Source organism: Neofelis nebulosa, chromosome 4 (genome assembly GCF_028018385.1).
Source record: "Neofelis nebulosa isolate mNeoNeb1 chromosome 4, mNeoNeb1.pri, whole genome shotgun sequence".
Classification (NCBI taxonomy): Eukaryota; Metazoa; Chordata; class Mammalia; order Carnivora; family Felidae; genus Neofelis; species Neofelis nebulosa.
Window position 1 is genome coordinate 156215325 of NC_080785.1, and position 54182 is coordinate 156269506.

Consider the following 54182-nt stretch of genomic DNA (forward strand, 5'->3'; position numbering starts at 1 on the left):
TGGCTGCAGAAGCTCCTGGCATCATGTCCTCACAGGAAGCAGTAAGGGAGGAAAGGGAGCAATAAGGCCTCTCCCTTGTCCAGAAACCCCCACCCCGACCTCCCCTGAAAGCCGGCTGGCCAGATCTGGGAAGTGTGCCCAGATCAAAAACAACCCCGGCAAAAGGCATTGCCAAGAGTGGCTCAGCCAAATCCTAAATTAACCCCCGAGGCTGGGCACGCTGTTGCTGGCACCAAATCAGGGCTCTGTTGGTGAGGCGGGAGAAATCGCTGCCGGAATGGCAATAAGCAGGGTCAGCGACAAGACATAAGCTGGGGCCTTGTAGGCAGGAGCACGGCTTCATGGCCCTCTTGCCCTCGGGACCCGCAGGCAGCTGGTGCCCGTGGACACTGGAGTGGATGAGGCTCTGCTCCCACCTCCCCATCCCAGGACCTCTCATTTGTGCAGTGAACATTCGGGCTACGCTTCCAAGGCCAGGTGCCCCTAATAAAACCCGTGCACTGAGGCTCCACCATGAGAAGCAAACTCTCCGGGGCCTGTGAGAACACAGGAGATGGAGCTACGTTCTCGGAGACAAAGCCAGGGGCGGGTTTCCAAGCTGGCCAGGTCCGGGGCAGATTCCCACCTCACAGAGCTCCCTGGAGGCCCCCTTGGCCTCGCTTGCTGCGAGGCCCCAGAAGTCACACTTGGCCTGCCTCTAGCGGGCCTGAATCCCACCATCCCGGGAGACAGCGTTTTCCCACAGCCCGAGCCCAGGTGTGGAGGGAGGCTCCTGCCGGCCGCATCCAGGGCCTTGGTGGGGAAATGGGACATCTGGAAGCAGACGGGCTTTCCCCAGGCTCCGTCCCTACGTGCAGTGGCTGGCCATTCATGGCCCAAGCCATCCTGGATGAAAGGTGAAGGGAGGAGATGAGCTGACAGGACCCAGAACCCTTTAGGATACCATGCAGAGAGGCCCGGGCAGGTCCAAGGACGAGTGTGAGTGTATTTGTGTGAGCAAGTGCGTGTGCATGTCACTCAGCATACGAGCAAGGCTACGTGTGAATACCAGTGTGACCATGTCAACGTGCATGTCACAGTGCACGAGTGCAGGTGTGCATGTGAGCTTATATGCATGTGCGTGCATTTGTGCAAGCATGTGTGTGCAAATGCATGTTCCGCCTTTCTCTGAAGGACACAAACGTTCACCAAGTGAAGATTCAAGCCAGTTTCTGCTAAATTAAAAACAGCTTTTTCGTGTTTAAAGTTTACAATACGAAAAATAATTTTCCTTTCTTCCGGGGGGGGGGGAGGTGGTGAAGAGGGAGGGGCAGGGGGCCCCTGAGAACATTCCATGAACCAGCCCAGACGGTTATGCACAATCGACCCAGTTAGATACGGCGTGCCCCCCCCCCCCCCGCCTCCCAACCCCACCCCCTGCGCCGGCACCCCTGCCAGCTCATTGGGGACAAGATGTTCTGAGGTGTGAGCTGATCTGGGGGGACTTGGAGCTGGCAAAAGATTCTCACTGCCCCCCTGAAGGGGCCATGCCTCTAGCAGGGAAGGGTTCTCTTTGGGGGAGCTCAGGTTGGGGAGGGGGGTGAAAAGGGACTGGAATGTTCTGGTAAGTCCCCAAGGGCTGCCGCTTTTATTTCAATGCCCCTGGCAGCATGGTCTCCTTCCTGGTTCCCAACCAAGATTTTATTTCAACACTGCCCCCCACCCACACATCCGGCTTCGCTCTGGGGCCCCGAAGGCTGCTGCACAGGAGCACCAGGCCTGTGGGTGCATTTTGAGGGTGATCCTGGAAGCCTCCCATCTCAGAAAGCTGTCCGTGGACAGCAGGCATTCTCCGCCAACATACAGCCTGGTCCGTGGCGAGGCCAGGCATGAGAGCCGGGGTTGGGGGCAATTCACGGGGCTCTCAGGCCCATATGGAATGGTGATGATTTCATGCTTCCTTTAGGACTGCCCTGCGTCTCCCCCATCATGGCCTCCAGGGAGAGGGGCTCCCTGGCTCCCCAATCTCACACCCCAGGACCGAGCAGATGGAGACAACCTGCCAGGAGCTGGGGGCTGTCTGGTGGCCGGGGACGAAGCCAGCAGGCACATGGAACAACCTGGAGAGAGTCTCACCGAAGGCCACCCAGCCCAGGGCGGATCTGTCTTCTCCTCCAGTCCCTAGGTGGAAGTTCTGGCCACACTTCCCACTGCCCCACGCCCCTGAGCCAAAGGCCAGCCTCTCTTCCAGCCCCTCTGCAATGCTGGAAAAGGGTGAGGAGGGGAGAGGAGCCCCTAACCACACAGAGGACGTGAGGAATCTGTGACCCATCAGGCCCCACAAGCTCAGCGCTGGGCCCTCTCCATCTCTTCACCATAACATTTTTATTAAATGAAGGAAAATATTAGGAGACGACATCTGCTAAGATATGAGGTTAATTCTTTACACGGTGAGTGGGTCACAGAGACACAACATCAATCGTCCGTTAGCAGCAGAAGAGACACTTTAAGTTGCCCCGAGGGTACACATCCCATTTATAAGATAGCAATGCCGGTGTCTTAAAAGAAGCAAAACAGAACCAAAGGAGGAAAAAAAAAACAAAACAAAACACTAAAACAGCAAAACCAAACCAAACCAGCTTTAGAGGCTTGACACCAAATCAAATGTGGCCAGAGATGCCGCAAAGCCCTTGAAGGGAAGAGCCTGCACCACCCGCCTGATCTCTCTTGCTGAGGGCACGGGCCCTGTGGCCTGACAACCGGAACATGGGATGGGTGGGGTGGGGGTGGGGGGCTGGAAAAAGGGAAATAAAAATCATCAGACTTGTGGAATGCAGACACACTGAGAGATTCTAAAGGTGTCCCCCTGGCGTGTCGGCCCACTCCTCACTGAGGACCCCTGAGACGCCCAGCACCAAATAGAAGGCTGGGAAACCATAAGGACCCTCCCTGAGAGCCGGCTGTGTTTTCTCCTTCTGAAAGTGGACGACAGAACACGTTGAGGGAGTTGGGACAGGAATGAAGATAAGTGCGAGACCCTCGTCCAAGGCCATCCTCCCCACCCCGGCGGCTCAGGCTTATTGGGGGCAGGAACATGCCCACCCTTGAAGTCAACCCTGAGCAGGGCGCACCCCTGCCACCTTACCAGCTCCTGGAGGTCTGTGTGTTACAGAGTTTGGGGTGTGTTTATTTTTTAAAAACGCACAGTGCAAGAAACTTGGGAGGGGGCAGGGTGCAAACCATGGGTTTGGGGCTCGACGCTAATGAGCTTGCATCTGAGCGTCTGAGACTGCCGAGCTGGGGGAGGAGAGAGAAGTGGGACGTGAGCCACACAACAACACCCCAAAGGAGACCCCGATTCCCTCCATGAGCGAGGATGTGGGGCGGGTGAGGAAACCCCCGCTGCCGTGACATGCCGGCCTCAGGGCCGGCAGGCTCCCTCGGTGGGCACGAAGCCAGGATCTGCTTCGGGAAGGAAGGAGGGACCCCAGGGAGGGGCCTTACCGACGCAGCAGGCCCCAAGATGTCAGGCCACGGGCCGGGGGGGGGGGGGGGGGTGGTTCTGCGGTCCTCAGCCCCGGTGTGCGCTCACCAAAACCCCTGGCAGAGACAGCATGAGGCTGGGCCGGGTCCCACGGGTCCCGGGAGCTACCTCCTGGTCCCGGACCGGGGCAGCAGGACGGGGGCACAGGCGATGCCCGCGAACGACTCTGGGAAGTGCAGGTCGCGTTCCCACTCGTCCGTCTCTGTGTTGTACACCTGCACGATGCCCGTCACGTTGTTGAGACGCCAGTTATAGCCCCCCACAATGTAGATCTTCCTGTCCAGCAGGCAGCAGCCGGCCTCTGACTGGCCAGCCCGCATGGGGCTCACGCTGGTCCACTGGTCTGTCTCAGGCACGTAGTACTCCACAGCCAGCACGTCAAAGCAGCGGTCCACGTGGTCCATGCGGCCCCCGAGGGCGTAGATGCGGCCGCCGGCACCCACCATGGCGTGAAGCACGCGGGGCTCGCTCATGGGCGCCTTGAACTCCCACTGGTCAGCGGCGGGGTCGTAGCAGTGCAGCGCCTTCTTGTCCTCCACAGAGATGCCGTAGCCCCCCGAAATGTAGAGGCGGCCCCCCGCCGAGGCGCCGGCGTGGCCCCAGGTGCGGCGCTTCAGAGAGCAGGCGTAGCCCCACTCGTTGCGCCGCGGGCAGTACCTCTCGACGGAGGCCAGGCTGCCGGCCCGGTTGCGGCCACCCGTGGCATACACCATGCCGCACAGCACGTTCAGCTGGAACTGGATGCGGCTCTCCTGCATGGCCTGCAGCCGCAGCCAGCGGTTCAGGTGGGGGTCGTAGCGGTAGCAGGCGTCCACCGCGCCCTCGCCGCTGCGGTACTGCAGGTGCTGGCCGCCCGCCACGTACACGAAGTTGTCCAGCACGGCCACGCACGTGTGGCTGCAGCCCACCTCCATCTCCGTGAGCTCACGGAAGTGGCGGGCACTGGGCTCGGGCAGCTGGTACACCTTGCTGCTGACGGAGCGGTCACTGTCCGTGTAGGGCGTGCCGCCGAAGGCGACCAGGGAGGGCACATCCGAGCGCACGGCCGTGCGCGGGGACTGCATCTCGTGCTGCCGGAAGGGGAGCACCTGGTAGTTGAAGGCCTCCAGCAGGTACTGCCGGCACAGCACATCCTCCACCATGATGTCCAGCGGCTGCACGCTGTCCACCAGGTCCGACGACCGCATGAGCGGGAAGCGGATGTGGCAGAGCACGTGGCTGGCGCGCGGCCGCCGGGCCGGGTCGTGCTGCAGCCAGCGAACCGCGGCGCGGAACAGGTCAATCTCGGCACAGCTCTGCAGCCGATTGCTCTGCAGGAAGAAGACGAGGCGCTCCAGCGGCAGGTGCAGGAAGTCCTCCTCCTCAGCAATCTGCAGGAAGTGCTGGAAGGTGAAGGCATCCACCGACTCCTTGAGCGAGGCCAGGCTGAAGGTGGTGGCCATGTGGCCGATGTTCAGGCAGGTCTCCACGCTCATGGCGGCCTTGAGGAACTCCTCGCACAGCTCCACCACGGGAAGCATCTGCAGGAACACGGCCGCACCCAGCACGTCCTGCACGCAGTCCAGGTCTAGCGTCACCTCGGCGCTATAGGCAAAGTCGATGATGTGCCGCAGGCCGCGGGCCGACACGCCTTTCAGCTCGATGACATCCTGGCTCGCCTCCCTCATGCCACCCGTGAACATGGCCCTGAAGTTCGGAAACACAGCATGCAGGCTCGGGGCTGCCAAGGGGCATCGTGGCCACCCAGGAACAGCCTGGCCCCTGGACACCATGCGCAGGGCACGGCCGGCCAGGGGAAAGAGGCCAGATGCTCGTTAAAGACACGCAAAAAAAAAAGAAAAGAAAGATTTTTAACCCACCCGAGCCACATGTCTTCCCACAAACAGCAACTCCCCACTCTGCCCCTCTATTTTGGGGCCGGGCTCAGCCCACCCAGGGGTGTGGAGTGCTGGGGCCCGCTCATGGCGGGGCAGGTACGGGTGGGCAAAAGAAGGCAAAACCTTGGTTTTGACGCCGGAGACAGGTGCAGCCCTACCTTGGCACCCGGCCCTGGAAGACCACACACACAGCAGGCTCAGGAGACAAGGTGGGGACCCCAAGAACACCGTGCACCATGGTTCTCAGAGCCCAGCCCCTCACCAGCAGGCACATGTGGGCCCGTGGCCCCACCTTCCCCAGCCTGAATCTCAGCCCTGTCACACAGGGATGGGGAGAGGGTTAGGGTTCCCCGGTCAGAGTACCCGCTAGGAGGCCCCACCCAAGGTCACTGCCATTTCCAGAGAGACGCCAGACAGTCAGGAAAGCCCCCCTCCGAGGATGACCCACAGGAGCCCTAGCCCACCGTGAGACTCCCAGTGACACCAGCTGTCAGCCTTTCTGCCTGCTCTGGAAAGCAGTGCTAGTGTGAGCACCAGTGAGAGAAACAGGACCTGGGTCAGAGCACCCCGTGGCTTTTGGGGTCCCCCATCAGGAGGAGGGGAAAGAACCCCAGCACCTGCTGGGAGTTCATCGGAGGTTCCTCTCACGGGGCAGATGTGCACTGTGACGGCTGACCAAGGAGAAGGAACTCCCCTCATCCATTCACCCAACGGATACCTGTCCTGAAGTCACACAACCAGCGTGGTCTGGGGTCAGGTCCCAGAGTAAAGACAGTTGAGCCACCAGCTAACAACTGCCCGCCCCTGTGAGCAGCAGCGCCATGGAGCCTTCTAGGAGCAGAGCTCGGGCAGCCCCCCGGACCCTGCCTCTTCTTGTCCCCATGAGTCCCATCAGCCCATTGAAGACAGAGGCAGCCACGGCGACGGGAGGGAGCTTTGCCTTTTAAGGCCTTGCCGGCTGCAGTGCCAGCGCAGAGGAGCCTTTAAAGGGCATTTCTGGCTGGGCCGGCCCACCCGTCCCCAAATCCAGAATAAAAATAGAAACGGCGCCCCAGATGGCTTGGCTGCTCCGTCTCCCCAGAATGGCCTTGTTGGGCCTGGGGGGGGGGGGGCGGGCAGCTGGGGGGCGCACCGGGCAAGCCATCCCAGCCTCGCCACCCTGGCCTCGAGGACCGTACAGGCCTCGGAACACGCCGAGGCTGGAGCTCCGAGAGACAGTCTGCAGAGGCACTTCAGCCACCACTGGCAAAGTGGGGCCAGAGAACCACCCCAGGACAGCGCCCCAGCTCTCTCTGGCAGGGTCACAGCCTGGCAGGAGGAACCGGCCAGCTGGTCACTGAGGAAATGAGGAGACTGTCCTCGGCCCGTGACAGCCCCCAGCTGGTGAGAATGGCCCTCGCCCTCCTCCAAGGGGCCCTCACCCCCCTGCCCAGCCCAGCGTAGGGAAGGAGACTTTAGGAGAAGACCCTCGCAGCAGACTGACCAGTACACCCAGCAAGGCCTCACCCGGCATGAGGGGACTGCAACACAGTCACAGGTACAGGTGGGGACCCCCATCTAGGCATCCCTCCTATCCCTCAGCCTGAGTAGAGGAACCACGAGGACAGAGACTTATGTCTGTCTTATCCCTGCTGGAACGCCAAGGGCAAGCATAGTGCCTGGGACACGCCAGTGTCAAACACAGACAGAGTGAAAACTTGGCCAAGCCCTGCCGCTCCCCCAGGGCAGAAACGGTTAATCCAGTGCCCACGGGCCACCTCCATCCCCCACACCTGTTCTGCTTGCCTGCACCGTGGCCCCCAAAAGTTTGAGAAAGTTACAAACCCAAACAAAGCTACAGGTTTACCGAAGGTGTGGCCAACGCCGGCCATTTTCCCTCAGCGACGTGCTGGCTGGCTGGCACTGAGATCACACTCCCTCTCAGTAGGGTGGGCGCTCTCCAGCCTGTCCCCCGAGACCTGGGCTCACCTGAAGTAGTCGCTGCAGGCGGCCAGGACCACCTTGTGCGCATGGAAGGTCTCTCTGTTGATGGTGAGCACGACGTCCAGGAGCTGGCCCTGGGCACGGAGGGCAGCGAGGCCCTGCAGCAGGCTGGTGCTATGACCGGGCGCTGAGAAGGTGCACTTGAGAGCTCCATTTTTGTCAGCCATGCTGCAGGAGAGCAGAGGTGGGGGCTCAGCTCAGCGGCCACAGGTCTGTCTGATCTCTTCCCCGGGGACACTGGGCTGGCTCGCCTGGGCTCTAAAGATGCCTGAGGCGCCAGCTCGCCAGGACCAGCCCTGGAGAGGCAGAAACAAAACCTGGGTCCCGGCCGCATCTGCCACCTGGCCACCAACTGGCCTTGGCAAAGGACACCGCTTCTCCAGCCTCCGTTTGCCACCTGTGAAAGGGGCAGGGTTTCTGCTCGAACTGAGGAGGCTCCAATGTCCCTTTTGTTTTTTCATTGAGATAAGATTCACATAGCATAAAATGCACCATTTCAAAGTGAACAATTCACTGACATTTCCTACCGTCACCGAACATTTTCATCCCCCGAAATGAGACCCCGTCCCCATCAGCAGTCACTCCCCTTCCCCCTCCCCCAGCCCCTGGCAACGGCCAATCTGCTTTCTGCCTCTGGATGTGGCCCCGCTGGACACTTCATGTAAATGGAATCATATACCGTGTGCTCTTTTGTGTCTGGCTTCCTTCACTCAGCATGTTTTCGAGGGTCATCCACGTCGTAGCGTGAATCGATGCTTTGCTCCTTTTCATGGCTGAGTAATATTCCATCGTGTGGCCAGACCGCAATTTCTTGATCCCTTCACCCATCTGTGGACATCTGAGTTCCTTCCACCCCTCCTCTTAAACTTTATTTCATTATTTTTCATTCTCAATGTGTCTCCTGAGTGCGTGTTCTGCAGTGCAGGACTCTTCATGTCACAGCACTGTCCCCCATACCCTAGCAAGCTGCCCTCCCCCCCACCGAGGGCAAACCTCTCTTCTCTCCCCTGCAGGGGCTGGGGGTGGGATTAAGGTGCCGGCACAGGGCCCCAGCACAGGCATGGAGGAGGAGCTCTATGACTGACAGCTTCCAGGGCAGCTCCGGTCCCCAGGGTTGGGGTGTCGCAGGCCAGGAAAGGCCAACCTTCTTGGAGGCCCAGCTACTCTGACACCTGCCCAGTGAGCTCCTTGTGCCCAGCACCCCAGGGGAGGGCAACCACATGACCACAAAGTCATTTTCTGAAGAATTTGCTTCTAGGGTATGGTGACTGCCCAGTCTAGGCGAAAGGCCCGTTGGTCCTACTTTCCAGGGACAGGGACACAATGAGTGGCTTGTCCATAGTCCCAGAGCTGTAAGACAACACAGCAAGATTTGAGCCCAGGCCCAGGACATGACAGAGTAGGTGGGATCTCCCTGTCTGTCAGGGTCAATGGAGCAGGGGAGGTGGAGGGGCATAGCAAATTGTGGGTAAGTCACAAAACCAAGAATATCTGCCCTACAAGCATGGGTTTACCTGTGGGGGCGGTTCGATGGGGGGATGGGGACAAGTGAAACAGAGGTTCCTGCACCTCAAAATAAGGACTCAGGAGGCAAAGGTCATCTTAGAACAAACAATAAAGCTTTAAAAAAGAAAGAGGTGGAAACAACCCAAAGGTCCACCAAAGGGCAAATGGAGAAACAAAATGTGGCCATCCACACAATGGAATATTACTCAGTCACAAAAAGGAATGAAGCTGAATCACGCTACAACGTGGACGAACCTCAAAAACAGGACACTGAGTGAAAGAAACCAGTCACACAAAGTCATAAATTGTATGGTTCCTTTTGTATAAAAAGTCCAGAACAAGCAAATCCATAGACACAGAAAGCAGATTAGTTGTTGCCAGGGGCTGGGCGTCAGGCGTATGGGGGATGACTGCTGATAGGCACAGGTCTCATTTTGAGGTGATGGAATTGTTCTGGAACAAGTTAGAGGTGATGTTTGCACAACACTGTGAATGCACTAAATGCCACTGAATTGTGCATTTTAAAATGGTGGATTTGGGGGGCGCCTGGGTGGTCAGTTGGTTGGTCTGACTGGGTCACTTGGTTGGTCCGACTGGGTGGTCCGACTTCGGCTCAGGTCATGATCTCGCAGTTTGTGGGTTCGAGTCCCATGTCAGGCTCTGTACTGACAGCTCGGAGCCTGGAGCCTGCTTCGGATTCTGTGTCTCCTTCTCTCTCTGCCCCTCCCCTGCTTGTGCTCTTTCTCTGTCTCTCTCTCTCTCTCTCTCTCAAAAATAAATAAACGGTTAAAAAAATTTTTTTAATAAATAAATAAAATAAAATGGTGGATTTGGGGCACCTGGGTGGCTCAGTCTGTCAAGCATCCGACACTTGGTTTCGGCTTGGGTCATGATCTCATGGTTCATGGGTTCAAGCCCTGCACTGGGCTCTGCACTGACATTGTAGAGACTGCTCGGGATTCTCTGTCTCCCTCTCTCTCTGCCTCTCCCTCCCCCTCCCTGCCCCCAAGATAATTAAAAAAAAAAAAAATTAAAATGGCAGATTTTAGGTTATGTGAATTTCTCATAAAATTTAAATAAATAAAAATAAACAAAAGGACATGCGGGCCTTCTCAGGTCCTGCATAAACCCTGCCGTAACCACCAGCACCCCCACCGTATACGAGGATCATTGCTTCATTCACCCCCACATCCCCTCCCTTCCAGCATCACCGTCCCCTCTGCCGTCTCATCTTAGAAAACTTGTTGACTGCCTTAAAGAATGAATGGTTTAGGCGGCCCTACTACATCATTTCACCTCCCAAACGTTAACAGGAGGGAATAATGCCATCACCTCTAGGGTCAGGCCCCTGTAGGGTCAAGAACCCCCACCAGGACTCTCCCAACCCATGCTTCACCCCACCCACCCCAAGGCAAGGCCAAGTATTCTGCTCTCTCCCCAAGGCCCCCAGCTCTCCGGAACTTGCTTTCCCATTCCTGGGACTAACGCCTGCCCACAAATGAGGGCCAGGAATGTGGGCACTGGTCTTTCCAAGAAAGCAGGAGAAAGAAGGCTCCTCAGCCCCCACTGTCCAGCAGCTCCCCAAACAATACCATGGATAAAAGAGCAGATGCCCAGCACGGGGCATACCGTCAGCACTCAATCAATGCAACTGCTGCCAGCTGGAGGCCTCTGCCCTGGCACAGGCTACCAGCCTCAGTGGCCCTTCCAAGAGAGCCTCAGGAAAGGGAGGCAAACCAACCAAGGGGCAGAGGGGCTGCAGGACCCTGGGGTGCTGGCAATAGGCCTGCAAGGTCCCACACCTTTGGGACCCGGTGTGTGGGAGAAAGGGACATAAGACACAGCATAGGGGACATGGGACACGGCAGGGAGGACATGGGGAAGTGGAGGGGGATACAGGACATGTCTGGGGGACATGGTCTGCACTTGGCAGAAGGCTTTCCCATCCCGGGAGGAGGGAACGCATGTTTCAGAACCCAGCACCATGGTCACCTGGGCCGGTAATGCTGGGATGCCAGTGGTGCCCGTGGCCAGACCCTGGGTTTGCCTGTGAGGTTTGACACGCAGCCCCGCTGAAGGCCACAGAGGGAGGGAAGGAAAGGGGCCCAGAAAGACCCCAAGTCTCTAGCTTGGTCTGGCCACCTCTCTCTGCCAGGTAGAAGGGATGCCCGTGTCACATGCCCTGTGCCCCTCCCACATTGCTACATCTAGCCCGTCGTGCCTGACCAGGCCGCCGCTGGGACTTCAAGTCTCTGTTCTTCCAGTTTCCCGAGACCCCACAGTGGCCCCAAGTTCTGAGGATCACAAAGAGAATGTCACTGGCTCACAGATCCACCGGCTTCAAAGCGTGGCCATCCTCTGGCCAGGGCTGCCCGATGGGGTCTCACTGTGCCTTCTCACTGACATCCTCCAAGGCCACATGCCGCATGAGCCTCTAAGGACCCTTGAGGTGCTCAGATCTGTGCACCCTTCCCCTGACCCTCCTCTCACCTCACTGGCCTGTCAGCCCCTTGTCCCTTTCTGGTGGCAGGGACCATACAGAATGAACAAGATGGAGAGGGCTTGCCCTCACTGGGTGCACAGTCTGGGGAATGGAGACCCAAAGTGGTCGAACCGTCCAGAATCAGCTTCGCACTGCAGCTCTGAGTACCTCACAGCTGGGGAGGGGACAGGAGCCCGCAGCAGAGATGTGCAGAGGATAGGGTGCCCCTAGCCCCACCACACCCACAGTTAAGACAGTGACACCCAGCCTCTCCCTTGGAGCAGAGGGCTTGGCCGCATCCTGGGGATTGGCCCCAAAGTCCCAGCTTCCACAAAAGGCCTGTCCTGAGAAGCCAACCCTCTCCCTGGGGCCCCTGGGGCCCCTGGGGCCCAGACAGCACAGGGAACCGCCTTTCCCCACACCACAGGGCCCTCTGGCCTGGGGCCAAGCACTCTACCTCTCTGTGGAGCAGAGTGGCCCAGGGGTCAGGAATAGCTGGTGTGACCCCTCAGAGCCTCCCTCCCAGGGCCAGGGAGTGGAGAAGAGGCGCGTCTCCAACCCCACCACGCGTGTGAACAGGGACTATGTCAAGACACAGACTCACACTCAGCAGCTAGGGGCAGCCCCGGGGATGGCAGTGCCACTCTGTGGACACCTTGCCTCACAGACTTTGTACATGTGTGCCCCTACCCCAGCCTTTGCCGTTACGCTTCATTTTTTTTCTTAGAAGTTGCTGGGAGATTGTGCGGTAGAGCAAAAGGACTTTGTGTGCTTCCTCTACGCCCTAAGAACTGTCGTGCCAATGCATGCTTCCAGCAGAAGAAAGATCTCACACCAGGGGCAACTTCATCCTGGAACTGGTCGGTTCCTGGCCATACATATCTACCATGGTTCTTCATATAAAAAGAGCACCAAAAAATCAATACAAAGTCAGTAACCTCACAGAAAGGTGCACAAAGGATGGTTCATAGGAAAGGAAGCACAGCTGGCTGGAGAGACCTAAGAGTCAGAAGGGCTCACGATAAAATACATGCACACAGCAAGGGACCGGCTTCACCCTTCATGTGAGCAGAAGCATTGTGGCTGGTAGCCAAGACTCACATCAGTTCCCAGTGGGAATGTGAAGTGAAACAACACCCAGGAAGGCAGTTCAACAGACCTAGCAAAATTCTAAAGGCTCACGTCCTTGGCCCAGCAACTCTACTTCTGGGATTTATCTGAGATATACTTACGTGTGCAAGATGAGGGACGCAGGAGGATATTCACCAAATACCGTCTCTGGGGGCCAAAGATGAGAAACCAGCTAAACCCCTTCCAAAGGGGTATGAAGAATTATTGGACCTTCTGACCAAGGGCTGCCCTCAGCTGAGCACAGGGTCCGCGTGCACCTCAAGCATTAAAATGCTCCTACACAGGAGTTAGCCCAGAGCCCCCGACCAAGCCCACCGCACAGCTGCTGACAGGGTATGAGACCTGAGCTGTGCTGAATGGGGGGGAAACGGCCCCTTTCTGCACACACCTCGTCCTCCTCCAGGCCCTTCTCCTCATGCCCCTGGCAAGGCTCACTGTACCCTCCAAGGCTGTTTTCCCCCTCTCATCTCATAGATGGCACAGCTGTCCCTGAAGCCCCCATCAGCACCCACCACACACACCTCACAGCCTCTGGGGAGTTCGGGGAAGGAGGGAGAAAGCCAGCTGGAGTCCCCAGGACAGACAGGCTCGGCTGGGCGGAGGTGGGCAGGAGGAGGAGGGAGGGCTGAGGCCTGGGACCGATGACTAAGGGTAGGACCCATTACTCAGGCCAGCCCAGACAGGGGGCGGCCGGCGCGGCGGGGCCACGGGCCCCCAGGAAGGCGGCGGCGGCGGCCCTGAGCCTGTCCGAGTCTCCAGACGGCCACCCGAGCCACGGTCACCCGCACTGAGTCATCGGAGCCAATGCGTCAGCAGCCGGGTCAGGATGTCTCTGGAGGCCGCTTACTGCCGCCCCAGCTGCACCCTTGGCCTGGATCTGGCCTCTGAGGGGCTACACATGCCCCCCTCAGGCCTGGCCTGAGCTCAGGGCTGTCCTGACCCCATACTCCCACACTGCATCCCCCAGCACTGTCATTGGGCACCTCTGGCCAGGCCTAGGCCTCTACCGGACATGGGGACACAGCCACTGCCTCCCTTGGAGTCTCCCCTACACCAGGGCTAATGTAAAGTGGGACCGGGCAGGGTGAAGACCCCAGGGGGACTATCTGTGGCAAGATCTCCACAATCCCCTGGGGGTCCACGGCCAGCCAAGCCCTTTGCCCACCTCGTCTCCAGCTCCTTGCTGACACACCCCCGTGTGGTCTCCTTCCCCACACAGAGCAGTCCTTCGTGGGGTCACCCCCAGAATACACCATGGGCTGGAATCCTTGTTTGAGAGTCTGTTTTAGGGGGACCCAACCCAAGACAAGATGGCCAAGTGGGGAAGGCCACAAGAAGTGCAGGACCACACCAACTGCCGTCCCCACGCCCCACTGACAGGGCCCCACAGTGGACGCGGGGGCTGCCCTGGAAGTGACACCTGGTGGGGTGGGTGCTCCCCAACTCCTGCCCTCATCTGGCTGCTGGCCCTGATCCCCATAGTTGGTTTCCCGACCCTACAGGAGAGATCTGAAGCCCCGGAACAGTTCTTTTCATTGGAATGTCAAAAAAAAAAAAAAAAAAAAAAAGGAAAGGAAAGGCAAGAACAAGAAAGAATTTCATGGAAACATTTCTTTGGGGTTTTGTAAAATCCTTTCCCACCCCCACATGGAGCCCGAAGCTCGGGCCAGAACAGAGTCTGACGGTATTGCCCCTTTAACATACTGTTCTGACATGCAAATTCCCTCACTTCCCCTCAAAACGGAGAGCACTTCCACTTTCAAAGCCAATTTCGGTTTTATTGTCCATGTGGCTCGATAGAGCGCAGCAGCACAGCACAGCTGGTTGGCTCACACCCCGGCCGACGACGTACCAGGGAGCTGCAGGCCACTCCGCCCGAGGGTCCCGGGTGCGTCAGCAGGGAAGATGCTGCATTTCACAGGAGAGAGGGGAACAGAGACTCAGAGAGGGGGACAGAGACCCAGAATGAAGGGGAGAAGGAGACTTGTGGGGGGTGGGGTGGAAGAGAGACCCAGAGAGGGAGACAGAACCCAGGGCGGGGCGGGGGGGGGGGGTAGTGTTGGAGAAGCTCTGGCGGCCAGCTGGTCCACCTCTCTGCCCTATTTCACACAACACCCTCCCCTACCCCCTGTCCTCCAGCCATACCGGAAACTTCTCTGCCTTCTCTCTCCCGTCCACCTCTGACTCTTTACAAGGCAGGCCCACTGACTGAGCACATGCCGGGCCGGGTTCTTCACGTGCAACCTCATGAATCTCCCTTCAAGACAGGGAAACTGAGGCCCAGCGCAGCCCTGTGCGCAAATGTAGTCGCAGGCGACTCCAGCTTCTTGCTATACCGCAGCCTGCTGACTGCCAAGGCCACAGCACTGGCTCCTGGACATGCAGCTCCGTGGGTAAAAAGTGCATCTAAGCCAGAGTCCCACATGCCCCACAAAGGCAGACGCCCCCAGCTACTGTTGCCATGGTTCCCACAATATTTCACAGCTCCGGGTACTGTGCTCCCAGCCCAAAGGATAGAGTCACCATGTTTTGGCACCTTGCACGGGCCCTCAAATGCTGAGGCTGGCCAGCAGCCTCCATGCTCACGTCAGTGAGCTTTCTCCTGGGACTGCTCGCCAGAGGCCAGCCCGCCCTCCTCACCCCTCAGGCGGCAACAGGCCCATTCCTGGGGCTACCCTTCCTGATAAGCTCCAAAGGAGCTGCCTGCAATTGTCTCATGAGGCTTGACCCCTGGGCTCCCAGGGGCGCAGACAAAAGACCAGAGCTTCTGGGTGGACAAGCGTGGAGCCCAGGGGTAGATGCAGGTCCTTCGCTGCAGCGTCCCAGCAGGCCCGGTCACCAAACCACTAACAGAGACCCAGAAGGGACAAAGACTCAGAGGGAGAGGGAACAGAGACCCAGACAGAGGAGGACAGCCAGCCAGGGAAGGAGACAGAGACCTAGAGAGGCAGAGAAGAAATACAGCCAGGGCCCCCGGGCCCCACGTTCCCCCACCAAGCCTGGGCCCTCTCCATGCTACCAATGGTTGTTTATTTCTCACTCCTAGTCATCATGCTGGTTGTTCTCCCATGTCTGCTTCAATTATTTAAAACACGATGCCCAGAGCCAAGGCCTACTATCTGTGCACCCTGTGAGTAAATCTGTGTATCCCGGGAGGGCAGGTGCACCAGGCCAATGGGGTCTCACCCAACTGCCCCCTACCCAACCTGCCTCCAAGAACCAGAGGCGTGGGCATGACGAAGGCCCACTGTGAGCCCATCCTGGAAGCATGTTGCCTGTAGAGATGCCCTCCCTGAGCCCTGCAGAGGAGCCCCAGGCCACGCCAGCCTACTTCACCTTCTTCATGGCATCACCATCACAGCCATCTCCCTATGTGTATATCCTTACCTCCCGTCCGTCGGGGTTCGTCAGGCAGTAACAGGGTGACAGAACAGAGGGGCTGTCAGGGAGCTCCCAGCAGGAAGTGACCATGCAGCCTGCAGGCCCCTGGGGCTGGCAACTCCTGAGAGCCCCCACGTGACAGCCAGGGAGGCTGAGGTGGGGAGGAGGTCATCAAGGCAAGCGGGCAGAGGTTCCCACATCCACCTTGAAAGAACCATCCTGAACCTCCCAAGGGCCCGGCATGGGGAGAGAAGTAAACTCCTCAGGACTTGGCGTAGAGGCTAGGTTCTGCCCCCACACAGCACAAGCCTGCCAATCAGAGCCCAGCAAGCCCACATGGAAGCCCCCCGCAATTCCAAGTGCACAGAGCCTGGCATGGGGTGGCCACGCTCAAGTGTCGGTTCTACTCAAGGCGGGCCCTGACAGCTTGGCCATCCTGCCCTTCTACGACAGGGACAAACCACATGAACCCCTGCCTCCCCAAATATTTACTGGGTCCTTGATGAGAACTCTGCAGACACTGCCCACCCTCCCACCGGGGTAAGGCAACAACATCAAACCCCATCTTTCTCCTGCCTAAGCCCCCCATGGCCCTCCACAGCCTCATTCTTCATGGGCCGCTGTCAGCCCAGTGCCCCTCAAGCTGGGCTGTGACCTCCTGCCTGGACCCTGGGCCATATCCCGATCTCTGAGTGAGCCCAGAACACATGGGGACCTGGCCACTGCTGATCGGCCAGAGGACCCTGTGGGCAGCACCCCTTTGATCCCATACCTGCCCAATTCTGGCCCTTCTCAAGCCTGGAACAAAGAAAAGGGGACACCCAGACCCTACTTCCCTCACCAGCAGCAAGCTCTCTGCCTTCACAGTACCTCCGCCCCTCCCTGTCCTGGTGAGTGAGCACCCACTCCATACTGGGCTGGAGTAGGTGCAAACCTGGCTCCCAGCTCACCTCTCGGTAGGCAGTTTGGAAAGGAGGATACCACTATTATCTTACAGATGGGGACACCGAAGCACAGAGAGGTTCAGGCACCCGACCGAGGCCACAGAGCACACAAGAGGCGTGGTGTCAGCCGCTCCATAGCCCCAGGTGGGTAGCCCCATATCAGCTCCATGATGCAGATGGGGAGACCAAGGCTGGGAGAGCTGAAACCACTCCCTAAGGACACTGAACCATGAGTGAACACAGAGCTGGATAGCGGGAAGATCCAGATGTGGCTCCTCAGTGTTGGCCAGGGCCAGGGTGGAGACTATCCCACTAATCCTCCAGCCACTACAAGGGATGTAATCCCATCCTGTCAGGTCACTGGGAGAGTGGGAGAGCCCCATCCAGGCCCCGAGGCTTCTCTGACCCCCAACCCAGCTCTATTTGCCCCCCGACTATTGCTCCATCGGGCACACCACCAATCTGTTCCCAGCCTACCTCCCTGAGGCCGAAACAGGAACCTCACCAGGGCAGGGCAGGATGGGTTCTGTCTCCTGCTGTGTTCCAGTACCTGGCACCGTGCCCAGCACGTGCTCAGAGCTCAGTCATGCTCATTGGTTAGATGGCTGGATGGCTGAGTGGGTGGATGAGTGGATGGATGGATGGACGGACGGACGGACGGACGGACGGATAAGTGGGTGGACAGGTAGGTCGATGAATTGGTGAGGTGGCAGGTGGATGGCTACCAGGTGGCAGCATTGGCTGGAGCCCGACTCATATCTTTGCTTGCTGCTGATAGCTACCGCATATGTCTGCCCTCTTTGTCCCATTCATTCAACCTCCTGCTCCTAGTTCTGGGACTGAGTATGTTATCCTTTGATTGGGCTCAATCAGGAAGCCCTCAACAGGATGTTTTCTGGAACGTCTGGCCTCCACACTTCGCTCATGCTGTTCACCATGTTGAAGGGCTGACTCCTCCTGCCTCCCCCGCAACCCTCCTCCTTATGCCACACTTCCAAGTCCACCAACTCTTCCATGCACTCTGGCACATTACCCTCCCACCTTCTGAAAGTAGAAGGGTCTCCCCATGGCCATGTTTGCCCTCGCGCCCCAGCCAGGGTTCTCCACAGCCTCCCTTTCGCCTCAAAGCCCAGCCAGGGCCTCCAGGTGAGGGGCAGCAGGGGCAGACTCGTGGACAAGTCTCAGGTTGAGGCTATGCCTATTTCGTTCCCACCCACTGACACAAGGCTGATCCCAGTCGGAGCCCATCGCCCCGCATATTACCCCCACCACACTGGGCTTGACGATGGAACCACTTAAATAAGCAAAACCTCTGCAGGTCAGGCAAGTAGGCCCATGGCTACATGGCCCCAAAGCACCACTCAAAAGCCCAGTGAGATTCTAGCACTGCCAAACTCCAGCATCTCGGCGCCAGCCCGGCCACCTCCCCTGGCAGGGCAGGTGTTAAGGCCCTAAAAGGGACAGTTCTGCCAAATGGCACATGCTCATGACCAGTGGTGCTAGGCCAGACACAGGCAGATGCAGACATGGAGATGGCTCAGCCCAGTCCTTCCAACAGCAGCACAAATCCAGGCATCAGAAGGAGCCTGTCATGAATACCTCCATTTTAGGGGGTGCCAACATCCCTCCCCTCTTCAGATAAGGGTTTCCTGTTTTCCTCAGGGAGCCTCCTATGCCCCCGTGGTAGGAATCAGGAGACCCTATCCCTGGGCTGAAAAGGGAGACTGGTGACCAATTAGAGCCTCCCAGATCCCTGCCTACACTGATTGGTCCCAGGATGGGGGTGTGACCCATGTGATCCAATCAGAATCCTCCCTGGGACTTTTGCTGGAGCTACCAAAGTGGAGATTTGCCTTTCCCCTGTGATTGCTAGGATGACGGGGAGCAAGAGGGCTGAGAGAAAGGAGTCACAGATTCCAAGGGAATCCTCTGAGCCCTGAATCTCAGTGTACCTAAAACTAGAACTCTCCCTGAATGGTTTTTTTATGTGAACAATGAACCTTTTTTTTTTTAATGGAACACTTTATTATCTATTTAATTTTTTTTTTTCTTTTAGAGAAAGAGAGAGAGCACATGCAAGCAGGGGAGAGGGGCAGAGGGGAAGAGAGGAGAGAGAGAAACAGAGAGAGACAGAGAATCCTAAGCAGGCCCCATGCTCAGCACGGAGCCCGATGCAGCACACGCTCCCACAACCCCAGGATCATGACCTGAGACTAAATCAAGGGTTAGACGCTCAACTGGCTGAGCCACCCAGGCGCCCCTGAACTTTCATTTTCTAATTGAAGGCAGAGAGTTGAGTTTCTAGACTTCATAACCAAAGGGGGCTTTCGACGTCAGAAATCTCTGATCCAGGGCTCCTGTCCACCACACTGCAGATGAGCCTCTAAGAAAACCACCATGGAATGAACACTTCTCCAGCTGCTGCCTCTCCCTACCCTGCATTTAATCTTCCCACCCCGGGGGGGGGGGGGCGGGGGGGAATGGGAGGAGCCGGGGGGCGTTGAGGAAGTCCAACCTGGGCAATTGGCAGCAAGTGGGTAGTGGCCATACTCAGCCTGAGTCCTGTCTGCCTGTGACAAGACAGCTGGCTCCCCATGAAAGGTCAGCAAGCCACCCGTGGCCCCCACTGCGAAAGTTCAGCAACTCTAAATGCTAAAATGCTGGCGGCAAGCCTAAGGCTGGAGCTGCAGGCTGCTGCAAGTGACTCACGTGGAGCATAAACATTTGTGTGCTCCCAACTGCCCTGCCTTACCCCCTTGCAGGCCAGAGAAGGGGAGAAAAGAGAGCGGGAGATGCCCTCCAGGGACCCCCCAGACTTCACCAAGGCAAGCACGTGGTTACCACTTTTAAACACAGTCCTGTGAGTTGTCCATGTGGAGGCTGCCTCGGGGATCCTCAGTGGGGCTCCCGTACCTGCCACCCCCTAAACCCCGCCTTGGGAGAGTGCCCTACTCTGGGCTCCGGTCTCGGAAGATTCTGGTGATCACGTCTCTCTGCTCTGCTTCCTTCGGCAGGCTGCTTCAAATTCTAACATCCCGTTGAGAGGAGAGCTCTCCGGATATGCAGCCCAGCCCAGCCCGCTCCCGCTCCCGGCCGATCCGTCTTTGACCCCTGTGGAATTCTGCAGTTGTGGCGTTAGAAAACATCTTCGGCCTCAACTCGGGTGACCCCCCTCGAGGCCTTTAAAAGCCCAAAGGTCCACCCCTCAAGATTTCCTCCAGGCTGAGCTGTTCAATTCCGGAAGCTGCTTCCCTCACAGGAAAGGTCTGCGATTCCCCAAAGGTGCCGGTTACTTCCTCCCGAATCACAATATTTTCAGTGTGCGGTGAGGCGGTGTGCGCGAAGCAATCGGCCCCTCGGCTGCTCGGGGTCTGAAACCACGCTGGCTGTGCCCCAAAACCCGCTCCGCCGAGGAGGAATGCTAGGGAAGCGCTCTCGTAGCCGTGGGGGATGAGTTCTGTGAATCCTGCGCGGTCCTCTCTGGAGAGAAATGGGAAAGGGGCGGGGGGGGGGGGGGGCGGAGGAAGAGACTGGAGACTCGGGGTTAACAAGTGTTAAGAGCTCGTCTGCACAGCTGCGGAGCGGCTACCACAGGAGGAGGGCGGGGCCGCCGGCAGTGGGGACCCTGCGGCCCGGGCCCCCACTTCCCACTGCAGGCAGCTGGACAGGGAGAGCGGCCGGCCGTTTCCCGTCCTCCGCACACAGCGCTGAGATCCTGTTCGTTAACTAAGTGAAGCACCCGCAGAAGGGGACCGCTCACTGGCTTCTCTCTAACGGGCTGGTTCACTGACCAACATGCCCGCTCCTGGTTCCCTACCCAGACCGTGCCGTTAAATAAAGCGAGGGAACGGAGGATCCTCACCCAGCGGAGTGCGGAAGGCTGTTCCAGAAGCCTCTAGGTCAGGCCAGGTCCCCTCGAAAACCTATCCCAGGCTATGTGTGGGGTATTTGCTGGAGCAAATCGGAGCCACCACAGGGAGGCTCTGCCCTTAGGAAGCATACATTCTAGGGGACACGGGTCTTTAAGCACACAGAATGTACTGTGATCACAGGGCGGAGGATGCAGAAAGGCAAGTGGACAGAGCCACCAGGCCCCAAGAAGGCCACCCGGGGGCTGTGCAAAGCACAGGGACGGGACACTCCAGCCAAGAAGAGCCAGGTGGAAGGCCCAGGAGGGGTGGCAGCAGAGTGCTGTTGGAAACCAGCAGGGCTGCAGAAGCACAAGGACACAGCGGGTGGGCAGGGCCTCACTGTAGGGTGGGGGTGGGGGTGGGGGTGGGGGTCCCATGGAGAAGTAAAGTTTGTTCTGAAAGTGAGGAAGCCCTCAGGCAGGAGGCAGGCAGAGCCACGTGGTCTGATGCCTGTCTTGGGAAGGACCCCCTGGAGGGCAGGGCAGCAGCCGCTGGGAGGGCAAGAGCCAACGATGGCGGCTCAGAGCAGGGATGAGGAAGAGATGGAAGAAGGGGCCAGACAGGGATGTGGCTCAAAGGTGGAACCAACATGGGGGGCCAAGAGATGAGGGGAGGAGACAGCAAATAAACGTGTGTGTGGTGAGTGCTCTCAAAGCGAAGCTTCCAGCAGGGGTGCGGAACCCAAACAGGAGAGACCTCCCTGGGTGGCTAAGACTAGGCCAAAGCCTCCTCTCAGGAGAAGGGACATTCCTGGGACCAGCAACTGCTCGCTGGAAGACCTGGGGCCCTTGAGCAAGGAGAGGCACAAGGGCACAAGGGCTTTCCAGAACAGAGACAAGCCCTCAAGCCCTCCGGGCTGCTGTCCACCTCTGCCCCCCATCTCCACTGGATGCTCACAGGCAGCACATCCTCAGGCAAGTGGGGCCTCATCCTATCTCCTGCCAGCTCACCTGCCCACCTGTCGATAACCAGTACTCACTCCCCGGTCTCTGGAGGGAACCTGAGAGCCAGTGACTCCGTGCCTGGCCTCCACTGTCCATCAGCACATGGCACAAGTTCAATCTCGAATCTTCCCCAAACTCATGCCCACCTCACCATCTCTACGGCTCCTAACTAGGTCCAGGCCCCCTCGTCTCTCGAAAGAGGGGTCCTTCTGAAACATAAATCTGACCCAGGCTCCCCTGACTCAACTTTTGCACCCCCTGAGTCTCCTGGCCTCCTCCTTCCCACCCTCTCCAGCTCCTCTCTGCCCTCATGACTCCTGAAAAGCCAGGCTGCTCCTCCTTCAGAACCTTCACATGCCACTTGCCCATACCCAGAAAATAGTCTACCTCCCACGACCCCCTTCCTCTGAGCTGATGACACTAACCGTCAGACTCAGCTCAGCCACATCCATGAGGCTCTCAGAACCTTCCAGAAAAGGCAGCAACGTCCAACTTGGCCTCAGGATCATTTATGGCAAGTGTAAAGAAATGACTACACAACTGTCCTGCTAACCCCGCTGGCATGTCCCACGCGGGTAAAGCCTGTCTGTCCTGGGGGCCCAGGGCTAGCGTCAGGCACAGCAGCAGGCACACAGGAACCATAGGGCAATCACCAGAGGAAGAGAAAGGCGTCACACGAGTCCCGTCCGCAAGAGAAAGGAGCCAGAGCCAGGGATGCCAGAAGCCGCCTATGTGGAGGAATTGTTTCTATCTGGGCCTTCCTCCCCTCCCCTTCTCCAGGGCCTTCAACCCCAAGTCTGTAACACGCCCTAAGACCAAAGGGTAGCAATGCAGAGAAAGCCCCGCTGTTAAAGTGTCTGGGGTGGGCGATACGCGCGCAAACCTCCGACCTGGTCTCGCTAAGCTCTCCCGTGTGGATCGGCAATAAAAAAGAATCGGCCTTGAGAAAAGTGGGATGACACACCGCATGGGCTCCCTGGAGATGGCACTATGATAGCAGAGGCTAATAAAACCTTTCTACCCCTATGGCCGACGACAAGAAGGCCGTCCCCCAGGGGGGTCGCAGCTACCAGGTGGAAGCCGTCCAGCTGTGAGACAAATGCTCCACAATTCGGGGTGAAGTGAGTGGTTTTCAGAGCAATTTCACATCGTGAGCTTGCAGGACCCTGCTGGCGAGGCGGTGAGGAAGGGGGGCGGTGAGGAAGGGGGCACCTCACTGCCTGAGGAGGAGCTGAGCTTCTCGGGCCCGGGCCCTCTAGCACCTCCGGCCCAGCGCTCCCTCCAGCCTGCCTCAGACTCCACTGCCCCCACCCCAATACTCTGTAGCGACCCACAGAGCTGTGCTCTGCCCTCTGTTGCCGGGTGCGAGGCTCGCCTGGAAGCGCCTGCCCTCTCCATGTTGCAGAAGCAGCTTGGACTTGATGTGTTCCATTCTCCTACTGCCCCTGCCACTGACCCTCTCACGGCCACCAAGTAAGAGTGCCACCATCCTCCCCACTGCTCAGGACAACTGCATGTTTGTGTCCCCCTAAAGTGCACACGTTAGTGTCTAACCCGTGATGTGATGGTATTCAGATGGCCGCGGGGGGTGCTTTGGGAGGTGATTGGGTCATGAGGGTGGGGCCACGAATGGGATCAGTGCCCTTATAAAAGGGAACCCAAGGGTGCCTGGATGGCTCCGACTCTTGATCTCGGGGTTGTAAGTTCGAGCCCCACGTCGGGTGTAGAGATTACTTAAAAATAATAAAAATCTTAAGAAAAAGAAAAAGGGGTCCCAAAGAGCCCCCTTGCTTCTTCCATCACGAGAGGACACAGGAAGAAAACAGCCATCTGTGAGCCAGGAAGTGGTTTCAGCAGACACCAAACCTGCTGGTGCCTTGATCGAGGAATTCCTAGCCTCCAGAACTTTCAGAAATGTGTGCATTATTTGTAAGCCACCCAGTCTATGACATTCAGCAACCAGAATGGACTAACACACCAGCTTTCTCTTTCCCCCCCTGCCACACTGACTCGTAGGCAAGACTTGCCCAAACCCCACAATCCCCTCGTGCCCCCTGCGGCTGCAGCGGCCAGAATGTTGGCGGCATCAGGACTGCAGGGTGACGTCGCCATCTCGACATTAACATTTCGACGCACACGCCACATCCAGGTGCACCCTCACATAGGTCACTTCGTCCCAGATACCCTTCCCAGTCGGCCTTCCCGGATGAGCAATTTAAGGCACGAAGGGTTGCAGACATGCCCGACGTGTACGGTGAGTACCTGGGGCCGCCCTGCTTGCCAGAAGGAGGGACCACAGACACAGGGGGCTCTGATGAGGCCCCCGATACCACCAGATCTCCCAGAATTCTCAAGGGGAGGAGCTGAGGCCCCATCTCTGAAGAGTCAACACTCCCTCTCTCCCTCCTGGCTGAAAAGAGGAGAAAGCCAAAGGAACAAGAACCTTCTCAAAAGGCCAAAAGGTCCCCCAGTCTTTCACACAACGGTTGGGGGGCTGGACTCTTCTAGGGCCTCGGGGCTGAGTGGTGACAATCTAGGGCACAGGCAGAGAGGGCTTGTTAAGAAAGTTTAAACAAGCAAAGGTCACCAAGCCAGAAGCAGATGCCTCGCTGAACTGCCAAACCCGCTCACGCTGTGTCTGGGCCATAACTTCCCATGAAAACACCTGCGGCCGGCACGTCCCTTACCGGATACCCTCGACTCAGCCCCCGGGAGCAGCGTGAGTCAGCGAGACGGGGCCCCATCCAGACGCTGTTAGGGAAGATGGGCCGAGGACTGAGGATGCCAATGACCCAACATCTGAAGAGCCTCCGTAGCAAGAAGGTCCCTCCAGAAGTCAACCGGCCCGGTACCTCACAGTCATGGAATTTTAGCCGGGGAAGTGCAGCTCCCAGGAGAATTCCTCCACCCCCTCACAACACCCCGAGTGGCCACAAACCTCCTCTCCCTCCCGAAACCCAGACCTTCGTGGAAGGCCTGAGGTGGAGCTGGGAGGGGGCCCACTAGAGAACAAGTGTCTTTTGTGCGAGTGAGTCTGCAGCTAGGACCCCACCTCCCGTCTGCAAGCCCTCGGCTGAGACAGCCACGCTCCATCCATCCCGGAGGTTCAGCTTGGTTATTAACGACCATCTCTACTAGGCAACGAGTTTTTTGTTGATCCCTCGAGATGGGAAGGAAGGAGAATAAGCTTTTCTCTTTCTTTTTTTCCCCCTTGGTTGCAGAAAAGTGAAGTTGGAACAAACAAGTTATATAATGCTGGGGGCGGTGGGGGGTGGGGGAGCTTAGTCCCTCCTGAGGACAGTTTCTTGAGTTGTGGGACCGTTGGAAAGGCCAAGGGGAAGACAGGAACCACCCCCACCCCTGGCCAAATGACAAAACCCTTCATGGGACAAAAAGGCAGATGCAGGCGCCTCCTGGCAGACTGGAAAACCACCTCACAGACAAGGCCAGCCTCCCCCAGCCTCAGCAACCCCACGAGTCTCCCTGAAAAGGCGAAGGACTGACCCAATCCCGCAGAGGGGACTTCCTTCCCGCCAGACTGCAAGCTCTAGAGAGCTTTGCCACACCCCTTTCAAATCCATCCCTTCCTCTCTCCCTCCCCGCTCCCGGCCATATTTCTCGAACACTTACTTCCTCTGTTGCAGCCTTGCTCCAGGCATACAAGACAGCATAAGGCAGACATGTTCTCCAGCCTCAAGGCGTGCCCACTAACAAACATACCAAGTAGCGGCAGGTGGTGACAGCGTGATCGAGGACACACCACAGCCATGAGACCCAGCGACTTCACTCCTGGTATATGCCCCAAAGAACTGAACACAAGTGTTCCGACCAAAACTTGAACGTGCACGTCCACAGCGGCAGTATCCAAAGTAGCCAAAAGGTGGAACCAACCTAGATGTCTATCCATTGGTGAATGGATAAACAAAATGTGCTATTTCCACATGGTGAAAATAAAAAGTCATAAAAAGGAATGGAATACTCATACACACTCCAATGTAGATGAGCCTGGAAAACGTGCAAAGTGAAAGAAGCTAGACACAAAGGTCACATGTTGTAGGACTCCGTTTACAAAACAGGGAAATTGTGCTCGCTTCGGCAGCACATATACAAAACAGGGAAATTTATAGAGACAGAAATTGGATGCATAGTTGTGGGGGGCTGGGGTGGGGGAAACGGGGGGTGACTGTCAATAGGTACAGAATTTTCTTTTGAAGTGATGGAAATGTTCTGGAACTAGGCGGATGTGATAGTTCCTCAACATCGCGAAGGTACTAAGTGCCATTGAATTGTTCGCTTTAAGGGAGTGAGCTTTATGCTATTTAAACTTTACCACGTAATACAAAGTGGCCAGAAAAAGTGTTCTTGGGGCTAACTGAGCTCAGGTGGTCAGGCAGATGGCCCTGAGAGGCCATGACCTTGGAGTGTGGAAGTATGGAGGAGATGAGGCATGGGCATGTCATACACTGGTCCTCACCGGCCCATTTGGAATAAATGAAGGAATGAATAAATGAACAATGCTACAAAGGCCTCTAACCTCAAGGGAGCCTTGGCAAAACACTGTGTGCCACAATCTCCCTCAAAACCTGATCCTCTTTCTATACGTTCCATCTCACCATATTAGGGATTCTGGCCCCTTCTCCCCATACCAGCACCACAGGGATAAGTGCACCTTCCCTATCAGTTACTCTAGACAACGGTAATTTTTCACCGGGATGGATGGAAGGGAGCAAATGGGCATCTCAGAGGTGGGGGGGATGTCTTTTTAAAAAGTGCCTCCATTTAGAAAAGATTTCTTAGGGGTGCCTGTGTGGTTCAGTAGGTTAAGCGTTCGACTTGGGCTCAGGTCATGATCTCACCATTTGTGGGTTTCAGCCCCACATCAGGTTCTGCACTGACAGTGCAAAGTCTGTTTGGGATTCTCTCTGTCTCTCTCTCTCTCTCTGCCCCTCCCCTGCTTGCTCTCTCTCCCTCTCTCTCTCTCTCAAAATAAATAAATAAACTTAAAAAAAAAGATTTCTGGGGCGCCTGGGTGGCTCAGTCGGTTGAGCGTCCGACTTCGGCTCAGATCATGATCTCGTGATTCGTGGGTTCGAGCCCCGCGTCAGGCTCTGTGCTGACGGCTCAGAGCCTGGAGCCTGCTTCAGATTCTGTGTCTCCCTCTCTCTCTGCCCCTTCCCCACTCATGCTCTGTCTCTGTCTCTCAAAAATGAATAAACGTTAAAAAAATTTAAAAAAAGATTTCTTAGATATAACACTAAAAGTGTGATCTATAAGAGAAGAAAACTGATAAACCAGACTTCATCAAAATGGCAAAATTTCCAGGGTGCTTGCGTGGCTCAGTCGGTTAAGCATCCAACTCTTGACTTCAGCTCAGGTCATGATTTCACAGTTCGTGAGACAGAGCCTGTTTGGGATTCTCTGTCTCCCTCTCTCTCTGCCCCTCCCATGCTCACACGGGCATGCGCACATACACACTCTCTCTCTCTCTCAAAAAATAAATGTTTTCTTTAAATGACAAAATTTTGCCCCGTGAAAGATATCATTAAGAAAAAGAAAGAAAGCGGGGCTCCTGGGTGGCTCAGTCAGCTAAGTGTCCAACTCTTGGTTTCAGCTCAGGTCATGATCTCACAGTTCATGGGATCGAGCCCCAAATTGGGCCCTGCACTGACAGCATGGAGCCTGCTTGGGATCCTCTCTCATTCTCTCTGCCCTTCCCCTACTTGTGCATGCGTACACGTTCTCTCTCTCAAAATCAATAGATAAAAACTTTAAAAAAGAGAGGAAGGAAAGGAAAGGAAAGGAAAGGAAAGGAAAGGAAAGGAAAGGAAAGGAAAGGAAAGGAAAGGAAAGGAAAGGAAAGGAAAGGAAAGGATAGGATAGGATGAATCACAGAGAGGGAGAAAATGTTTGCAAATCATATATCTAATAAAGGACTCGTATCCAGAATACATAAAGAATTCTTTTTTTTTTTTTTTAATTTTTTTTTCAACGTTTTTAATTTATTTTTGGGACAGAGAGAGACAGAGCATGAACGGGGGAGGGGCAGAGAGAGAGGGAGACACAGAATCGGAAACACGCTCCAGGCTCCGAGCCATCAGCCCAGAGCCTGACGCGGGGCTCGAACTCACGGACCGCGAGATCGTGACCTGGCTGAAGTCGGACGCTTAACCGACTGCGCCACCCAGGCGCCCCATGAATACATAAAGAATTCTTAAAAATCAACAATAAGAAGACAACCCAAATAGAAAACGGGCAAAAAATCTGAAAAGACACCTTACCAAAGATATGAATAGCCAATGATACCATGAAAAAGTGTCCAACATGATTATTTATTAGGGAGATGTAAATTAAAACCAAAATCAGGGGGTGCCTGGGTGGCTCAGTTGGCTAAGCATCTGACTTCGGCTCAGGTCATGATCCCACAGTGTGTGAGTCGGAGCCCCACATCAGGCTCTCCGCTGTCAGCACAGAGCCTGCTTGGGATTCTGTCTCCCTCTGTCTCTGCCCCTCCCCCGCTCACGAGCATGCACACTCTCTTAAAAATACATCCATATAATGGAATACTCTGCAGCAATGAAAAAGAACAACCTGCTGATACCTGTGACAACACAGATGAACTTCCAAAAACATTCAGTTAAGGAGAAGAAGCCAGACGTAAGAAGCCACATATTGTAGAATTCCATTCATAGAAAATTTCTAAAAAGGCAAAACTAGAGAGCAAAGGCAAATCAGGGTGTGTTTGGGGCAGGGGGTTGGCAGTTTGGTTGACCGCAACAAGCTTGAGGGAATTCTTGGGGGTGATGGAGGCCTTCTAAAAACCGGATTGTATTAAAGCATGCACAACTCTGTGAACTTATTAAAACTCAATCAACTGCTCAGCTAAAAGGAGTGAATTATGTGGTATGCAATTAGTTATATGTTGCTCTTGCCCCCAGGTTATCCCCTCCCTGGGCCCAAGGCAGGGGCCCAGAATTAGCTGCCCCTTTTTATGTGTTTCTTACATGTCGCCTCATGCCTGGTCAACAAGCCCTGCCAACTCTACCCCCTGAGTGTCTTACAAATCTTCTGAGCTCTCCTCGCTCCCCACTGCAGGCCTCTAAAGCCCAATTCATGTGCCGACCCATCAAGTCTTTCAGGTTAGCACCAGCCCAAGTCTCCCCAATGAGGATGGCTTCCACAGCTCACAAGTAGTGAACAACTTCAGCACTTATCACACTGAAATTATTCGCTTCCATAAGCTCACCATCAAGAAGAGCCCAGATTTCCTCCTCGGCCAGCCAAGGCTGGTAGGGTTTCCTAGGGGGCCAGGATGGGAGGATCCGGGCCACACTGGCCTTGTGCAATGGGAAGAGGGAGGTTGTGTTACTTAAAGCACGTGTTTTCCCCCTCTGAGAATCCAAAACAATGCATACAAACACCTTCCATTTTTACACCAGTTCTGGGATTCAAGCAACCAGTCTCAGGACTTGGCCAAAGGAAAGGGGAGGCCTCCCTCTGACCAAAGAGGGTGAATTCTGCCCCCTTGGTCTGTGGGGAAGACCTTGCTTCAAGTCCTTTCGCCTGCGGGAGGATTTGAACCCCACAGGGATGGGAGGAACGAGCACCCAAGATGGATGCTCCTTGTGTTTTCTTTAGACCAAAAGCTCCCCAAGACGCACCCCAGGCCCTTAGGACCCCGGGGAACTCCAGACCCCTCCTTGCCCATCAGAACTCACTGAGACCTGGGGAGGCAACCTCAGCCTCCCCTCTCAGGTTCCAAGCCCTTTAGGCCTCTTTCAGGCCCTCGGGTTCATTTGAGCCACCACCTCCAGCCTTCCACAGTCCTCATCCCTGCCAGGACCCCACAGTATGCCCCCAGGACCACATTTAGACACCTCAGGGTCCTACAACACCCTCCAGTAAGCCTTGGACCTCAGTCCCTCAAGCTCCCCTCAGTCCACTGCTTAGGGTCCCCAAGACTGCCTCAACAAGCTCAAGACTGCCCATGGTCCTCTGCTGAGGCCCTCTCTGCCTGCCAGAGCCCTTGGCATGCCCAGTTCCCCCATGACCCCATCACAGCCTGGAGTCCATGAATTTTCCTTCAGACTCCCATGCCCCTCAATGCCCCCGGAGATCCCTAGGGCCACATGCAGATGCATCGAGGTCCTGCGGCCCCCAGCCTGCCCTCACCTGCCCCTCAGCAGCCCTCGGTCCCTCTCAGTACTCCATGACCCCCTGAAGCCCGTAGTCCCCCGCAAAGACCCTCGAACCAGCCCAGGAGGCTCCTCAGCCCCTCAGGATCCCCCGGGCTCCCCACACGTTACCCTGGCCCCGGGGCAGGTACCGGCCCACCTTGCGGGCGGGTCTCACCTGCTGGGGCGCTCGGGGCCCGGGCCCGCTCCGAAGCCGCCGCCACCAGCGCCACCACCGCCACCGGACTCCGCCATCTTCCCGCCGCCGCCGCCGCGCGTTCAAGTGACGGGAGCCGCGCGCGCCGGCCCGGGAGACAGAAACGCGGGGGTGGGGGGACGGGGGCGGGCGGCACCGGGCCTGCTCTGCAAGGAGCGCGGCCCTGGGCGAGGGGTGGGGCCCAGTCTAATGAGGGGGTGGGTCTTGGGCGGAGAGAGGTGGGGTCTGCGGAAGGGCCGGGGCGGTGAAGGCATAGGCCAATTCAACACAGGGTAGAGGGGCGGGGCCTGGGTGGGGGCGGAGTCTGTGAGAAGGGGTGGGGCGTGGTCTAGGTGGCGGGGCCTAGGCTGGGAAGGGGCAGGACAAAGGCGAAGAGTGAGGGGTGGGTGGGACCCGGGAGGGGGCTCGGAGAGTAGATGTTGGCCCGAAGGTGAAGTTCGGCTGGCCTGGGGCGGGGTCTGTTCCAAAAAGGGGGAGGAGCGGGGCCGAGATGGGGAGGAGCATGGGGAAACTGGTCCAAGAGCTCTGAGAACTTCCCCTCCCTTTCCAGGGTCACTCACTCCCCAAGACCTCCCTCAAACGTGGGAATTCATCCCCTGCCCCGGCCTGAGACTGCCAACCAGGCTTTGGGTCCTAACTCTCCTCTGACCCTCCCAGAGCCTCCACCCTCAAACCCAAGAACATCCACCTTCAGACTCTAGTCACCGGCCCTCATATCCCCAAACCTGCCTCACCCACATTTCTGGTTTTGACATCCCCAAACCCCTGTCCTCTACTCCAATCCTAACTCCCACTCCCCCAAATCCTTGCCCACAGACCCTTCAAAAGCACACTTATACCCCCAAAGTCCATTCCACCAGACCCAATGTCCTTGGACCCCAAAATTCCAACCCCCCCACAAATACCTAATCTTCAGCCAAGGCTTAAAGCTGTGCATCTGTGTCCCTCCTTTTTCTCTTTGTTCTCCTTCCTTCCTTTCCTCCCCTCCCTTCTTCCATCAACCCCCACTGTAGACTCCATGGAGCCCAGGGCCAGCAAAGCCTTTGTAAAGCTTCCAGAGCCTTCAAGGACAGCCCCCAAAGTGTAGCCTAGAAAGCCTAGAATCTCCACCCCTCCAACCCTCCCTTGTGCAGCCCCCAGCAGGGTCCAGGGGTCCAAATGAAGTTCAGAGCTTTCCCTGCAATCAGCGTGAGGAGAAGGGGGTACACATGCAAACGGCAAGGAGGAAGCAAGGGGCCTGCTTGAGCAGGCTCCTGCAGATAGAACCAGACCTGGTTGGGGCGCCTGGGTGGCGCAGTCGGTTAAGCGTCCGACTTCAGCCAGGTCACGATCTCGCGGTCCGTGAGTTCGAGCCCCGCGTCGGGCTCTGGGCTGATGGCTCGGAGCCTGGAGCCTGTTTCCGATTCTGTGTCTCCCTCTCTCTCTGCCCCTCCCCCGTTCATGCTCTGTCTCTCTCTGTCCCAAAAATAAATAAAAAACGTTGAAAAAAAATTAAAAAAAAAAAAAAAAAAGAACCAGACCTGGATCCACCTGCAGCAGAGGATCGGGTGGGTACACAGTAGATACTCAGTCATTTGTGTTAAATGCTCAGGAGTTGACATTGTGCAAGTTGACAGATATCAGGTGCTGAGAGGTCCCGCTGACTTCTCTAGCACACAATAAGCGCTCAGTAAATGTTAAATATGTGCACGCATGACCAGCTCAAGTTCTGGCAAGCTCTGCACATGACCAGCTCAAGTTCTGGCAAGCTCTGCACACGCACACACCCTTGCCCGCCCGAGGTCGGCCCGCCACTTGAGCCTTTGTTCCAGATGAACCACATGCAGGCATCAAACCCTGCTCGGCAGAGACCTACAGCTCGCACGCCCGCCACACATACGGCTGCAGTCAATGGCATCCATATGCACTCACACTTCATAAACACCAAGATCCGCCCCACATGTCAGACATACAGACATACAGCTGAAGATAAGCGAGAAGAGGTTCACTGGGCCCCTGGCACACTACAGATGCATGGTACGATGGACATACCAGGCATTCCAAGATCGTGTGGCACCGGACAGCCAGTGCAACAGCCCCGAGGCAGGATCATGCTTGGAGTGTTTTCTGGCAAGGGAAAATTGAAGGAGACGGAGAGGGGAGGAGAAGGCGGGGTGGGAAGCAATGAGTGGTGCTTTAGGTCACAGAGAACCTTGTGGACCATATCTTGAATTAGGGACATTATTTAGGAGGCAAGTATTTAGTCCAAGTGGTGGGACTCATCCCAGGGAGAGGTGGGAAATGGTCCTAGCTGGGATGTACTTTGCAGGTGGAGCCAACAGAGAATACAGCAGATAGAATGTGAGAGTGAGGCAGAGCGAGGCCAGGGACCTCCCCCAGGGTTCTTGACCTGAGTCTGATTGGCTGCTGTACGGGGGATGGGACACAGGCAGGTGGAAAACCTGGCAGGTGGGGGAACTGGAGGGCCCACGAAGGTTACCGCACACCCTCATCCAATAATGCTGACCTGTGGTCTGACAGAGCTTGGAGGCAGGACACGGCAGACAGCGTCCACAGGTCTGGCCGCCATCTGGCCCACAGCTGGCATTGCTCTCCCAGAGGCGGGGGGCCTCACCACCTGCTCCCCTGCTCCGGACCAGCTGTGGGACTCACGGCCCCAGGTCAGAGCTCTGAGGCCTCCTTGTAACCCCCAGGTGTTGCAGAGGAGGAACAGGAAGCCTGGAAGCCAGCCTCGTTTTCTTACAGCCTCGGGCTGGGGCCAGCGTCCACCCTGTCTGCCCTTCACCGCTGAGTGGTCTCAGAAACAAGCTGCTGGTGCTCCCAATGCCTCCTTTTGCTTCTCTGTAAACTAGACAGTCAACATCGAATAAATGTCACTAACCTTTGTTGTTACCCTTAGTTCTGCACCTACTTCTTATAAGCCTCAAGGCCTTGGGCGGGACGCTCCAGCACTTTATCCCTCAGTTCTCCCGAGTTTAAAGTGTCCCTGTGGGACAGAGCAAGGCCAGGATGAAATAAACAGCACACAGCACTCAGGGCAGCTCAGGTAGTAGGCTTCAAGCCCAAGGCAGCTCCCAGCATTTTTCCTCCCCTACTCTGGGTCCCCAAGCCCTGCTTGATTTTTTTCCCCTATTTAACAAACTCTGTATGGTATTTCAGTTTTCCCCTGTTTAAAATTGAGACAAAGGGGCATCTGGGTGGCTCACTCTTGTGTCTGACTCTTGAGTTCAGCTCAGGTCATGATCTCATTCACAGTTCATGAGTTCGAGCCCTGTGTCGGGCTCTGCGCTGATAGTGTGGAACCTGCTTGGGATTCTCTCTCTGTCTTTCTCTCTCTGCCCCTCCCTTGCTCATTCTCTCTCTCTCTCAAACTAAATAAATAAACTCTTTTTAATTTTTCTTAATGTTCATTTATTTTTGAGAGAGAGACAGAGTGTGAGTGGGGGAGGGGGAGGGGCAGAGAGAGAGGGAGACACAGAATCCGAAGCAGGGTCCAGGCTCTGGGCTGTCAGCACAGAGCCCGACGCGGGGCTCGAACTCACAAGCTGTGAGATCATGACCTGAGCCGAAGTCGGACGCTAACCGACTGGGCCATCCAGACGCCCCTAAATAAATAAACTTTCAAAAAATATATTAAGAAAATAAAATTGAGATGTATTTCCCATACCATAAAGTTCACCATTTTATAGTGTGCAACTCAATGGCATTTAGTGCATTCACAATGTCATACAACCATGACCTTTGCCTAGTTCCAAAACATTTCCATTGTCCCGAAAAGGAAACCCCATCCCCATGAGCGGTCATTCCCCATCCCCTTCTCCCAGCCCCTGGCAACCACCCACCTTCTTTCTGTCTCTACGAATTTGCCTGTTTGGGACGTTTCATATAAATGGATCATACAATATGTGTCCTTCTAGGTCAGGCTTATTTTACTTAGTATAATGCTTTCAAAGTTCCCCCACTTTGTAGCGCATATCAGTGCTTCATTCCTTTGAATCCGTAGTACGGATGGATTACATTGCATTTATTCATTCATCCGTTGATGGACATTTGGGGTGTTCCCTTTTTGTGACTGTGACTAGCGCTACTGTGAACATGTGTATACAGCTATCCTGTTTTCACTTCTCTTGGGCACGTCTCTAGGCGTGGAATTGCTGGGCCAGAGGGTAGCTCTATGAGGAACTTTCTGGGGAATTGTCATCTATTTCTTTTTTATTTTATTTTATTTATTTTTTTTTAATGTTTTTTATTTATTTTTGGGACAGACAGAGACAGAGCATGAACGGGGGAGGGGCAGAGAGAGAGGGAGACACAGAATCGGAAACACGCTCCAGGCTCCGAGCCATCAGCCCAGAGCCTGACGCAGGGCTCGAACTCACGGACCGCGAGATCGTGACCTAAGCTGAAGTCGGACGCTTAACCGACTGCGCCACCCAGGCGCCCCAAGGAATTGTCATCTATTTCCATCCTCCCCCTAGAATGCCGACTCCCCAAGGGGCGAAGACTCTCTTCTCTTCCTAGCTATGGTAGTTGCATAACATTGTGAATGCCACTGAATTGTCCACTTTATCTTTTTATGTTTATTTATTTTTGAGAAAGAGAGAGAGAGAGAGAGAGACAGCAGGCAAGGGAGGGGCAGAGAGGGAGTGGGGGGCACAGAGGATCCGAAGCAGGCTCTGCGCTGACAGCAGCAAGCCCGAGGCGGGGCTCAAACTCACAAACCGTAAGCTCACGACCTGATCTGAAGTCGGATGCTCAACCGACTGAGCCACCCAGGTGCCCCTGAATTGTTCGCTTTAAAATGGTGGGTTTTACATCACCTTTTACCCTTGGTCTCGTGATGACCTTGCAAAACAGGGAAGGTGGGGCCCAGACAGTGGAAGCAGCCTGCCAAGGCTCAGGATCAGGAAATGGGAACCCCGCTCTCCAATCTGAGTCTCAAGCCCTTTCCAGAGCCCCATGCTGACTCCCTGTCTCCTTTCTTTTATTCAGGCATTCAGCGAGTACCTATTGACGGTCTGCTGTGCACCAAAGGCCATGGTGGGCATGGGACACACGCGCCAGACAAAACTAAGAGAGCCCTGGCCCTGGGTGAACAGTCTTGCTGAAAAGGCATTGAACAAACTCTCAGTACACTGGTTGAATGGTGTCCTCCCCAAAAGACATACCTAACCTGGAGCCTCAAAATGACCTTCCTTTGGAATAAGAGTCTTGGCAGAAACAATTAAAGTGAGGATCTCACGCTGAGATCATCCTGGAGCAGGGTGGGCCCGAAATTCACTAACTGGTGTCCTCATAAAGAGAGGAAAACTCTTGGGGCGCCTGGGTGGCTCAGTCGGTTAAGCGTCCAACTCTCGATCTTGGCTCAGGGCATGATCTCGCGTTCTGTGAGTTCGAGCCCCGCGTCGGGCTCTGTGCTGGCAGTTCCGAGCCTGGAGCCTGTTTCGGATTCTGTGTCTCCCTCTCTCTGACCCTCCCCCGTTCATGCTCTGTCTCTCTCTGTCTCAAAAAGAAATAAACTTTTTTAAAAAATTTAAAAAAATAAGTAAACATTAAATAAATAAACAAACTCAGTCCCTTTGTCAAAAAATAAATAAATAAACTAAAAAAAAAAGGGAGGGGAATCAGGGGTGCCTGGCTGGCTCAGTTGGTGGAGTGTACAACCCTTGATCTCAGAGTTGTAAGTTCAAGCCCCACGTTGGGTATAAAGGTTACTTAAAAATAAAATATTTAAAAAAAAAAAAGAAAAGGGAGATTCAAACAGAGAGAAGCCCATGTGAAGACAGAGACAGAAATTGAGGTGAGGCTGTCACAAGCCAAGGAACACCTGCGGCGACCAGAGCTGGAAAGAGGCAAAGAAGCATTCTCCCCTAGAGCTTTCAGAGGTAGCCTGCCTGCCAACACTTTGATTTCAGACTTCCGGCCTCCAGGACGGTGAGGGAATAAATTTCTATCGCTTTAAGCCACTGGTCTGTGGTCGTCTGTTATGGCAGCCACAAGAAACTGTGCACTCAGGCATGACAGAGGGGAAGGTCAGAGGGGTCTCTGCACATCCTTCCACATTTTTCACGTCCGCTGCAGGTCTCCTCCTCCAGGGAGCCTTCCTGGCCGCCCAGCACTTAGGGTGATGGGTTGTTCTGCTATCTTGGTGATGGAAAAACAGAGAGGTTTACGTTTGTCAAAACTCATTGAACTGGGTATTTAAGAATGGTTGTGTTATTGGATGGCGATTATGCCTCATTAAAGCTGACTTACTAAAAAACAAACAAAACAGGAAACTGGTCAGATGGAGCCTAGGTGGTAGAGGTCAAACCTATGGCTACCTCTAGGGGGTAACCAACTAGAAGGGGGCATGAGGGGGTCCCCCTGGAGCTGGGGGTGTTCTGTATTTCCATCACAGGAGAGTGTAAACGTTCATGGAGCTGTACAGTGAAAATGGGCTCACCTTGCCGTTTGTAAACTACACCTCAATTAGAAAGGAAGAGGGGCCCCTGGGTGGCTCAGTCATTTGAGTGTCCAATGCTTGATTCAGGCTCAGGTCATGACCCCAGGGTCATGAGATCGAGCCCCACATCGGGCCCCACGCTCAACATGGAGCCTGCTTAGGATTCTCTCTTTCCCTCTGCCCTACTCTCTCTCTCTCTCTTTCAAATTAAAAAATAAATAAATGGAAGAAAGACCCTGTGGCTCACGGAGATAAGTAACTCTCCCAAGGTCCCAGCAGGACGGTGTCAGAGCTGTCCTACTTTGGAGCTCAGCACCAACCCCTGGTCTCATCCCTGACCCCCTCCATTCAATCAGCACACACTTATAATGCACCTCCTGTGTGCCAGGTACTGGGAATTTAACTGTATGCATACCAGACAAGATCCCTGCCCTCATGCTCCAGGATACTCTGCAATAACATATTCTTTTTTTTTTAATGTTTATTTATTTTTGAGAGAGACAGAGATCGAGTGTGAGTGGAGGAGGGGCAGAGAGAGACAGAGACACAGAATCCGAGGTAGGCTCCAGGCTCTGAGCTGTCAGCACAGAGCCGGGTGCAGGGCTTGAACTCATGAACTACATGATCATGACCTGAGCTGAAGTCGGACCTTCAACTGACTGAGCCACCCAGGTGCCCCTATAAATGCATAAGACACACCTGAGACACATGAAAGGATCAATGACCAAGGCCTTTCCAGATGATGGTAACTGTCATAAAGGCAATGGGCTGAGGGTGACCAGGTGAGGTAGACTGCTTTAGCCAGAAGGTTAGGGAGAGCCTCTTGGAGAAGGTGATGTGCCAGCTTTAATAAAAGCCAGGGACAAAATGTTCTAAGATGTTCTGGGACATTCCAGAACATTGTAGAAGGGCCCAGGATGTTTCAGAACATTCCAGGTGGAAGTGATGTGTAGGGCCCAAGCCTGGTGCCAGAAAGAGCCTGAGGGACAAAGATGAGACCACATTGTCTGGGGTGATGTGGGCAAGGCTTGGAGTGAGAGGGAGAGTGTCGACAATGATGTATTGAGAGCAGCCTCCTTGGTGTGTGGGACACAGCTGTGACTGAGGCTGCTAGCGCGTCGCATCTGGCAGGGGGAACATTTATTAAACCAATCATCACACAAGCAAAGAAGCAATAACTTAATTGTCAACATGATAGAGGCTTGATTTGGGGCGTAGTGACTTAGAGGGACCAGGCTGAGCCAGGAGGTCAGAGACAATACTCAGGCTGAAGAGTTGGCCAGGAGGAGAGCAGAAACTTTTAGGCAGAGGGAACAACGGATGTGGGGACCCTGAGGAGGGAGAGTGCCGCGAGCTGCACGGAGCCTGGCAGGACCAGGTGTGAAGGGATAGTGGGCAGTGTTACGTGACATAGGACTCCTCGAGGCCCCTCGGCTTCCCCAATGGGCTGGCGCTTGGCTCTGGGAAGGAACTTGGGCAGCCCCTAACTGGGGCCTGCCCTGAACTCGCACCACTACCCCTACCCCAAAGGGAAAGACACGAGTCCCCATTCTTTCCTCCAAGTGTTTATAAATGTTGCCAGGGACACCTCCCTCCCTTCCTCCCTTCCTCTGCAGATTACCACTTCTGGGCCCAGAACTCAGGCCGTCACCAGGGAAGCAGGACCACCAGTTGCCATGGCAACACTGCACTCCCCAGACACATGGGTGCTCCTGCCTTTTGCCATGATGCCAGCCAGCCACCCACCCTCCATCAGGTCTGTATCAGTGAGGGAGGAAGGCAGAGGAAGGGGCAGGGGGGCAACTTCCTAGATGACTCACAGACGTGGGGGGGGTGGGGACAGACAAGGGAACTGAGGCTTAGAGAGCTATAGAGAGTCAGAGCTCTTCCACGAGGTCACTTCTGCAGGCCTGTACTCCTTGGATGAGCCCCGGACAGAGGCAAAGGGCCCTCTCACTCCTGAGACTCCGAGAAGGGGACAGGGGTGACTTGGAAGAGGGGCCCAAAGGCGTTTGTCCGGCAGTTGGCATGTCTCCCCCAGTGATTCCAGGTGGCCCTGCTGGGGCATTCCTCAAGTCAGCTAGTAGGGATGCTGGGGCCACAGCAGACCCAATCATGCGTCTGAACAGAGCCTGGACTGTCGCAGCATGTCCAGTTTGGGGTGGGGGAGGAGACAGATCATGAAGCCGTAAGCAAGTCAAGGAAGGAGAAAGACTCAGCAGGTGATGAGCTGAATAGGAGGTCTCAGGGCGGAAGTAATATCAGATTTAAAAAAAAATGAATCCAGGGATAGGGCCAGATAATCTAGGGAAGAAGAATTCTAGATAGAGGGCACACCAGTGCAAAGGCCCTGAGGTGCATGTTGTAGCAAGGAGAGAGGAAAGTAGAGGGAGAAGCAGGGAGGAGATGGCAGGGGCCAGGCCATGCAGGCCTTGTGGGTGGTGGATGAAGCCCTCCAAAGGGTAGGTGTACATAAGTGAACATCGCTTTTCTCTGCACGTGCACACACTCACACACCTCCCATATACACGCGCACGCCCCTGGGACACCTCTCACACACCCACATATCCAGGACACCCTCCCTTCTCAGATTCCACCCATCCCTCAAAGCCCAAGTCAGCTGCCACCTCTTCTGGGCAACCACCGCTCGCCACATATTTGGAAGGGACTTCTCTCCCCACACCACACAGCACAGAACTCATAGTTTCTACCCACACCACCTGGCATTATTCATCCCACATCTCTGAGGCACCCACTCTGGGCCCAGCCCTAGGCTGGTCACCAGAGCTTCGAGAATTGACACACTAGACACATGGCATCGAAACATACCAAGAACCTCGAGCCCTCGGGGCTCAGACTTGAGAGGGGGGAGGGAGGGCAAAGAGACTGGGACCAGTCACAACTTTGCAGTTCCAACGCAAACCAGCTTAAGGCAAACACGAAGGGACAGAGTGGACTTCAGGCACATTTGATCCAGGACTTCCCGCGTTGGCTTGTGAAGACACAGTCTCTCTCCGTCCCTCTGGGCGGCTCTGTTGCTGTGGTAACAAATGGCCCTCGGCAGCTCCAGACTCACATCCTCCTCCCTGCTCAACAACCCCAGCTACAGCGTGTGTGTGTGTGTGTGTGTGTGTGTGTGTGTGTGTGTGTGTGTATCTCCCAGTAAACCCCACCCGCGCCTGGGAAGGCTTGGGTCATGCTGCTCAGCTTGCCCGAAGCCACATAATCTTGATCAAACCAAGCCGGCACTCTGTTCAGAAGCAAGAAGGGGGCGACGTAGGGTGCCAGGTAGATTCCTACTAAATCCACAAAGGTGTTCCGAGCAGAAGGAGCAGCTCTAGCAAAGGCCCGGAGGTTAGACCGTTGACTGATGTTACTGCAGGGAACCGTGAGGGTAGGACCCATTTTGTCTTCAGACCCAAAGGTAGGAAATGGTAGCTGCCAGGCTGGCGAATATTGGAAGCCTTTGAAAGGTTAAGCAGGGGTAAGGGCGCCTGGCTGGCTCAGTCGGTGGAGCATGTGACTCTTAATCTCAGCGTTGCGAGTTCGAGCCCCGCGATGGGTGTAGAGATTACTTAAAAACAAAAATCTCAAAAAGAAGCAGATAAGGGCGCCCGGGTGGCTCAGTCGGTTGAGTGTCCAACTCTTGATTTCAGCTCAGGTCATGAGCCCAGGGTTGAGGGATCGAGCCCTGTGTCGGGCTCCATGCTGAGCACAGAGCCTGCTTGAGATTCTCTCTCTTCCTCTGCCCCTCTGCCCTACCCCTCTCTAAAATTAAAATAAATAAATAAATAAATAAATAAATAAATAAATAAATGATAAACAGAGGAAATCTGGTGATGTCCGAGGGAAATAACGACTCATGATGAGGGGGTGGTGATCAGCAGGGGAGGGAAAAGGTCTAACCCCATGTATGGAAGGGACTTGACCAGATGAGGCTGCTTCTAGGGTCTGAGAAATAGGGAGACATTCCAACAAAAACAATTAATACCTACTCCATGATGCCAGGTCACACATGAGCCCCTCAGGAGCTGCCTTCATTGAGTTTATGAAATTATGTTGAAGAAGGCCAACATTGAAATAAGTGATCATTCATCAACTATAAATGTGGTGAGCGCAGGTGCAGGAACTGAACACAGGCGTAACAGGGGCTTCTGGAGGAGGAGTCTGAGGAGGCCAGGATGTCTTTTGCGGAGGAGGAGCCCTTTTAGATGAGGACTTGGGCAGAGCAGGGCCATGAGGGAGTTCCTGGCATAGGCACATGCAAATGCAAAGGCCCTGGGGCGGGAAGGAACAAGGTAGGCTCCAGGGATCCAGAGAGAAGCAGTGTGACTGGAGCATAGTGAGCGATGGGGAGAGCCTCCATGGAAGTGATTGGAGACGTGATTGGGGCCAGATGGTGGGTTGCCTCAATGGTACATGTGGCTGTTTGGACTCCTCGTGGCAGCAGTAAACCCCAGAAGCGGGTGATAGCTGGGATCAGATCGCTTTATCCTGGCAGCTCCAAGCTGCTGCATGGAGCTGGAGGGGGGCTGGAGGGGAAGCGGGGAGCCCCAAGGGGAAGCAGGTGCAGTGGTTGGTTGAGAAGTGGTAGCAGCTTAGACCTTGCTGGTTGCCATGGAGATAAAGAAAAGCATGTGGGTTGGAGGGGTGGGGGAGATAGGCTCAGCCGATGGGATAAGGTGGAGGGAGGACAGGGAAGACTCAAGATGCCACCCAGGTGTTTGGAGTCAATGAGACGGGAGGCTGTGGGCAAGGCGGAAAGGACCACTAGGGTCCCCTTTGTACTGGACTGAGCAGTTACGGTAGCCTTTTTTTTTTTTTTAAGTTTATTTACTTATTTTGAGAGAGAAAGTGCAAGCAGGGGAAGGGCTGAGAGAGAGAGAGAGAGAGAGAGAGAGAGAGAGAGAGAGAATCTTAAGCAGGATCCGCATTGTCAGCCCAGAACCTGATTGATACAGGGTTTGAACTCATAAAGCTGTGAGATCATGACCTGAGCTGAAATCAAGAGTCAGAAGCTGAACCGACTGAGTCCCCCAGGCGCCCCTACAGTAGCCACTTAAATAGTGGTGATGGTCACACGACATTGTCGATGAACCTAATGCCACAGAATTGTACACTTAAAAACAGATTAAAGTATGTGATATATATAGTTTACCACCACACAAAAATAGGGGGAAAGCCTTAAATGTACACAAACTCTAACTAAATGAAAAATGAAGTCTTCAGTCTCACTGGCCACATCGCAAGGGACCCATAATGTTATGTGGGTGGGGATGTTGCAGACAGAATGTTTCCATCATTGCAGAAAGCTCTACTCGGCAGCACGGGCCTGCTGTTGCTTCTTACCTCTGCCCAGGTGTCATTTCTTGGCAACGTTCCAAGGGGCTGCCTTGAAACCCCACCGGGACCCAGAACAATCCCTTGGGGGCTAAATTGTCTATATGTTGAGTCCTGATGTTCATGGTATTAGGGAGGAAGGTGCAGGCAGGAGCCGCTCAGAATGGATGCTTCAGGAGTTGTATAAAGGGGCTATCTGCAGAGGTGTGGGCAGGGTTGGGTAACCGACAGGAGGTGGCGCAGCAGCCTGGGAGAGCAACAGCGAGGAGCTGTGACGACGCACAGGCTGGAGGTTGGGGGATACGGGGACACCAGAAGAGAAACACTCTGACTTCTCGCTCTTCCCTCCTCCCACCTCCCACCTGTGGTGACTCTAGCAAAAGGCAGAGAGCCCAAGTGGATCGCCACCTCCTGGGACACAAGGTAAGGTGAAGCATGGATGGGCTGATAATCAGCCCCACACCTTGTTCCCTCTAAACCCCCTCCCCCAGCCCACTTGTCACCCATAGATGTCCATCAGCCCTGGGAAACCGCCACCCCATTGACCACCACCACACCCCTCGTCCCAAACTCTCCCCAGCAATCTCTGGTTGCCGGCAATAGAAACGACTCCAGTTGGCTGAAGCCAGAAGAGGATTTATTGGAAGAATCTCAGGGAGTCAGCAGAATGGACAGGAAGGATGGAGAGCCATGGCTGTGGCCTCGTGGGGGGAGGCTGCTCTTGTCCTGCAAGCCTCCCGAAATGCAAAGTACGGGGTGAGCGTGCCAAGTACGGGGGCGCCTGGGTGGCTCAGTTAAGGGTCCAACTTCAGCTCAGGTCATGATCTCATGGTTCGTGAGTTTGAGCCTGGTGTCGGGCTCTGTGCTGACAGCTCGGAGCCTGGAGCCCGCTTTGGATTCTGTGTCTCCCTCTCGTTCTGTCACTCTGCCCCTCCCCAGCTCGTGCTCTCTCTCTCTCTCTCTCTCTCTCTCTCTCTCTCAGAAATAAATAACATTAAACAAATTTTTTCATGCCAAGTATGGATCTCTTGGATAGGGAAGGGGATAAGACCCAAGGTCAGTGCCCTGAAGCTGCTCCCAGTGGAGCAGAACTCCGTCCCCAAAAGAAAGGGCAATGGAAACCTGATGGCCACAACATTAACAAACATCCCCCCTCAAGACTCTACCTGTGCATCTCACAGAAGGGACCCTAAAAGGGAGGCAAGAAAGGGTACTGACCCATCCAGGCCAAGCAGGTAGCAAAGGCCACTTTTCTCGGGACATCCCTAGTCAGAAGTGTGATGTGGGCTGGGCAGCAGAGGGGCTTGTCCTTCCTTAAGCCACGGGGAGTTGCCAGGGCTGTCCCCATCTCCAAGTGGACCGGGGTCCTGGCCATGCCCAGGCTATTCTCCCAAGGACAGATGGAAAGACAGACAGAAGCAGGCTCAGTCCAAAATATCTTTTATATACATGGTTTATTCCTCCCGACCCCCATGCTGCAACCCCAGTCTCAGCCGCCCTCCCAGCATGGAGCTGCCCACCACCTCCTCTCTCAGGGGCCTCCTCTCTTGGGACTGGATCTCCGGAGGTGAGGTGGGTAAAAGGAGGGGGCCCTGGCACAAGGTGGCTCCCCTGTGCCTTCAGCCCCCACCCTCCAAAAGGAGAGGAAAGAGGAAAGAGGAAGGCAGCACAGAACTGGGGCTCAAATACTCAAGAAGCTACAAGATAGAAGACAAAGTAGCACACTCTGGGGAAGGGGGGGGCAGGGAGGAACCAAGGCCAGAGCCCACCCCCCCTATTGGGGGCGTGGCAATCCCAGGGCCCGGAGGGGCAAGGAGTGGGACTGGGGAAAGAAGAAGCATCGGGGGTAGAGGAGCCCAAGGATGGTCCCACCCTGGCCTGGACTCCTGGGCACAGGGCAAGCGAGGCTCGCGGAGCCCCCGCACTTGGCAATGCATGGGTGGATGGACACCTACAGCTTGGTCAGGTCCAGCTTCAGCTTGTAGGGTGGGGGGCTGTCCCCAAAAGCATGCGACGGGGGAGGGTACAGGGGCCAGTCTGGCTCTACCATGAAGCCCTTGTGCTGCTCCAGGGTCAGGGGCTGCAGGGGGAGGAAGAGGGATGGAGGGAGGGCTAATGAGCTCCCACCCTGCCAAGGCTCCTTCCCACCCCTGATCTCAGGTCACGTCAACTATGGGTTGGCATCGTTCCCCCCATCTCATGAGGAAGTGAAGAAACTTGCCCAGTGTCACACAGCAAGTCAGGAGACCCTGCCTCTAGGGGAGAGTGGGTGGCCCAATTCAGGACCAGGCAGCAGTCCTTCTCCCACCCCTCCACTGGGCCCCGCCCACCTGAAACTTGAGGTGTTGGCCAGGTGCGGTCACCAGGGTGGAGCAGCTCAGCCACAGCATCACCAGCACAGAAAGGAAGAGGCAGCAGGCCAGGATCCAGCGAGGGAGCCCTGAGCGCCTGACCCACCCAGAAGGCACGCTCAGCGGTCCTAGTGGGGGTTTGGGAGACCCTCCCTTCCAGCTCCACTCCCATCCCACCCCCGGGGTCCTGTCACCCACCGGGACATGCAACTGAGGAAGTCGTTGTCCTGCAGCTCATCGGACTCCACCTTGGCCTTACTGCTGGTCTTGACTCGGATCTTGGCCTTCCTCACTTTGTCCAAGGGGCCTACAGGGTCTGAGACAGGTCTGCTCTTAGCAATTCCCAGACCTCCCCCAAGAGATCAAAGCAGCCATGGAGAGGAGAAAGGAAGCCAGGACCTCGGGCAATGGGACATACAGTCCTGGAATAGATCAGAACCCGGGAAAATGGACCATGGAACTCTAGGAGATGGATCATGGAATCCTGGGAAACAGACTACAGAACCCTAAGAGACGGACCAAGCAATTCTAAGAGTTGAGAGACAGAAATCCCATTCCTAGAGGTTCATTTTCCAGGAGGATGCCTTATGGCAGTGGAGCTGCCTGTGGAAGGAGCATGGGTCTAGCCTCAGAACTTACCCACGTGTACCTCCAAGGCCTCAGGGTGGGATCCCCGCCAGGTCACCTCTACTCGCTGCAGACGGGCCCCTTCATGCCCCAGGTTCTCTACCACAGGCTGGGTCTGGGTCAAGAACAAGACAGCACAGAAGAGCCACTTAGAAAGTCACCACGTTAGCCCTGGGAAGCACATCTCTGGCCCATGAAGGCTACGTTGTCCCATGCCCAACTGGCACATCGTTCCACTGGGTGCAGACAGGACACCCTTCTGTGGGGCTCTGGGCTGTGACATCAGGGATGTGGTTCCCTGCTATTGTGGGCATCTCAATTCATCTTGACCCCATCCTTTTTAGCTCCTGACCAAGCCAATAGAATCACAGGGATTGGCCGAGAGATGGTCACATGACCCAGCCAGGGCCAATCAAAGTAAGTCCCAATTTAGTTAAAACTTCAGAGAGGTTATAATCTAGAGCCTTGGGCATCTACCCAGCTATCAGGAGGGAAGAGCTTGCCTGGAAATGAAGCCACCACAGAAAAAAGCAGAGTCAAGGAGGGGAGTGAGACAGTGAACCCCTGAATCTAGCTGTGTCTGAACCTTGGCCACCTGAGGACTTTGCATCCCATGAGCCAAGAACCAACGCATCCCACCTTCTTACCCTGATCACCCACCCACCACGCTGGTGTGGCCCCTGCCAGACCCCTCACCTGGAACACCACCACCTTCCCATTGTCAGTCTGCAGGTAGTATGTCCAGGTGGAGGAGACGAAGCCCTGGGCCGAGTTGACAAGGTCATTGCAGAGGGTGGAAAACAAGTCCAGGAGCGAAAGGGCCCCACTTGGAGCTTCCAGGACCTTTCTCTGCCAAGGGAAGGCCCAAGGCACAGAAATGTCACCAAGGTAGGGCGTTCACCAACGGGAGGGGAGCTGGGAGCATTCACTATGATTGGAATTTGCTAAGTGGTTTGGGGCAACAGGGCTTCGTACAACGAACACAGGCCTTAGGAGCTGCATTTGGCTTCCTGTTGCCCTTGGAGAAGTGGATTGCCCTCTCTGAACCTTCAAATGGGGATGATTCTCTTCCCTCGTGGGGGTGTTATGAGAGTTCAACTAGACAACGGTACAGCACAAGCACCTAATGTGTAGTAGATGCTATTATTAAATTTGTCACCACCATCCTTCTTATTTTGACAGCATCAGCAGAGAATTCAGAATAGGAAGGAATGATAGTTCAGTGTGCTTTTATGAACAGTGAAGGCCTGGAGGGGGTGGAGGAAAATGGGTGAAGGGAGAAGAGCTTTCTGGGGAATCTCGGTCCATGGGTCTCTGGCTGTGATGAATGATGTCCTGTGCCTTAGTTTCCCCAGATATAGGGTTTCCTAGACTCACTTATGGACATGACAGGTGAGCAATTATTATTTCTCCCTGCAGTGGGGGTGGGGGGGTCGCCCCTCCCTGAAACTCAGTTCTGAGCCCCCGCCCCCATGACAGTGGCCACCTGTTCATCACAAGGAAGGTGCTCAGACCAGCACCTGGCATGTAGTAAGTGCTCAATAAAGTCAGCTCTAATAGCACAGAAGACGAGTGAGGGGAGAGGTGTTCATAAGCCTTAGTGGCGCTGGCTTTAAATCCCATCTCGTACAGCCCTAAATGTAAGAACTTGGGTAGTTGCTTCGAAGGCACGAAATGGGAGTGGCGCTGTCCCAGGTGCCTCTAGGTAGCCTGAGGAATTTGGGACAGGCTATGGCTGAGCCTGGACCAGGACAAATGACTGACAAACCGTGGCTGTTTTCTTACTCCTCGTAAGGTGGTGGGAGGAGAGAGTACTTCCCATATCACAGAGGTGATAGTTGAGGCTTGAGACCAGACTTGACTCCATCGCGGGCACCCGGTAAGCCCAGAATGGACTGCAGAGCCTGGGAGACTCTGGATACGAGTGCAGATTTGCAGGGAGGGGGTAGAGAAGAGTGGTGACAATCCCAGGGCCACAGGTGGGAGGGTGCCCACCTTCTGCTCTGGCTCAGGCTCGGGTTCAGGTTCCGGCTCCGGGTTCTGGCTCCAGCAACCCTCGCTGCAGGCCTGCTGCTCCGTCTCCTTCACATAGGCCTCCACACAGGCTGGGGGATGGGTTGGAGTGGGGAGGGGGCAGGAGGGGTGACTAAAGGCTGACCCTTCCCCCGCCACCCCTCCCCACCCTGGCCACCCAGCCAGCCCTCACCTGCTTCACACTCAGTCTGGGTGGCATTGGGCTTGGAGCTCCTGGCCACGAATCGGCAGATGGAGAAGAGGCGGCAGCCACGCTCACAAGCACTGATCAGGACAGCCCTGTCATATTCATATGGGGACTCCGTGGGGTCCTCCTCCTCAAGCTCTGCCTGGGAGAGGGGACACTGGGCTCAGGCCAGGGGGAGGGGCAGGAGGAGGTCTGCACTGGAAGCACACGCTCAGAGCAGGAGATAGAAGATTTGTGGTCCTCTCCCTCCTCCTCCCCCCCCCCCAAATCCAGAGAGATTGAGGTGGGGAGAGGAAGGCTAAGAATATTAGTGGGGGTTCTTAGCTCTGAGGAAGAGAGAAGGGGAGGGAGCTTGAGAAGGGGGATGGACCGTGGAGGACACTGGGTTTGGGCGATGGTTGTAAAATGCATAAGAGGGAGAGAAATGCCTTCCCCCCACCAAGGCTCCAGGGAGGAGGGCAGAGATTGAGGGGGATTCTCAGGCCTCAGGAAGGAGGGAGGAGGCTAAGAGGAGGAGGTTTTGTCGTATTTTCTGGCCTGGGAAAATGGAGATCCAGCTGGGGGGGGGGGGGCTGAGGATGTGAATGAGGGCTGGTAGCTCCTGTGGGGGGGAGGGGAGGGAGGAGGATGTGGAAGTCGCTTAGGTGGTGGAGGAGGAGGAGGAGGAGGAGAAGAGGACCGTCAGGCCTGAGGGAGGTGGGGGATGGGCGCCCCGAGGGTCTTTGCGCAGCGGACTAAGACACCTCAGTCCCCCTCCCAGCCCCTCCTTTGGAGGGACCCCCCCCAGCTCCGCATTCATCAGAGGGACTTGCATCTCCAAACCCTCCCTCATCAGAGGGACCCCCCCCCCCAGCCCTTCCTCCGCGGGAGGAGCAACTCCCAAGCCCCATCGGAGGGACACCCGACCCCTGCGCTCGCCTCAACAGAAGAGACTCCAGCCCTTCCCTCACCAGAGGGACCCATCCCCATTGTGGAAGCCCCATTTCCGACTCCTTCCCCCTCCGAAGAACCCCCGTCTCGCGTTCCCGACGGTGGGAACCGCATCCCCAACCCCTCCCCCACCAAGGAGGTCTCGGGTCCTCCGGCTGGCGCCGCATGCGTTTCACCTGCGAGAGCTGCGGACCGGGATAGCGGTCGCGGCACCGCAGCTGGCAGCTCTGCGTGTCCCCGAGTTGCGGGGCGAAGGGGTCGCGGGCGGAAGGCGCGGGGGTGGCAGGTGGAGGCAACAACAGCAGCAGCAGCAGGAGCGGCATCAGCGCCACCGAAGCCATGGCCGTGCCGGGCGCGAGGGGCTCGGGGGACGCCGGCTCCTGGCAGGCACCGAGGATGCGGCGGCGGCGGCGGCGGCGGAGGGGACCGGGTCGCTGACGTCACCCGAGCGAGGCAGCCTGGGAAGGGGGGGCGGGGGATGCGGAGAACGGGCGGGGGAGCTGCGCTGCGGCACCGTCGGGGAGCGGGTGGGGTGGGGCAGGTGGACCCTCTGTCCCATCTCGGGGGTGCCACGACACCTCCCTCGTATGCAGGCTAGAGAATCTCAGCCAGCGCTTTGGGGCCAAAAGGAAACAAACTGGGTGATGGGCTGGGGCGTCTCTGTTCGCCAGGGGATTCAGCGAGGGCCTCCCCAAGGAGGCAAAGTTTGAGCTGACCAAGCGGGGAGGGCAATCCAGGCAAAAGTAACTGAGAACCCTGAGGCGGGTAGGAGGGTGGTGGTGCCGAAGCCAGAAAGTGGAGGTGGAGGGACGTGAGGATCACAAGACTGGGTCAGTGAAGGCCTCCGGAAGGTCTGTGGCATCCAGTCCTTTGCCATCCAAGTGAGAGGGGTGGTAACTTTGTTAACTGGTTTGCCTCCTGTAGGAAGCCTTTCCGGGCCCTTCAGGGTTCCCCCAGCCTCGCCCCCTCCTGGCCCAGCCCTGATCCACAGGCTTGGGGGATCTAGCACTCTCTCCCCCAGACTGGGAGCCTCTCCGCCCGGCGCTGAGTGAGAGGGGGCACAGAGGCGCGTGTAGGTGCGGGGTGTGGGTGCTGCGAAAATTCCTAATTCTTGTGGGAAAACTTGGGGCAAACAGGGACACTGCTGCCTTCCATAACTGCCACGCTCCAAAGTGACAGATTGAAACCCCCTGTATCTCGGTTTAAGAGGTCTCCCTAGCTCCCTCTCAGTCAGGCAGGGTAGTGTGGGCGCCCCTCTACGCTTAGGTCCCCTGCAAAGATGACCCCTCCATCCCTCGCTAGCATGCCCGGGGCAGGTGCCTGCGGAGGTCGCGCAGCCGTCCACTTGGCTTCCATCGACGCTCCGCCCCCACAGACGGGGCGGCAGCCACGCGGGGTCGGTGGGTCAAAGGGCGCCGCAGGTTCCGGCCGAGGAGGAAGGGACCCGGGGGGGGGGGCCTGGCGCCCCCCCTCCCCCGGCCGGCCGCGGCGCTTTCATCTCCGCGGCCTCGGCCGGCCCCCACGTGGCTTAATCAGGCGCGGCTGTGCCTGGCGGACCCTGAACATCTGGATCCCGGCGCGGCCCCTCCCCCGCCCCGCCCCTCCTGGGCTACGCCGCGGCGACCCTGCGGCAAGGGCCTCCAGCCCGCGGTTTCCGCGAAAGCGAGGGAACCCCCGGGCTAAACCCCCGCGCGTTGGGCCCTGTGCCTTGGGAAACAGCCATTGGCTAAGACTGATACTGTCCCCCACCTCGCAGGTGGGAAACTTAGGCCCCAGGACCCCTCGGCAGAGCTAGGATTCAAGCCCACACATGTCAATTCCAGAGCCCCGCGCGCTGAAACCTTCCACAGTTACTGTACTTCCATTCATTGCAAACAAAGCCCCTCCCAGGTATGTTCTTGCAACAACCCTATAAGGAAGTGCCGGTAGCGTTGTCTAATTTACAGATGAGGAAACTGAGGCTCAGGGTGGGAAAAGGAGTGGGCCCAGATACAAGCGAGAGGAGCAAAGAGACGCGGGCCGAGGGTGGGGCATCAGGCAGAAGAGGCGTCACTTAAAGAGCAGCAGGAAAGAAGGACTCCTGCATCCTTTTGGGGAAGGGGAAACTGAGGCTGGCGTGGTTGGGAAGGCTGGCGTCGGTTGCCGGAGAAGAGCGAGAGGGCTTGGTTGCTGCCCACCCACCCCCCTTTCCGCTCCACGAGGCCGCTGGGGGCGGGAGCGGAAGGAGGACTTGACCCTGGCCCCCCAGGTGAGCCCCCGCGCCCCTCCTGCCATTCCCGGGGGAGCAGGTCCAGGTGAGGGGCGGGAGGGCCGGCGGGCGGCCGGGGTCGGGTTTCAGGAAATCCGCCGACATTCCTTCGGGGCTTAAGAGGGAAAGTTGACTCGGCGCCGCCCCTCGCCCCCCCCCCCCACTTCCTACCCCCCGGGGCGGCCCGGCCGGGGGCGGCAGGCGCGGGGCGCTGCGGCGGGCCTGGGCGTGAATCAGCGGCGGGCCGGGCGTCCGGGAAGCGGCGGCCGAGGTCAGGGCGGGCATCGGACAAGCGCCCTTTGTCCCTTGCCGCCCTCACCACGACCCCGCTGACCCCCACCCCCAAGCTGGGTACAGGCTGAGGAGGAGGCACGGCACCGTGGCGCCGGCGCTTGCTGACAGTGGGGGGAGGAGGAGAAAGGGACCCAGCTGTCCGTCCCCCCGCCCCACCCCCACACACACACCGCAACTTTCTCCTCTTGGAACCCAGACATCCGAGGTTCTCCAGGGTGTCCAGGGGCCCTGACCTGGACCCCGGCAGCACTCCTGAGGCCCCACCTCCAATGCCTATGGGGTCTGAATTTTTAAAGTTCGGCGCACAAAGCTTTGAACCTAGGCATCCCAGCTACCCAGGCGCAAGCTCCAGGGTAGCAATGATAAAAGCCCCACGTTCTACCGTCCCAACCTCATATGTCCAGGTCCGGACCCTCACTGCCCCTGCCTCCTGGGAACACAGGCTAATCCCATACTGAGGGCCCCTGAGCACTGGGGTCTCAGCGTGGGAGAAGCATCTCTGCTCTGCTCGCTCCCACTGGCTCTGGGTTCCTCCGGGCCAGTGCTGTTACTGCTGCTTCCTCCCCAGTGTCCCCTCAATGCTCTTCAATTACATGGGGGGCTGGGGCTGGAGGGTCTTCCCCGACCTAATCCTTAGGTACAGAGTATGCAGACTAAGGAGGAGTCCTCCCCCAGCCCACGTGGGGCCCTCTCTCCATCTGCCCCCTCAGTACATTCCCAGACACCTTCAAGGACTTGGGTCAATATTTGCTGGAAGTGCCGTCAATGCTGGTTCCTCTTCCTTCGCAAAAGGCAGTGGATTGGGAAGGAAGGGGTTAAACCTCTGGGAGTGCCAGGGCTGGGGAGTGTGCACCCAGGGGTCAAGTCTCTTTCCTTAAAGTCAAAGGTAATGAAGTAAAAGTTACCCAGAGGGTAGAGGGCATGCTCCAGGGCAGGACTGGGCAAATGATCCCTACCCTTCTATTGGTAAGGACCAGAGAGGGATGGTACCAGTTTGGGTCACACAGCAAGTCAGGGTCCCAGCGTGGGACTCACTGAGACCCCAGGCATCATGATTCACTGGGACTGCGTCTTCCAGCTACTTGGAAGGACTGAAACTTCTCCATCCTTTCATTTTGCAAATATTCATTGAGCTCTTCTCCTGTGGCCCTCACTGGGCCCAGCATGAGGTCCTAATGGCTCTCAGGGCGTTCACAGTCTAAAGAAAATACGTCTCAAGAGAAAGACAATGTTCAAAGAGTTGTGTTACAAAGACAACTTGAAAAGGTGAAGGGGTAGAAGGGTGCCTTGTAAGGGGGGGGGGATGCCCTCTGAGGTGACACTTGACCTGTGACCTGATGGAAGATAAGGTGCTAAGTGTATGTGTGTGTGTGGGGGGGAACTTTGGGAGGAATCGCATCCCTGTAGATGGGAGAGCAAATCTGTAAAGACCTGTGATAGCAACAAGCCTGATGTGTTTGGGGAAACAGGGCTGCAGTGGCTGGAGCGAAGTGAGGGAGAGGAAGGGGAAAAAGAGAGTGGAGGAGAGGAAGGGAGAGGAGGGGGGATAGGGTGGCTGGGCAGAGAAGACCTGCTTTCCTTCTTTTAGAAGCTCCTGCCTGCCATGCAGACCAGGGCAGGAGGGTCACCAGGGAAGCCCAGGAGGAGGCCGAGCAGTATCCCAGAGGGGGATGGTGGGGCCTGGACCGGGATGGGGTGGGGAGAAGGGGTCAGAATCTCAGAATGGGGATGTGTTTTGGAATCAGAGCCAACAGGATTTGCTGATGGATTGGACGTGGGGGATGAGCGAAGGAGAGAGTTGTCACGCACGCCTCCAGGTCTCTGGCCTGAGCACCTGGGTGGATGGGGGAGCCTTTTCCCAAAACCCAGGAATGACTGGGGGAGGAGCAGAGATAGGGGGAGGGGATATCAAGATCTCACTCCAGAAGTCTTAAGTCCTCCTGGAGGGAGTCAAACTTTGCAGGGCAAAGATTGTGGGGGAGGGGTCGCGCATATCCTGAAAACAATTCCAGTGACAACTGCCAATGCCTCTTAACCATCTGGACCACCTGGCAGGTGGAACTCTGGCCCCCTTTTTCAGAGGTGACAAACTGAGGCCTGGGGACCATCTTTGCTACAAAAGAACATACCTCCGGTGCCAATGGCCGTGCCAAGGGCTTAGATTGTGGCACCTTCTGTAGCAATGCATTTTCTCACAGAAGACCTTAGGCTGTCTGAGAGCTACCCATTGTACAGAGGATAAAACTGAGGCCTGATTGCATCAGTGAACGGCAGTGTACTACTCCAGGGCTTTACTCTCTCATCAACCCACCCAGAATCCAGAATGTGCGTGTGCAGAGCCCCCAGGATCCTGTCCTCCAATCCTCTTTTCTGACAGTCTGGGGTCTGAGTTGGGGACCCAAGCAACAAGAGTGGAGGGTAGCTTTTGAGCAAACAAGGTGAGGACTCCTGAGCCACGCTCAGAAGCTTTTACCCCTCTGGATGGTTAGGGACATGGAGAGAGAGGGTTCAGGCCTCTAAGGGAACCCCTCTGTAAGGGAAGTTAGAGCCCTTTCTCTCTCTGGGCACACCGCTGGGGGCAGGGCTGAGACTCAAACCTCCGGGCTGGAGGTGTCCCTGGAACTCTCATCTCAAGCACCCCCTAAACCTCCGGAGAGGCCAGGAGCCCTTCTATCTTGGGCACTGCATCGGGTGCTGACCGACAGGAGGGGAGTGAGGTGCCCGGGCCAGGAGGGGTCCCGAAACCCAAGCAGTGGCCAAAAATAATAACACGGAGAAGGCGCAGAAAAAAAGGAAGACAAACTATGCGTCGCTCCGGGCAGCCGGCGTTACCTGGAGTCGGCGGGCGGCGGCCGCCGGAGCTATTACTCACTGCGTGGCGCACCCCACCCGCGGGCCGCTGAACGGATTTTTCCGTGGGGAGGGGTGTCAGTGAGTCGGAGTGGGCCTCCTTACCACTCTCCTCGTGGGTACCCTTCCCGTCCCGCTTGCGGGATCGGGCCAAATCCCCGTCCCCGCTCCCACCAGGTCCCATTTCTCCCCGTCTGTCCGCGCCGGAGCTCCCTCCTAAGGCCCCTAGAGCCCCCTGAGGAACCTCAGCCCTGTCCTGCGTGAAGGGGACAGCTGAGCCAGGGCAGGGCCGGGGACTCCGTTGGCTTCCAGCTTTTTCTCAGTCTTCCCTCCAGCAAAGCCTGGGACCGAGGCTGCGCGCGGAGGACCGAGGAGAGGCGGGATGAAGTGGGAGGCGGGGGGCACTGGGCCGAGAGCGGTGGGATCCGCGCGCCCAGGGCGTGGGGCTGGGGGGTACGACTCTTAGGCCCCTGGGGAAGAAGGAGGGGTGGAAATGGGAGCAGGCGGGGCTCAGGGACCACTCAGTTGGGGGGGCGGGGCTAAAAACCGGGGTGGGGGCCGAGGCAGGATGGGGGGGAGGAGCGGGCCAGGGCTGGGGGCCGCAGGGGACGCTTAAGGGGCAAAGGGCTGAGAGCAGGGTGCAGGGAAGTGGGCAGAGGCATGAAAACGGGGTTGGGGGCGCCAGGTCCCAGATTGGGGGTGGGGAGCCTGGAGCTGGCGGGGTTGGAAAGAGTTCTCAGGCTGGTAGGGGCTGAGCGGGGGCTTCCGGGCCGCGGGACAGGGCGCGCGCGGTGTGCGGCGGGGCG

The 54182-nt window shown here is 56.5% G+C and overlaps 2 protein-coding genes across 4 annotated transcripts; both read right to left on the reverse strand.

The window, feature by feature from the left end:
- Nucleotides 1-2343: 2343 nt before the first annotated feature.
- On the reverse strand, nt 2344-30252 carry KLHL26 (kelch like family member 26). Of its 2 annotated transcripts, XM_058727385.1 has the most exons (4): nt 30032-30252; nt 28281-28378; nt 7369-7551; nt 2344-5209 (listed from the first exon to the last, which is right to left on the reverse strand). In XM_058727385.1, exons 2-4 carry the CDS (start codon nt 28310-28312, stop codon nt 3628-3630), a joined length of 1797 nt encoding a protein of 598 aa, XP_058583368.1. In that variant the 5' UTR covers nt 28313-28378; nt 30032-30252; the 3' UTR covers nt 2344-3627. The 2 variants fall into 2 exon arrangements, with proteins under 2 accessions (XP_058583368.1, XP_058583367.1); XM_058727384.1 differs by lacking the exon at nt 28281-28378.
- Nucleotides 30253-43290: 13038 nt separating this feature from the next.
- TMEM59L (transmembrane protein 59 like) lies at nt 43291-48420 on the reverse strand. 2 transcript variants are annotated; one of them, XM_058727386.1, is made up of 8 exons: nt 48161-48420; nt 47040-47196; nt 46829-46938; nt 45530-45682; nt 44846-44948; nt 44405-44522; nt 44186-44303; nt 43291-43935 (listed from the first exon to the last, which is right to left on the reverse strand). In XM_058727386.1, exons 1-8 carry the CDS (start codon nt 48323-48325, stop codon nt 43807-43809), a joined length of 1053 nt encoding a protein of 350 aa, XP_058583369.1. In that variant the 5' UTR covers nt 48326-48420; the 3' UTR covers nt 43291-43806. The 2 variants fall into 2 exon arrangements, with proteins under 2 accessions (XP_058583369.1, XP_058583370.1); XM_058727387.1 differs by lacking the exon at nt 45530-45682.
- Nucleotides 48421-54182: the final 5762 nt, after the last annotated feature.

Bases quoted from the DNA above. Each gene is read 5' to 3' on its own strand.
- TMEM59L (XM_058727386.1), bottom strand. From the start codon at position 48,325: ATGGCTTCGGTGGCGCTGATGCCGCTCCTGCTGCTGCTGCTGTTGTTG. The intron at 45,683-46,828 runs GTGGGCACCCTC...TTCCCTTGGCAG, and splicing joins AGCCTGAGCCAGAGCAGAAG to AGAAAGGTCCTGGAAGCTCC. The intron at 44,523-44,845 runs GTAAGTTCTGAG...GACCTGTCTCAG, and splicing joins GGCCTTGGAGGTACACGTGG to ACCCTGTAGGCCCCTTGGAC.
- KLHL26 (XM_058727384.1), bottom strand. From the start codon at position 30,108: ATGGCGGAGTCCGGTGGCGGTGGTGGCGCTGGTGGCGGCGGCTTCGGA. The intron at 7,552-30,031 runs GTGAGACCCGCC...GCTCTCCTGCAG, and splicing joins GGCCCCGAGCGCCCCAGCAG to CATGGCTGACAAAAATGGAG. The intron at 5,210-7,368 runs GTGAGCCCAGGT...TCCGAACTTCAG, and splicing joins GCCTGCAGCGACTACTTCAG to GGCCATGTTCACGGGTGGCA.